Raw genomic sequence first — 71,391 nt, 5'->3', positions numbered from 1 at the left:
TCAATATTATGTGAATTAGCCTCTCATAGGGAACGAGGGTGCTTGCTTTTGGGCATTCTTCATGGGTTGGAGGTGAGCACTCTCGCTCCTCCGGGTGTCCGACGGCTTCGGCCGAGTGCCCGGACTCCGCCTGGGCGCTGCCCATTCCATGGGTGCCTGGCCCCTTTGGCCTGGTGCCCGGCCTCGCACTGGGGCATGCACCTAGGCTCCCCTGGGTGCCCCGACGTTCCTCGACCGGGTGCCCGGTCTGCTCAGAGACCATCGCTAATTTTGAAAGTTTCATTTTTTATCTTACTTGTCGCATGGACTCTTGCACTTACCTATGTTCTATCGTACTGTCTTTGTTGTTTAGACACGTCTGGAGGGGTTGTTGGTGCTCGTTAAACTAAGAAGATAAAGGATGATGCTGGCAAAGGCAAGTTTGTTCGTCGGGTTCGTTCTGGTCAGAATTCTCAGGCTGTTCCACAGGCTTGTGCTCGTTGGACTATAGTTCGCAAGGCTTTCATTAAAGCCTCTAGCAGTGACGGTGATGAAGAAGGGCGGATTGTGGGCAATGAAGATGACAATGATGATGATGATGATGATGATGATGATGATGATGATGATGATGATGATGATGATGACGATGATGATGAGTTTGAGGAAGGAGAAGAGCAAGAGGATGTGGCATATGATCCTATGACCATTGATGATCTGAACAAGCTTGGAAAGTGTGAGTACCAGCAAATTCGTAAGAAAGACCCATATGTGTGTGATCGTAGTGAGGGTGTGGACTGGAGGTTCTATATTGAATTTCAGCGTTGTACCTTTGAGGAGATTCTAAAGGCGAAGAGATACAACGTGGTTCCCCATCGCAGTTTGGATATGGAGTACATTCGCACTCATAATTATCTTTGTCCTCATGTGTACCATGTTCTGGACAAGATGATCTTGATTCCTTTTCTACAGTTCAACAAAGCCTAAAATGAGGATCCCATTTTGCAGTTCTATGCAGCAGTCTACTTTCAGAAGGACTCTGCCCGTCAGTTTGTGTGGAGATCAGGTGGTGCTACACTTAAGGGCTCTATGTCTGACTTGGCTCCTACCACTGGGAATACTTTCTAACTTGAGCGTCATACTGAGTCTGCCATTGTGGTTCAGCATAGCCGTAGCAAGAAGGCTCTTGATTTTGCCTGTAAGAGTCAACCCCACTTAGTGAGATTGGCACTATGCGTGGGATGAAGCCCAAGTATGATGCTCTTTGCCATATTTTCAAGACCTCATTGGCCCCCAAGACAGACTCTTCTGATGAGTTTTGGGGGACGACCATTGACTTGCTAGTTTATGCTCATGAGGAGAAGGTGGATGCCCTCGACTTCATGCTTGAGGGAATGAGCGCTTGTGTGTTCGAGAAGAAGTCAGCCTTGTTTGCACCATTCATTCAGGCTCTCATTGCGATGAAGAACGGTGATAGAGAGAAGCTTCTTCGCAAGTTTCCCCTTACTCTGCCTTCCCGATACACCAACATCAAGCTACACGTGCATGCCGATCTTCTTAATCTTGTGTCCAAGAGGCCCAAGCCAAAGATGGCGTCTGCTTCTGCTACTGAGATTGGTGGTTCCTCCTCATGAGGTGCCACCACAGAGGATCCAACCGACTTTGCACGTTATATTGCTTCTTCCCCTTCTTTCTCCTAGAAGGAGAAGAACATGTTGCTTCGTGGGTTCGACAATCTGTTTAAGACGTGTCAGTCCACTGCCAGGTATCAGGTTGTGGAGACCAACTTCAGGAAGAAGCAGATGCGAGACAAGAAGGTTGCGAGAGAGCTTGAGTCTGGTGTGGCAGTCTTGAGGGCCAGAGGACACTGACAGTGCTACCACACTCTACACCAACCCTTGCCTTGGCTACATTCCTGAGGATGAGGATGATGATACTACCAATTCTCCTCCTCGAACTTAGGACATCTTGTTACCATTGTCTTGTCCCTTTTTGGTGTCTCACGCCAGAGGGGGAGAAGTGTTCTATTAGGATTCGTCATGCGCTTGGACATTGCAAGCCCTCGTGTTTTCTTTGATTCTTGTATGCTCTTGTAATACTTTTATTTGTCATATCTAGCACTTTGGTTCTGAGCTACTTATTTATGATTGTGTGAGACCTTGGTAGCTTGAGCTTATTATAGTTATCTTCTTATGCATGACACTGCATCTCGCACATATTTTCTGTCCTCAGAACACCTCTAGTTTGTGAACCATGGCACCGCAATATTTATATTCTTCTTGATCACAAACTAACTTGTGCAACATGCTTATATCATTCGCATTTATCTTGTTGCACTTGTCTATTGATGTAGAGGGAGCCATCTTGATGTTGTGATGTGGTCTCATAGCGTATTTTAAAATATGCACGCATCAAAGGGGAGCTTCCTACATTAACTGTGTCGCACATCTTATAGTTATAATTCTAATTTTGTTGTTTGCCATGTGCTAATTGCATTGTCATCAATTGACCAAAAGGGGGGAGATTGAAAGTGCAATTGTCACTCAATTACGATTTGGTGTTCGTCACAATATGCTTTGCGAGAACTAGTGTCGGTTGACAAGTTTATCACATGGCATTGGCTTCTCTTCATGGTCTACAAACTTTGGTAACCCCATCGATACGAAAAAGGAGAAAGACAGAGTTCGGCAAGGACTTAGAAAGTTTTTCGGTTTCAATTTGAGTCATAGGAACATCTGTACTATCAAGAGGTTTTGCTGTGATTAGGGAGTTGGGGAACTCAAACTCTTTCATATACACTTCGCCCAACAGATTCCTCATATCGTCGGAAGAAAGTTACATCGAGAAAATACCCACACAGAGGAGTTCGGGTGCCCAGATGCTGCAGAGAGTTGGCTCTTTGGCTCGGCCTCGTTCGGGTGCCCGGGGCCTCCGTGGTCCGGGTGCCCGGGATCCTCCCCGCGCCTCTCTTTCGTGCCCGGGTGCCTAGGGTATTGGACCCCCGGGGTGCTCGGCCTCCCTGCTCTGCCCGGCCTCTTCTCTGTCCAGGTGCCTGGGACAAGAGGCTTGCTCTCTGATGTGTCCAGGTGCCCGGAATTGCGGCTATACACGGTCATTTTCCCTGTGGGGGGTATAAATACGCCCCTTCTTCTTCTTCCTCCTAACCCCAATTCGTGCCAATCTTTGCTCCACCATTCCAAACCTCCAAAAGCTTGAGATCTCCTTCCCAACCACCTAAACTCCATAATACTTTGGGGATTGGAGGAGATTCACCCGATCTACACTTTTACCAAACCGTTTTGCATTTCCCGACTTCTACATCATCATCAACTTGTTACTCTTAGTTGTTTGGGCACCCTAGATGGAAGAGGTCACCATAGAGCCACAATCCATTGTGATGAAGCTTCGTAATGGTGTTAGGATTCTCCAATTAAGTTGTGGAGAGAGTTCCAAGATTTGTTTGTAAAGGTCCCGGTTGCTGCCTTCAACGAAACCGCAAGTGGATTCATGGCACTTTGCATTGTGCGAGGCGTGAGGAGAATAGGGTGAGTCCTTGGGATTCTTGGGGAGCATCGTCCCTCCACACCCCTCCAACGAAGACATACCTCCCCCAAAGGAGAGAACATTGGCAACACATCCTCATCTCCATCGAGTTCACTTGTGGTTATTTTGGTCCTTTACTTTGTGCTTATTATGTTGTTGGTGTTGTTGTTGTTGTTGTTGTTGTTGTTGTTGTTGTGGCCTAAAATTTGTCAAAGATGCTAAATTTTGTTAGTGGCCTATTCAGCCCCCCTCTCGTCGACCATACCGATCCTTTCAGTTGTGCCTCACATAGAAGCACAATTCTAGTGAAGCACAACTATTCTTTTCGCTTTTCGAGAAGAAAAGCTATGATTTTCATTGTGCTTCACAGACAAACACGGTTGTACTTCTATGTGAAGCACCACTACGGTGCTTTTTGCATGGTGTGATTCACACAAGGAAAACCCAAGAAAAGGTAAAATAAATAATGAAAACCTAAGAAAAATCCCACGGTTGCGCACACCATGCGACACATGGTGGCGGCTAAGTGCACCATGCGTCGCGACCACATTGCATCTTGAGCACCCACCGGTAACCGACGCAAATGGGTAATTGTCAGGTTTTTTTTAGAATCTTGTAACTGCCAGCTAGTTGCTCAACCTTGCGTCAAATAGAGTCGTGATGCATAGCGCGAGCGTGACTGAGCAGCCCATCAGTGGTCGTTGTAGCGAACAGGCCATTGTACGAGTTTTGAAAATGTAGTCTATAGCAAAGTAATTCTTTAACTCTGCACTGGTTGTTAAAAAAAACTCTCACTATTTGTAAAATACTATGGAGAATGGGTCACCGTACCAGTGCGATGAATTTACATTTTTCAAAGTCAATTTTTTTAAACGTGCAATTTTTTTTAAAGTGAACACTTTTTAAATGTGAATAAATTTTGAAATTGCCAACATTTCTTTGGAAAAAGCAAACAAATTTTGAACCATTGTTTGAAGACACTAACATTTTCTAAAATTCGCAAATATTTTTTAACATTATGAACAAATTTGTAAACTGGAACATTTCTGGAAATTATGAACAAAATTTTGAAATCTCAAAAAAATAGAAACTCCTACACATTTTTTAACATGTGAAGAAAAACTGAAAATTGGAGAATATTAGAAATTGAATGATTTTTCGAAAACATGAAAATTTTGAATTTAAATAAAATTGTGACACATGCAAGCATTTTCTGAAATTTTTGAACATTTATTTTGAAAATTCAACATTTTTTTAATGTCAAAATATAATTTAAAGTCCATACGAATAATAGAAAATGAAAAACTAGAAACATTTAAAGTAAAAAACACAAACCAAAAATTGTAAACAAAAAATTAAGAAGAAGAAAAACAGATTCAGAAACATTCCCAAAACTGGATGGCTTGTACTGTCTAATATGTCAATATTGTTACCCATCTTGTGAAGCTTCCACAATTTCCTGCTACGAGCGTCCAATAGCAATTGCCGTCCTTTACATCGCATTTTGCATTAAGATGCCCACGTTTCGCAACCGCATCTCGCCGACCGTGCCTCTCACGGAATCAAATCCATGCCCTCACAAGAAGTAAATTGGTTCCTCAAAAAAAAATTGGTGCCTCTCGTGTGTTTTTTTCGTTCTCAGAAAGGCACGACCGTGCCTCTCGCGGAAGCAAATCCGTGCCTCTCGTAGTAGAAAGAAAAATGTGTTCTTTCCTTCTGTGAGAGGCATGGTCGTGCATACCGCATAAGCAAATCCATGCCTCCACAAAAAATTCATGCCTCTCGCGGAAGAAAAAAATGTGTTTTTCTTTTCTTTTCTGAGAAGCACGACTGTGGCTCTCGCGGAAGCGAATCCGTGCCTCCATGAGAAGTAAATATGTGTCTCTTGTGAAGGAAAAAACATGCTTTTTTTCTTTTACGAGAGGCACGACCATGCCTCTCGCATAAGCAATTATGTGCCTCCATGAAAAGTACATTTGTGCCTCTCACGAAAGGGGAAAAAAAGGAACATGCGTCTTTTCGCGTCAAAAAAATTTGGAAAAAATATTTTTTTTCCGAAACCTAAGAAAAACTGGAAGAAATCCGAAAAGCCGAAAAAACAAAAAAAAAATGCATCTACAAGCCAAGAACACATATAGAAAGATAAAAATTAAAACAAAATTCGGAGGGAGTGCCCAGAGCACGACACGTGGCGGCGGCTGAGAGTGCAACACGTGGTGGCAGCAGAGAGCGCCAAGTGGCTTGATCCTAGCCCACCCCAAGTGACCCTTGCGGGGGCTTTCAAAGGAGTACTCCTTGATTAGTTGCCCTCCCTGTTTTAAAGGCGGAGAGCGACTAGGTACCACTCGTAGCGACACTTACACGAGCGTCGCCTGCAGCGCTAGCTAAATGAACATACGAGTTTTTTCATTCGTTTGATTTTCTAAATTTGTTAGTAAAGTTTAAATCTTTTGAAATGCCTACTTCCCAGAACTTAGAACTACTTTAAAAAAATCTTTGAATTTAAAAAGATTAACATACTGCAAAAAAATTCTAGAGTGATTTCAGCAATATGTTTATAGCATTCAAAACAATGTGTGACATTTACAAAATATTGGCGCATTTCATGAAACATGTACATGACATTCAAGAAAAAGGTTTATACAATGAAAACAAATCGTGTAATTCAATAAATAGTTACATACAGAAAATCGTTACAAGTTCAAAATACATTGGTGATATTTTACAGAAAAGTGTTTGCACACTGTAAAAAATGTTTCGTACCATTCAGAAAATGTTTCAACATGTATTCGTAAGACTTTAAACAATTATAAAAAATAATTAAAACCTTTTTGAAAAAATATTAATCACGTATTTAAAAAAATAAAAATTATAAAAAATGTTTTGGATGTATACGAAAAATTTAAAACTGTGTATCAAAAGAATAGACATCAAAATATACGTTTGAATAAAATGTTAAACATATATTTAAAAATTTAAACGTGTAAAAAATGTTCTTGGTGTATATGAACAATGCACAATGCCTACGAAAAGGAAACATAAGGAGAAAAGAAGATGAAAACAGAGAAAATACAAAAAGAAAAAAAAAAGAAAAAAAGAAAAAAAAGAGAAAAGACAAAAAAACTGAAGAAACCATGTGAAACAGTGAAAAGCCCAATAAAACCCCGTAGATTAAATTAGCAAAACCGAAAAAAGCCACAAAAACGACAGTAAAAAAGGTGAATACCACACCAATCCAACTAGTACACAACAAAGAAGAGGAAAAAAATAGACGAACAACAGCGATCGATCGAGGTACCGCTGGTTTGCTTGCCACGAAGAGAAGAAACTGGCTGGCCGGGTAACGACTCATAGAAAAATCCTTCTGGCGAGACATATGAAATATTTGTATGGGTGATACTTAGCCTTGGTGTAAATGGTGACATTTTGTCTCAACAAATAGGGACTGCATATTCCAGTGTCCTAGGCGTGGAAGAGAGCAAGCGGGCAACATTATCAAGCCAGGCTAGTTGGGTAGATGTCGAATTTCTTTTTGTACCATTTTTGGTTTTCTCCTTTCAGATATTTCCCGGTTCTTTTGTTCTTGTTTGTGCATTTTTTATTTCTTTTAATTTCATTTTTTGGTTTATATTTATGCATTTGCTATCAAGTTTTTTTTTTTTTTTTTTGCTTTCGATGTGTTATGTATACACAAACCTTTTTAATAATCCAGGACGAACATTTTCATACTAGCCGATAAATAATTTCCCAATGTGCGATCAACATTTTGTACAAGCGCAACGAAATTTATTTTAATTTGTGAGTAATCATTTTTTAATACACAACTAAAGTTTTAAATACATATAGAAATTTTAAATACTAATTAACATTGGGGCAAATAATAAGTTAATCGAGGAAAGTTGTTATTCCTTTAAAAATTAAAATCTTGATGTGGCACTAGAGATAATATGAAAAAAAGCTTGTATGGCAATCCTTTGTGCTCTTGTTGCAAAGAATGTGAAACAGTTAGACACTCATTCTTTTAGTTTGGACGGCTAGAGCTATTTGGTGCATTATTGAAAAAGTTACTAGGGTCAGTTGTTGTCCTACAAACTTGTCGCAAAGTATTTCTTGGTTGTTTGCTTTCCTGCATGTTTGGGGATATGGACTACTCGAAACAAAATCACTTTTGAGGGGCATGTGAGGTGAACGCTAGTTGTGGTTATCCTTGCAGTTTGCTTGTTTTCGTTATACTGGACGGGTTTGTTGAAGGAGGAGAACAATGCAGTGTTCCAGGAGGGAGTTCACGCGATCATGTAGGAAGCGACCATGTTAGCACGCCATACGTCACCTATGGGTGCTGATCCTGGTGCCTTGTGGATTGTTGATTCATGAGCTTGCCGAATGATGGGTGTATTACCTAGAAGCTGTTTTTCTTTTCAACAAATGGTGAATTTGATTGCCTCAAGAGGGAGCATCAAAAAGATACAAACATAATGAGCATACATCCGACCTCTGCATAGTTAAGACGCACACAACCAACAGGAAAACACACACAAAAAGACGTCAGCAAATACCAAATTCATTTTCGAAAAGGGACGCTTTATTACTTAAAAGGTTTAAGCATTATACCCGGCCTCTGCATAACAACACACAGCCAAATAAAGTCCTCTCGCACAAAGAAAAATAAAAAAGCGAAATACCAAGAAACATGTAGAATCCGTATAATGCCTAAAGCAAAGGTGGGGTCAATCCTAACATCATGTTGCCACCCATGTTGGCTAAAAGTATCCCTTGCCGTATCTTCCAACCGTGTACATACCTCCGTAAACAGTTCTCGATTCTCCACGCGTTATAGAGAGGACCATAAACGAAGAGTCCCGGTACATCTGTAGATAACCTGCATCAGAGAAGTACTTTTATCATTAAAAACCTGATCATTTCTACATAGCCAAAGCGACCAAATAACGGCAAGCGCTCCCACCCTAAGAAGAGTTCTAAACCTGTGATCAATCCCATGTAACCAGTTGCCAAATACATTAGCAACACTACAAGCAGGATAGAAGTCAGAAGCTACCTGGATGACTGACCATACAGAACGAGCCAATTTGCATTGGAATAACAAATGTTTTATTGTCTCATCATGATGACAAAAAACACACTGCGGACTTCCATGCCAATTTCTCTTAATAAGGTTATCTTTAGTAAGAATGACTCTGCGACGAAGATACCATGCAAAGACCAAAGCTATGCGTAGGCGGGGAAAAAAATCCATAAAACGATCAGATACGCGATTAGCAAACTATGACAATGACCATATCCGCACCAATCATGGCATGACACCACATGGAGGACAAGATTCTGTTGTTGGTTGTTGGTGTTTGCAAAGTGTGTGGTGCCTCATTGGGCCTTTTGCATGTAATGTTGACTACTCCCTCCGTCCCATAATGTAAGACGTTTTCGCCTTACATTATGGGACGGAGGGAGTAGTAGATTCTAGCTTGGTGACGATTTTCAAAGTTATCACCATTTTGTTCAGTGATAAGTGCTTTGATGGCAATCACATGTAGCAGCTTCCTGATAATGCTCCACCTTGCTCTCTTTTTTTCTCATTTTCTCCCTACTTCTGGTTCGTGTTTAGTTGTAAAATGGAAACAGGTGTATTCCTGTTGAGCAATTAATGGAACTAGTCGCCAACCCGTGCATTCGCACGGTGCAATACAATTTTCTACGGTAGGAGAATCAACAATAGTTATTTGTGCTATGGCTTGCCTCCTATAAAATAAAAGAACTAAAACACATAACAAAACTAAAGGTGGACCTGTACACATATTCAGTACTTATATACACTAACAATTTAAAAAATTCACATGTATATATGCGATATAAACATTACATAACTTTTAAAATAGTTGGTAATAATACAATATTGGCTCTATACAAATACTTATTTCGCTTAATATATGACACTGTGGTCATATTATTAGCAGTTGATTTCCATAACGTGAACAGTAATTTCCAATTTTGTTATTTATTGAAATTTAATATAGAAATTTTTTATGCTGATTGTTTTGATTGAAATTTTCATGTAAAGACTGGACACAATTTTCCATTTGCATGGGAGAAATATTATGTTCCATATTTTTTTTAAATGTCATGCTCACTGTTTTAGTTATATTTTAAAATAGTTAAACTAATTAAGTTCCGGCTTGTGTCTTGTCTGTCAATCATTGCAGTAAATCTACGTAGGGTTTTTTTGGTTAAAAAAACAATGTTTTGAGTTTTCTTCAATAGTAAAAATTAATAATTTGTAACTATGATGTCATGCAGTCTGGGATGGTTAAAATTCAAGCAAACTTTGACTAATAGTACTCAAATATAGTATTACACGATATGTGTTTGATATAATTTAATTAGACTGCACAATATTCTTCTGGGAAAAAGTCTAAATAATATTCGTCAGTAATTAATGGTTCTACAATATTCTTACATATATAAAGTTGGGTTTTCTTCCTAAATATTGAAAATTTGATTTTGTGCTAATCACTAATTCTAAATTATTTAGTTGGAAAAGGAAGTTGCACAACATTCTCTAACTTGATAAGTTTATCCACACAAAATGCTACGTATTCTCCCTAAATATGCAATATAAAATCTACAAATAAAAATAGGGCCGTTTTATAAATTTGCATGATCTAAAAAGAGCAAGGCCAGCCATAAAAGAGCATAAGTAGGAAAGGCGTCGTGTTCAGTATTATATGGTTGGAAACAATGGATCGGAGATGGTACCAACATTTATTGAGGATACCATTGGAAATATACAGAAACAACTTGAGCCATCGGTTACTCTCATTTTGTTATCCATTGGACCGGAAAACCTTTTCAGAAACATATTGAACCATTTAAGAACAGAAGGTGTAAACAATTCGGTGAATTGAAGAGGCAGATGTTTTTTTTTTTTGTGCAGAAACAAGTAGAAGGATGAACCAATAATTCAATACATGCTCTAAACATGTGTTCCAAGTTCTTATATTCATGTAACTCACACGTCCTATTGTGTAGACAGGGGTACTACTCTAGCCATGCTCTAAATAAGAGGCTGAAATAGATATTTGAATCTTCTCAAGAATATCTCCTATAAAATCATCTCTTGCAAAAAGTTTTCTTGTATATAATGTTTCGTCAATATTCAAGAATGGGTGTTTGAAAGGTACTATTAAGGTTCTTCAGAACATTATGTGTTTTTCTAAATAGAAGTATCTGTTAATATGTCTTGCCTTACGTACCTTGAGGGTTGCCCAACACTAAATTCATAAATTTTAAATTTGGCATCACTTGTCATCATGATGTAGCTTCTCGCCAATCGCCGCGTACGTACCTCTTGGCCCTTGATCCCCTCTTCTTGCCGTTTACCTCGATGCATTTTCTTGCCCACAGTCTCTCCCCACATCTAGAACTCTTTCATCACGACCTCTTCCTTCTCACCATTTCCTCCTTGCTTTCACTTGAAGCCTTTGCCGTCACCATAATTCATGATTGTCCTTGGTGTCGAGCCTCCATCTTCACTTAGCTAGCCATGCAGGTGTCAAAAGATTGGTTGGATAGGAAAATAGAAGCAACGTACATGTGCTGGCCCTGTAAGCCATGACTTTGGTCAAGATTTGTTTGAAGTGAACCCTCCTGTAGCAACTCTTTGGTCCACATCACATATAACTTAAACAAAGTAGAGAACAGATTGGTTAGGCCAAGAACTGGAAACTTAATGCAAAACACACATTTAATTAATTCTGGATCTGACATGATATAGCGTCCATCATCATCTGCGTCCATCCGTGTGTTTATACAATCTATTGGGCTGCTGCCTTACAGAATTTTCTTCTGCAATTTTCCTTCAGCTACCAGAATTGAGTGTCTAACATTAACTCTTTTTCAATCTCCTATTACTGGAAGCTGCATGCATCACTAGTAGAAAAATGGCCTAATGTGAAGCACATTAGTACCGGTTTGTAACAAAACCGGCACTAATGTGTCCATTAGTACCGGTTCGAACGGCTAGGCGGGCGGAGCTAATTAGTACTGGTTCGTCGCGAACCTTTAGTACCGGTTCGTGGCACGAACCGGTACTAAAGAGGCTGTGGCACGCCGTGGTCCGGCTGGGGCCCCACGAGCGCCTTTAGTACCGGTTCATACCACAAACCGGTACTACAGGTTTTTAGTTGCAGCGGTTTTTTAGTCTCACCTCGCTCGGCTAACAGGGTTTTTACCACCTTAAATATGTTACTTCTCAAACTATCACAACCACTTGGTCTTCATTGAACTCTATGTGTAGAATTTGTGGCCACAATATGAGTTTTCTCCGGTTTCTAAACCGGCGAGGACTCATAATGTCAATTCAGATTGTACACAAAAAGATCATTGATGATCAATGTATTTTTTTATGTATTTCTCTATAAAGAAAAATATAAGAGCATTTAGATCACTATTTTAGTAATATAAATACTTTTATATTTCTTTATAGAGGGGGTATATTTTACATTTTACGAACCGGTGCAAAAATGTAGAGATGGTTACGGCAAAAACTGGATGCACTTCGTATACAAACTGGACACTCTCTTTCGAAGTATCAGGGTTTCGGACGAAAACTCATTTGTTATACCGGCTATTCAAAATTTTAATAACTTATTACAACTCCGGACATTTTGTGCGTTCATTATGCACCATTCAAAGCCACGTCGTCAACTTTCAACCCTTTCTGACATAATTTGATATTTTTGATGCATTTACTGATTTGTTTTGAGCTAAATGACCCTGAAATTGAAAAGCACTACAAATTAACTCTTAAAAGGTTGAAACTTGGCATGGTATCATCATTTCACCCACATGGCATGTGCAAAAAAGTAAAGATGGTTACGGCAAAAATTGGATGCACTTCATGTACAAACTGGACACTCACTTTCGTAGTATCGGGATTTCAGACGAAAACTCATCTGTTACAAAGGCACTTCATTATTTTAAACTTATTACAACTCCGGACTTTTTGTGCATTCATTATGCACCATTCAAAGCCACGTCGTCAACTTTCAACCCTTTCTGACAAAATTTGATATTTTTGATGCATTTACTGATTTGTTTTGAGTTAAATGACCCTGAAATTGAAAAGCACTACAAATAAACTCTTAAAAGGTTGAAACTTGGCATGGTATCATCATTTCACCCACATGGCATGTGCAAAAAAGTTATGGCAAAAGCTGGATGCACTTCGTGTACAAACTAGACACTCTCTTTCGAAGTATCAGGGTTTCAGACGAAAACTCATCTGTTACAAAGGCACTTCATTATTTTAAACTTATTACAACTCCGGACTTCTTTTGCGTTCATTATGCACCATTCAAAGCCACGTCGTCAACTTTCAACCCTTTTTGACATAATTTGATATTTTTTATGGATTTACTGATTTATTTTGAGCTAAATGACCCTGAAATTGAAAAGCACTACAAATGAACTCTTAAAAGGTTGAAACTTGGCATGGTATCATCATTTCACCCACATGGCATGTGCAAAAATGTAGAGATGGTTACGGCAAAAACTGGATGCACTTCGTGTACAAACTGGACACTCTCTTTGGTAATATCGGGATTTCGGACGAAAACTCATCTGTTACAAAGGCACTTCATTATTTTAAACTTATTACAACTCCAGACTTTTTGTGCGTCCATTATGCACCATTCAAAGCCATGTCGTCAACTTTCAACCTTTCTAACATAATTTTATATTTTTGTGCATTTACTAATTTGTTTTGAGCTAAATGACCCTGAAATTGAAAAACACTACAAATGAACTCTTAAAAGGTTGAAACTTGGCATGGTATCATCATTTCACCCACATGGCATGTGCAAAAAAGTAGAGATGGTTACGGCAAAAACTGGATGCATTTCGTGTACAAACTGGACACTCTCTTTCGAAGTATCAGGGTTTCGGACGAAAACTCATCTGTTACAAAGGCACTTCATTATTTTAAACTTATTACAACTCCAGACTTTTTTTGCGTTCATTATGCACCATTCAAAGCCATGTCGTCAACTTTCAACCTTTCTAACATAATTTTATATTTTTGTGCATTTACTAATTTGTTTTGAGCTAAATGACCCTGAAATTGAAAAACACTACAAATGAACTCTTAAAAGGTTGAAACTTGGCATGGTATCATCATTTCACCCACATGGCATGTGCAAAAAAGTAAAGATGGTTACGGCAAAAACTGTATGCACTTCGTATACAAACTGGACACTCTCTTTATAAATAAAGCAGAAAAGAAATAAACTATATAAAAAAAGAAAAAGAATAGAAGAAAATAAATAGAAGAAAATAACTATATAAAAAACTATTCAGAAATAAATAGAAGAAAATAAATAAAAAAGAAAAGAAAAAACTATATAAAAAACTACTCAAAATAAATAGAAGAAAATAAATAAAGCAGAAAAGAAAAAACTATATAAAAAACTACTCAGAAATAAATAGAAGAAAATAAATAAAGCAGAAAAGAAAAAACTATATAAATAATTGTTGGGGTGCTGCCCAGTGGGCCTGCTAGGCCTCGGGCGTGGAAATTCAGGTCAGCAGGCTCACAGGGCAGCGCGCCATAGTTAGGCCCAGAAGCCCGCTTTACAGAGGAGTTCGAAGGAGCAGCCGCGGCTGGATTTATAAACCAGTGCGGCTGCCCTTCGCCCGACGAGGTGGGACTAAACTTTCTGCACCATGGGATGGGAGCGCACCCACTTTAGTACCGGTTTGTTCCTCCAACCGGTACTAAAGGGGGTGTTTAGTACCGGTTGCTGCCACGACCCGGTACTAAAGGTGTGCTCTTCCCGCCGCTTGGCCTGGCCAAAATAGGCCTTTAGTACCGGTTGGTGGCTCCAACCGGTACTAATGGCCTCTCCTATATATACAGCACTTACGAAAATTTCAGTTGGTTTCAGTTCATCTGTTCTTCGCCCTTGTCGCGCGTGCCCCGTCGCCGCCCCCGTCGCGCCCCAGCCCGTCCCCGTCGCCGTCGTCGCCGCCCCCGTCTCCGCCCCAGCCCGCCCCCGTCGTCGCCGCGCGCCCTCCGCCGTCGTCGTCGGCCGACCCGCCCAGCCGCGCCGTCGTCGCCGCCCCCGCCCCCGCCCCCGTCGCCGCGCCCCAGCCCGTCCCCATCATCGCCCCGCTGTAAGAGATCGACCGTGCCCCGTCACTGCCGCGCGTCGGCAGCCTCACACACACACACACACACGATTTTTTCTGTTTTTTGTTAAAGATTTTTTCTGTTTTTAGTTTTTTAGTTTTTTATATATACTTTTAGTTTATATAAATGTTAGATTAATGTCAAATGTTAGTTGAATTAGATAGAAATATATGTTAGATATTAATGTCAAATGTTAGACGGATATTAGAATTAGCTAGATATTAATGTTAGATGAGTTAGTTTTTAATACTTTTATAGTTATAGATGAATTAGATATATTAATGTCAAATGTTAGATATATTAAATTACTATATATAGATCCTAGCTACTTTATTTTTAGTAAGAAAATTAATTGAACTAGTTTATTTTTAGTAAGTGCTTAGTTGAATTAGTTGAATTGAACTAGTTGAATTAATAGAATTAAACTAGTTTATTTTTACTAAGTGCTTAGTTGAATTAGTTGAATTGAACTAGTTGAATTAATAGAACTAGCTAGTTGAATTAATATAGAACTAGCTAGCTAGTAATATAAGTGTATATCAATTAATGTTTCAATTATGAACATAGGAAATGTCGTCTGACGACGAAAACGATATCATTATGTGCTAATACTGCGAAGACCAACGCGGCATGTGCGACAGAAATTTCCTAGTTGATGATAGGCGCTTCAGCATCAGGCTGGATGAGACTTTCAAAGTGGATACAGTAAGTCACAACGACAAGTCTTCTTTCGTAATTAAGCATGACTTATGCTTCATTTGCTTCAACTTATAATTTTAAATTTTCACTATTCTACTAGCGTATCCCCTGCCATGCAAGAATTTTTGTCTTGGATAAGATAGGTTCCAGTCGTAACAAAACTATGGAGGTAAAGAGAGTTACTTGAAGACCGAGCATGGTTATACCTTCAACATCAAATTATACAATGCAGACACCTACACCTATTTTGAATGCAAAACTTGGCAAGCACTATGCAAGGCTTATGCATTTGAGCCTGATATGTTTATCACCTTCGATATTCGTCCCGAAGATGATATTGAAGGTAATAGAGACATTTGGGTCGATGTGCGTTTCGCAACCATATTTATGTCTTCGATATTGTTTATTCAAGAATAGTTGACAACTAATTTCTATTGACAGCTTATTTCCATTCAGGCAAACATGTCCGGCGCTTGGTAGACATGACCGTCCACTGTCCCGGGGCTGAACTAAATTGCGAGGAGATAAGTCATTATGTTTCATGGCTTGAGGATCTTGATGCTGTCAAGACAAATTATTTTCCTGAATTTGAAAATCTTAGTACTCAAAACGTGCGACCAATAGTGATCGTATTGAACTACGGTCACATCTATTTAGGAAAGATGGTAAGACTTTTACTATTTGTGCTCAGTGCATCTTTTGCATACATTATTTTTCAAACTAAACTTCATTGTTAAGTAATGTTACTATACGATGTTCTTAAACAGGGACTCCCGATGACAATTGTGCCTCAGTGGATCGGTACTAAAGGTCGCATGTCAATGGTTAGCTTACGGCCAAGACATCCTACAATGCACATGAGTGCATTCAGGATTTCTAAAAGCGAGGAATGGTTAATAGTGAAAGATTGGAGCAAAATTGTTAACGATCGCAGAGAAGTACTAGGGGGCAGCAAAAAAAAGCGCAGCCCACGATTAGGAGACAGGTTCATCTGCATGCTCCAATATGATGAATCAGGAGAGCTATACATGTTCTATGCTATTTTACCCGAGAGAGAGCAGCAGGAGTGATTATTAGCTAGTTCATGCTCTTAATTAGTACTTGTCCTCTCATGTCTGTGTTCTTCGTCCTGAACTTAATCTCAAAGAGTGATTTGGCTTTTGTGGTCTTATGAACGCTTATAATCTCATGACCATGTTGAACTCGATGATATCTTTGCTTCTGGTACAAGTGAATGTTTCTTCTTTAAGCTAGTGCTGGTGGTGATTAGATAGCGGTAATGACTATATGATGATTAAATAGTGGTAATGACGACTATGATGATTTTTAGCTAGCTAGTATACTGTTGTTGGTGATGATATGATGCAAGAGTTTTTATATTAATATGATGATGATGATGATGAGTTATTATATCATTTATGAAAGAAACCGCAGATTAGTTAGGATCACTTAGCTAGGATCCATGCATCCAGTCGAAACTAATCTGCGGTACTTTCACCTAATGATTTAACAACTCATTATAATGTAAAAACAATCTCTAAATTAAATTGAAAACATAAAACTAAAGGAAAAATTAAAAATAAAACCAACCCCCCCAAACATTTAGTACCGGTTGGTGTTACCAACCGGTACTAATGGTCTCCCCGCACCCGGGCCTGGCTCGTGCCACGTGGTGGCACTTTAGTGACGGTTCGTGCCGAACCAGTACTAAGGGGGGGGGGGGGGGGGGGGCTTTAGTCTCCACCCTTTAGTGCCGGTTACAGAACCGGCACTAAAGGCCCTTACGAACCGATGCTAAATCCCTGTTCTGCACTAGTGCATGCACGTTATTGTACAAATATATCTCCAAGCAACCACATCACGCCGTATCATATGCCTTGCGATGTTGATCTGTTGTTATCTTCTGAATCCACCTCTTGCTGAAACCAAACCTTCTTTCACATTAACCACGGGAAATCAATGACGTTTTACTTCCCGGCTTTCCCCTTTCATGGGCATAATCTTATCCATGTCTTGCATCAAGATGCTTTTTTCTGCGCTTTCTTCAGCGCCATATACACCATATCCTAGTCCTCGACCGCAACAATCCTGTATGTGAGTTTTTAATTCTGGAAACACAACAAATTAACATTAGCATCAACCCAACAGTCAACCAACATGTACGTTCTGAAGCAGGTTCTTTAGTTAGATGTTTGGCGTCTAAGGTGGCCCCCATGGTGTCAGATGTCATCTTTCTTCAGCACCATATACATCATATCGTCGTCCTCGACTGCAACGGAAACTTCCGATGCAGGTAATTTTAAAACACAAATTTTAGATCAATCCTGTACGGGGAATTTTATTTTTGGAAAACACAACAAATTATCTTTGCCATCAAGCTAGCAATAAACCATCATGCAAGTTTAGAATCACCTTCTTTCATCTAGATGCCTGGTGTCTCTTAGGTGGCCTCCATGCCGCCGCTTTCATCTAATGAGCAGCTCCAGCTCTTCGTGCTCCAGAAGCCACCGGTGCTCGCATGTCCCACATGGACATGCGCCCAAGATTTGCACACCAGCAACAACGATAATAAGATGGAAGTCTCAGACCACCGCTGCCGCTCTTTCTCATTTTGGAGACCAAGGAGTACCTGACAATTCGAGTCAGGAATAACCTGAAAATTTGCAGGCGAAGCCAGAAAGTTAATTAGCAGGAGATGGACGCACAGGGAAATCCTACATGACTGGAAACCACCTAGGGACGCAAAAGTAGAGGATACTTATTCCTCTTAGATCGAAGGAGAGGGCCATGAATGAGATAAGTGCTTGACCGAGGGGGCAATGAATTGGCTAAGCGCTTGACTGCTCGAGGAAGGAGAGATCGGGGCCTGGTGTTACCTTGGGAAGAAAGAAGAAATCATGGATCTACGTATACCAAGAGGAACAGAGAGAGAGTTTTTTTTTTTGAGAAAGATAACTTGACCAGAGGCATAAAAAAGTCTTTTCTTTTTTGAAGAAGCCATGTTTCTCACGGCAGGGATTGCACCAGCCTCCAAGAAAAAGGAGCGTGCACCATGACATTCCTTACATTGTGTTAGCCAGCGATCTTTTCGTTGAAGTGTTTTTTTTCCTAAGAAACCATGTATTTGTTTGAAGTGTAGATATCACTCTAAGCGGTAAAAAAAGATGCCTCTAAATAACGTGATGGCATAGATGGCTATTTTTTCAACTATAATTTCAAAGATATAATCTGTTAAGCTGGAAAATACATGGATTAATCTAAACCGTTATAATTCAGTCCCACCGGATTAACGGCTCGTAATTTCTAATTAACGTGGTAATTTCTTGGAAGTCTCTAATTAGTATAGGTATAGATAGATAGATAGATAGATAGATAGATAGATAGATATAGATAGATAGATAGATATAGAGATATAGAAGGGGATGCCAATTTAAAAAACAGTAGTTAACATTTTAAAATAAATAACCAATATGTTTCAAATACATGAAAAATATTTCTAAATATGCAATTTTTTTTTTTCAAATACGCACCGATCATTTTTCCAAATTCGTGATGAATGTTTTTCATACACACGATTCTGTATTTTTTCGATGTTTTTTTTCTAGATTGAACTTAACAATTTTTGAATCAGTGAAATAAAAATTCGGCTGGTGGTATGGAGCGCATTCTTAGGAGCACGCGAGAGGTTGGACGTAGGCACTGTGCTCTGTGCTTACCTAGAAGAATATGGCCCAACCAATATACTACTAGCAAGGAAACGAGCTCGAAAATTTGTACACTACATAGTAGGAACCAGACCACGTATACCACGGCGGGCACAGAGCTGGCCACCGGCAACGCGTTGACGCGCAGACGAGTCGCGAACCGACGGCGGTGGCGGCGCCATCCCGCAACGACTTCCATGCCGGGCTGGATACCACGTAAGATCATTCTTTTCCCATCCAATGTGCGTGCCAATTCCGCACCACATACCAATCGCTTGCATAAAAGCACGCTCCGTCGATCCAGTCCCGTACCACATCACGACATTCACAATCGATCAAGTCACAGCCCATGATCATGATGCACCGTGCTACGATCTGTTGGAGCCGAGAGCTCCGGCGAGGCCTAGATCACTGTCACCGCCGCGGAAAAGAGGTAGACGAAGACGACAGAGAGTTTTGTGCTGCGTACAGTTCTGCAGCTTTTCTCATTAATCTTCAGCTTATTTGTACATCAACTAGAAAGCGAAAAACCCTCCACGCCACCGAGCCTACCGGATGTGCCATCCCACATCGTCCGTCGTGCGTGAGGTGAGTGCAGGCCGAGTCCTACGCTGCATGCCATCCCATGAGCTCACAACGGCCGCACTAATCTAGCTAGCTACTAACTGAAAACGAAAAAATAGCTTCTGCTTGTACATGCACACGAGTCAGAGCCGGTTATTCAGCTAACTGAAGAAAGCAAAAGAACTATCCTAACAGGCAAAGGATTACAGGCTCAACAATTCACCCCCTAATCCTTGTGCCCTGGGATCACCTTGACGACGCCGAGCTTCTGTCGGAGCTCAATGAACTTGATTCTGCCCAGCGCCTTGGTGAGGACATCGGCAAGCTGTCCGTCAGTGCCAACATGGTCGACATCCACCTTGCCATCTTCAATGCATTCACGAATGAAATGATATCGTATGTCAATGTGCTTACTTCTTTCGTGATGCACCGGGTTCTTGCTGAGCTCTATCGCCGACTTGTTGTCGACGCGCAGCTTCGCCGTCGTTGGCGCGTCGCCAGTGAGCTCACCAAGGAGCCTGCACAGCCACACGCCCTGGCATGCTGCAGATGCCGCCGCCATGTACTCAGCCTCGCAAGCCGAGATGGCGACGACCTTTTGCTTCTGAGATATCCACGTGATCGCGCTGGAGTCGAGGAAGAACACCACACCAGTCGTGCTCCGGCGATCATCAACGTTGCCGGCGTGATCGCTGTCGCTGTAGCAGATCACCTCCGGCGCTGAATTACCTCCCCGCTTGTAGCAGCAACCATACTCCAAAGTCCCGCTAACATAGCGGAGGATTTGCTTCACCGCAGCCCAATGCGATTCTGCAGGCGCCTCCAGATACCTGCTGACGATGCCAACGGCGTAGGTGATGTCGGGTCGTGTGTTACAAAGGTATCGAAGGCTGCCGACGACGCTTCTGTACCGTGTGGCGTCCACGGCGTCGCCGGCGCCAGTCTTGGACAGCTGGAGACGATTCTGCATAGGAGTGTCGCTAGCGTTGCACCCCCTCATCCCAGCAGCTTCGAGGATCTTCATGGCGTAGGCGCTCTGACAGAGAGTGATCTCTCCGTCCTTCTGTCGTACCTCGATCCCAAGATAATAGCTCAGGAGGCCGAGATCACTCATGTCAAACACACTGCGCATCTGCTCCTTGAACGCCTTGATGTCGTCGATGCTGCCGCCGGTGATGATCAGATCGTCCACATACACCCCGACCAGCAGTGTCCCCGCGCCGGTGCTCCTCCTGTACACCGCATGCTCGAGGGGGCTGCGCTCGAACCCGAGCGACGCAAGCGACGTGTCCAGCTTGGCGTACCACGCTCGGGGCGCCTGTTTCAGACCGTACAAGGCCTTCCGGAGACGCAGCACCTTTCCTTCCTCGCCGGCGATGACAAAACCCGGCGGCTGGTGAACGTAGACTTCCTCGATCAGGTCACCATTCAAGAACGCCGACTTGACGTCCATGTGATGGACTTGCCACCCTTGCCGCGCCGCCAACACCAGCAGTAGCCGCACTGTTTCCATGCGAGCTACCGGCGCGAACACCTCGTCGTAGTCCACGCCTTGCCGCTGCGAGTAGCCCTTCGCCACCAAACGCGCCTTGTGCTTCACAATCTTGCCGGCGGGGTCCCTCTTGACCTTGAACACCCATTTGAGCCCTATCGCTCGGTGCTCAGGCGGGAGCGCGGCGAGCTCCCAGGTCTTGTTCTCACGGATCGCGACCAGCTCGGCGTCCATGGCGCGCATCCAGCACGCCTCCTCCAGTGCTTCATCGACGCCAGCGGGTCCTTCAGCAGCGATGAGGCAGAGACCCACTTGGTCTTCTCTCGCCGCTTCTACCTCAGCCAGTACATGTGTCATCTTGCGGTAGCGCTTTGGCGCATGGTCGAGGTCGTGCCGCTCCCAGTCGTCACTGGGCGGCGTAGCCCAGCCGTCGTCATCAGGGGCTGGAGAGCACGCTGGCGTTGTCGGTGTAGCCGGACAGCTCCCCGGCGAGGAGGAGCTTGGTGAAGAGGATGACGAGGGCGACCCATCTGAGCTCGACGAGGAAGGCTGCACGTCGACGCTCTGTTCGTCCCTGTAGACGACCACAAAGTGTTCGTCCGTGGGAGTCGCCGCAGCACCTGGCGTCGGCGTCCAGTCCCACTTCCTCCGTTCTTCAAAAACAACGTCACGTGTGACGTGCACCTTGTTCGTGGTCGGATCAAACACCCTGTACGCCTTGGCTCCTTCAGCGTACCCGATGAAAATCATCGGCGTTGAACGGTCGGCCAGTTTGTCGATGCCGGGGCCGACTCGCTTGACGTGGGCGACGCGCAGGAATTTCTGAACCACCCTCACCTCTTCCATGGTGTCGCCGAGCGAGCGCAGGTTGTTGACGAGTGAGGTGATCCGCATGCCGAACGCGTCAAGCGTCTCACCGTCGCGGAATGCGATCGCCTCGAACTCGGAGCGCAGCCGTTGCGCCGTGGCCTCGCGCACGCGCGCGACTCCCATGCGCATGGTCTTGATCGTATCCCATGCCTCCTTCGCGGTCCTCTTAACCACGATCGCACCCACCATCTCCGGCGGTATGGATCGCAGAATGGCCGCCAGCGCCGCCTTGTCGTTGGGGACGCTCGACGGGTTCCCTTCCACCGCGTCCCACATCAAGTTAGCCTCCATGTTAATCTGCATCAACATAGACCACTCAAAGTAGTTTGTCGGTGTGAGCATTGGCCACACGGTGGTGCCGCTCGGGACGAGACGCTCCTGGACCGTGCGCTCGTGGATGACGACCTCCTTGCCGTACCGGCGGGTGCGGCTGCGACCACGGCTACGACCGCGGTCGGGAGTCGGCGAGCGCGCGCCACCACTGCCGCTTCCGTCGCGCTGGTGGGCTGCAGTGCGCGCCGCTGCCGCGTTCGCCGGAGAGGTCGAGCCGGCCATGGTCACCGAGGAACTACGCGGCTCTGATGCCACTTGTTGGAGCCGAGAGCTCCGGCGAGGCCTAGATCGCTGTCACCGCCGCGGAAGAGAGGTAGACGAAGACGACAGAGAGTTTTGTGCTGCGCACAGTTCTGCAGCTTTTCTCATTAATCTTCAGCTTATTTGTACATTGGTATCAGAGCTGCGCACAAAACTCTCTGTCGTCTTCGTCTACCTCTCTTCCGCGGCGGTGACAGCGATCTAGGCCTCGCCGGAGCTCTCGGCTCCAACACGATCATCGCGCTCGTTGCGCTGATCTGCTGCCTCGTGGCCGGCGGCGGGGCGCGCGCGCAGCCGTTCGACTACCCGGCGGCGAGGCTCGCCACGACCTGGGCCAACACGGACGCCGCCCTGCCGCACCACGTCGTCTACACCGACGGCTCCGTGGCGCGCGCCGCCCTGCTGCGGCTCAACCCGGCGGGCCTCGGCCCCTCCTACGCCTTCGGCTTCTTCTGCACCGCCAGTCAACCACGCGGCAACGGCCCCGCGGCCCCGTGCACGGAGTTCCTGCTTGGCGTCGCCGTCGTGTACTGCAACAGCGGCGCGGGCATGACGTTCGTCACGGCCGGCGTCCCGCAGGTCGTCTGGTCGGCCAACCGCGGCAGCCCCGTCCGGGATGGCGCCACGGCTGAGCTCACGCCGGAGGGCGACCTCGTGCTCAGGTCCAGTAACGGCGCGGTCGTGTGGTCTGCCGGCACCAAGGGCCGGTCCGTCGCCGGGGCGCGCATCGGGCAGCGACGGCAACCTGGTGCTGTTCGACGGGCACAACGCCACGGTGTGGCAGTCGTTCGACCACCCCACGAACGCGCTCCTCGTCGGGCAGTCGCTGAAGCACGGGGCGCGGCTCACCGCCAATGCGTCGACCGCGGACTGGCGCGATGGCAGGTTCTACCTCGCCGTCCACGACGATGGACTGAACGCCTACGTCAACGCCACGCCGCCGCAGCGCTACTACCACCTCGGCCTCAGCGAGACCGCACCCGGCGCCTACGCGACGTACACCAACGGCAGCCTCACGGTGTCCGCCCGGCCCGGTGCGCCGCCGCTGGCCGCCATCCAGCTGCCCACCGTGGGCGCCGGCACGGTGCAGTACATGCGACTGGAGCACGACGGCCACCTCCGGATCTACGAGTGGCGCTCGGGCTGGACGCCGGTGTACGACGTGCTCAAGTCTGCTACGAACTGATGAATCCTGAGCACCATACATACATACATCAAGGCATATGGCAATGTCCTAGGAAAATATGACACAAATAAAGTTCTGCGACATGTATGTACAAATTCCATTATAGAAAAAATTGACATAAATCTTGTGTCCGTTCTCTCTACATTTATCACCTCATGACAGATGGATGGTGAATTAGCTTGTGCCAAACACAATAATGTCTATAATCCTAGAAACACATCTAAAAACTATGTTGGTTTCTGCCTTGGCTTAATAAAGTTGGGGCGGAGGAAACCCCTATGTTTAGAAAAGAAAAAACACCTCTAAAACTATGACAGTATACAATTGTATCTGGTACTAGTGCACACATACAGAATCAGCAATAAAAAAAAACTATCCACTTTAGCTACGTGTAAGTCGTCTGAATTTTAAATTTGAATAAGTCAATTTTCTAACCGTTGATTTTTTTGTGAAGATTTCTGTTGTTTTCTTTCTTGTGTTGCTTAGGTTGAATTTTGACCTGTCCCTATTTGGGGTAAGTCAATTTTTTCTTAGGCTACATTTTTTACTTGCCCCTGTTTGGGGTAAGTCAATCTTTTCTTAGGTTGAATTTTTGACTTGCCCCTATTTGGGTAAGTCAATTTTTCGATTGCGCTTGAAGCCCGTTATACGTTGTTTTTTTTCTATGCTTGTTTGCTTTTGCTTTTATTTTTTATATCGTTTATTTCCATATGGCTATTTTTTTGCATTTGGATGAGTGAAAATGTATCCACGCAATTACTGTACAATATGTGTGTCAACTACACTAGAGTGTGAAAAGTGCACTATTGTACGATTATTCTGTGCATATTTAAAAAGTGCAGTTTCAATGTCAAGTTGAGTGCAATTATTTTTATTTTGTTTCCTTTCTTCTTAAAGGGTAATACCAATGCCACTATTTCATTTAAAAAAATCATTGTTTTGGTTTTGCTTTAGTTTTTATATGTTTTTCTTTTTTCTTATTGAATAATCCTAGTGCCACTAATTCATTCTTCCTTATAAAAAAATCTTTATTTTTATTTTGTTCTAGTTTTATTTCATTTTCTTTCTTCACTACGGATAATATCAATTCCACTAATTCATTCCTTCTTAGGAAACATCTTAACTCCACTAATTTATTTTGTTCTAGTTTTATTTTAATTATTTTCATTTTCTTTCTTCTCGAAGGGTATTACTAATGCCACTAATTCATTCATTCTTTAATTTTTTGTATTTTCTATTTTATTTTATTTCTTCTTTCAGGGTATAATACAAATGCCATTAATTCATTCCTTCTTAGAAAATTTTCTTTTATGAAAAATACAGTATAGCATGCTTATTTTTGCATATTATGGAAAAAGCAATTTCTGTATAAAGTGTGTGCAAATTTTGTCATTACTTGTTTTATTTGTTTAATTTTATTTCTCCTTAAAGGGTAATACTAAAGACACTGATTCATTCTTCCTTAGGAAACTTACTTAGCTTCTTTTTTTCATTTTATTCTTTAAGGGTAATTCCAATCACATCAATTTATTCTTACTTATGAAACTTCATTTTTTGAGAAAAAAACCATTGTTATATGCTTGTTCTTGCGTATGGTAAAAAACACAATTTCAGTGCAATTCCACTAATAGATTTTCTTGTTGGAAACCATTGTTATATGCTCTTTTTATGAATTTCACTATTATATGCTTATTATTGCATATTACAATAAGGCGCTATTTGTTTCAATATTTTTCCTTTTATTTATTATTTAAATGGAAATACCAATTCTGAAAATTCATTAATCCTTACAAAGCATCATTATTATTTTTTATGTTTTTGTTTTTATTTTATTTGCTTTCTTCGTTAAGGGTAATACCGATGCCAATATCTTAGGAAAGTTTTTTATTTGAAAATTTCACTATTATATGTTTATTCCTGCATATTACTCCCTCCGTTCCTTGATATAAGGTGTATAATTTTTTGAGAAAAAGTTCAAAATATAAGGTTTATTGCATTGCACCACTTGTTTGGATAACTTCTTTAGGGATTCGATTACATTTCCTTATATCATGCGAGCTCCTCTATTTTCTCATGTCAATTAGTCAGGCGTAATCTCGCCCAAAACTTGTGAAATTTTCCCTCCACGTGCATTCTTTAATTTTCATGCCAAAAACTATACACCTTATATATAGGAACAGAGGGAGTATAAAAGAGCAATTACTATGTAAATTATGTGCAAAATTTGACATTATCTTTTATTTATTTTCAACTTGAGGGGTAACACCAATGCCACTAATTCATTATTTCTTTAAAAACTTCATTACTTTTATTTTGTTTCAACATTTTATTTTATTTTATTTCTTCTTAAAATGTAATACAAATGCCACTTATTCATTCCTTCTTAGAAACTTCGTTATTTTGATCCCCCCTGTTTTTATACCATCTTATTTGTTCTTTAAGGGAACTTTTAAACTTGGTAGAACTTTGGATGTAAGGGAGGGGTGTCGGTGTCAAAACCGGTGGATCTCGGGTAGGGGGTCCCGAACTGTGCGTCTAGGATCGATGGTAACAGGAGACGGGGGACACGATGTTTACCCAGGTTTGGGCCCTCTCTATGGAGGTAATACCCTACTTCCTGCTTGATTGATCTTGATGAATATGAGTATTACAAGAGTTGATCTACCACGAGATCGTAATGGCCAAACCCTAGAAGTCTAGCCTATATGACTATGGTAATGAATATATGTCCCCTTTCCGGACTAACTCCTCCGGTTTATATAGACACCGGGAGGATCTAGGGTTTACATAGAGTCGGTTACATAAGAAGGAATCTTCATAGTTGGTCGCCAAGTAGAGTCCAATCCGGACACGGGTACAGTCTTCGGCCTTCATGTCTTCTCAGCCCTTCAATCCGGCCCAATGGATAACAGGTCGGACGCCCGAGGACCCCTTAGTCCAGGACTCCCTCAGTAGCCCCTGAACCTGGCTTCAATGACGAGGAGTCCGGCGCGTAGATTGTCTTCGGCATTGCAAGGCGGGTTCCCCTTTCCGAACTCAAAGATAGTCTTCGGATGCGATGATAGAATCCGGACCTGTCACACACACCATACACAACCGCAGAGAGAATATATTTTTACACGAGTTCTATCCACTGACAACTTTTTACAGCACGACCTTACATCTAACCGGCCATAATTCGAAACCGCTTTTATGTTCGACGCCCCATGTCCCGAGACGCAGTTGCCATTGGCACGTCTTGTCAAAGCAGAGATCGTGTCCCCTTATCGCAGGATTCTCATCAATGCGGGCATGGGTAACCCAACCATGTCGTTTATACAACCCTTGGGAATAGGCGAATCTTAAGGCGAGTGAGGAGGCGTTTAATATTTGCTGCCTCTATAAGGGGATAAGGATTCCCTCTTCCTCTCTCACGCCCTCTCTCTATCTCCGCCTTTCCAATCTCGAGCTCCAGCGCCCAAGTACTCATCTCCTTTCCACTCAAGCAACCATGTCCGGATCCGGAGGCCAGGGCAAGTGGATGGTCTCCTCTGTCAAGGAGGAGGACATTAGTGAGCTTCGGGCGGACGGATATTTGGCGAAGGAGATCGCCCACCGTCTTCCGGCCGAGGGACACGTCGTCCCCACGCCGAAGCCCACCGAGAGGGTAGTGTTCATCCCCCATTGCTTCCGCGGGCTAGGGTTTCCAATCCACCCTTTCGTCCGCGGGCTGATGTACTATTACGGGATAGATTTCCATGATCTATCCCCAAATTCCTTCCTCAACATCTCGGCGTTTATCGTCGTGTGTGAGGCCTTCCTCCGCATCCAACCCCACTTCGGGCCGTGGCTCAAAGTCTTCAACGTGAAGCCGAAGGTGGTGGATGGCCAGCACGTGGAGTGCGGAGGAGCCATGGTGAGCAAGCTGTCCAACGTCTCCTGGCCCAAAGGTACTTTTGTGGATACGGTAAAGGAGTGGCAGAGGCAGTGGTTCTACATCACAGAACCTCGCGGCACCACCTGGGCCGCAGCTGCCGAATTCCGCTCCGGCGCTCCCATGCGACTCACCTCCTGGGTCGAGAAGAGTCCGGACTGGTGTTCACCGGACGAGCTGATAGCGCTGCAGACGCGCGTTCAGAGCATGGTAACCAAGAATGTCAAGCTCGTTGATGTGATCCAGGTGATGCTAGTTCGCCGGATCCTTCCGTGCCAGCGCCGAAGCCGCCCTCTGTGGGAGTTCAATCCGAAGAAGCACCAGACCCTGGTGAGGCTCTTCGAGACTACTCACGAAGGTGCATGGAAGTTGCTCTTTAAGGGCAACGAGAAACTGCCGGCCGCAGATTCAGATCGCGGGCACGACGCTAAACACCTCGCTAGCGAGGTCTGTCATTTTTGATGCCTTCTCCACTTGTTTGTTTCAAGGATGACGCCTGAGCTTTTATTGTTGCTTTTTCAGGACTGGATGGAGAGGGCGAAGCGGATCCAGTGTCCGGCTCCGCTGCCCGAAGAACCGGTCATCCCGCGTCTGGCGAAGATGCTGGAGCCGGCGCCCTATAAGGCGCAAGAAAAGAAGGCCAAGAAGAAGGCCAAGGGGGCCAAGAGTGGCCCCCGTCGCAAGGGCACTTCGGCGTGATGTCCGAAGATGACGAAGCTCATTCCTCTGTCCCTGAGGACAATGAAGAGGAAGAGGAGGAGGAGGAGGAAACCAACCCTCCCCCTGAGGAAAGGAAGAAGAAGAGGGCGGCTTCGGCGCATCTGGAGGCGGAAACGCCCAAGAAGGGGAAAGGCGTCCCAGCGGTCAACACCGCATGGGACGTTGACAACAGTCCGGAACGACGCCCCCGCACTAAGCCCCAGGCCGCATCGGAAGTGACACGGCTCGCTCATGCGCACATCCGGCCCTTTCTCTTCATTATATTAACATAGTTAGCTGTACTAATGCAGTCCGGCCCGCGACCTGATCCAGCGATCCTCATCTGGAGTTTCGTTGGCTCTGTCGGAGATGGCGAGCATGTCGCCACCGCCTGCTTACTCCCCCGGGGCCAGGGACGACACCGAAGTGCTGTCCCAGAGGACCGCTCTGAACCGGGGAGGAGCCCAGGACGCTGTCCGGGAAGCGCCACAAGGCGAGACCTCCACTGCCGGACACATGGGGGAGCGGATCCCCATGGAAACTGGCGATGAGGGCCGTATTCAGTTCGGTCCTCAGCCGGATACTATTCCGGAGACCCAAATGGCTCCAGAATCAGGCGAGCAGCCCCCTTCGAAGGAGGGGGGTGCGCCGATTCCACCGGTGGCCCCTGTCCATCTAGGGGCGCCAGATAACCTGATGGAGGCACTACTTGGTGCCTCCGTTGTGGACGAGCACCGTGTCCTTATGGGTGCGGTGATCGAGAGGGTTCAGTCCGCCAAGAGTGGACTGAACGAAGCCTGCAGCAACCTGTTGACGGGTTTCGAGGTAAGTGACATGGAAAGAGAAAAAACCCCATGTAGTTAGTAGCCCCTGAGACACTGCCCGGTGTTTGGCGAGAAGAACCGGACAGAGGATCAACCTTTTATTGTAGGTGACTAACGTAATATGTATGAATAAGCAGGCATCGCTGTTGGCCGCAACCTCGCATGCTGCCGAAGTCTCTGAACTGAAGCAGAGGTTGGAGCGGGCCGAGAACGAGCTTGGCGAGGTTAAAATTCGGCTCCAGGAGAAGCAAGGTGAATGACGACTTGCTATGTGTTCGGAAAGAATAAGTGCTGTATACTGACCGTAGTGGCGTAATATGTGCAGGAGCCGCGACCGAGGTTGAGGCCCTAAGGAAGTCCCTGGGCGAGGCCGAGGAGAAAGCTGCCCAACAGCAAGCCGCCTGTAAGAAACTCAAGGCCCGGGTCAAGGAAGTCCAGCAGGAGCTCCAGGATGCGGTGAAGAAATGCGAGGCCTTGGAGCATGATGCGTCGGTTGGAGGGACCGAACTGGCCAAGGCTTGTCAGAGTGCGGAAACCGCACGGAATGAGGCCCAGGCCGCCCTCCAGGAGATCCAGGAGGCCAAGAAGATCACTGCGGGTAAGGCATTTAAGATGCAAAGCAAGTATGCGGAGAAGCAGTACCTTTTACTAACCCGGGTTTGGAGTTCCCTAGGGGCTTTTGCGGATTTACCACGCAGTGTGTCGGACGCCGCGGAGTTCTACCAAGCCGAAGGAGGGGGTTCTACGGAGAAGCTATTCTGGTCGCAATACGCGGCGTCAGAGCATCCTGTGTCCTTCACCGATCAGCTGAAACAGCTGGTGGAGCTACATAGGGTGGCCGAACTAGCCATCAAGGATTTGATAATCCGGCTATGGCCCGCCGAAGCTATGCCAGGTGATACGTCTCCAACGTATCTATAATTTATGAAGTATTCATGCTATTATATTATCCTTCTAGGATGTTTTATATGCATTTATATGCTATTTTATATGATTTTTGGGACTAACCTATTAACCTAGAGCCCAGTGCCAGTTTCTGTTTTTTCCTTGTTTTTGAGTTTTACAGAAAAGGAATACCAAACGGAGTCCAATTGACGTGCCAATTTTTGATGATATTTTATGGACCAAAAGAAGCCTCCGGAGCAAAAGAGTTGGGCCAGAAGAGTCCTGAGTTGTCCACGAGGGTGGAGGGCGCGCCCACCCCACCCCCCCCCCCCCCGGCGTGGGCCCCTACCTCGTGGACGACTCGGGAACCGCCTTGACGTGAGACCTACGCCAAAAATTCCTATAAATACTAAAACCTCCAGAAAATAACCTAGATCGGGAGTTCCGCCGCCGCAAGCCTCTGTAGCCACCAAAAACCAATCGGGACCCTGTTCCGGCACCCTGCCGAAAGGGGGAATCCCTCACCGGTGGCCATCTTCATCATCCCGGCGCTCTCCATGATGAGGAGGGAGTAGTTCACCCTCGGGGCTGAGGGTATGTACCAGTAGCTATGTGTTTGATCTCTCTCTCTCTCGTGTTCTTGATTCGGCACGATCTTGATGTATCGCGAGCCTTTCTATTATAGTTGGATCTTATGATGTTTCTCCCCCTCTACTCTCTTGTAATGGATTGAGTTTTCCCCTTGAAGTTGTCTTGTCGGATTGAGTCTTTAAGGATTTGAGAACACTTGATGTATGTCTTGCCGTGCTTATCTGTGGTGACAATGGGATATTCACGTGATCCACTTGATGTATGTTTTGGTGATCAACTTGCGGGTTCCGCTCGTGAACTTATGCATAGGGGTTGGCACACGTTTTCGTCTTGACTCTCCGGTAGAAACTTTGGGGCACTCTTTGAAGTACTTTGTGTTGGTTTGAATAGATGAATCTGAGATTGTGTGATGCATATCGTATAATCATACCCGTGGATACTTGAGGTGACATTGGAGTATCTAGGTGACATTAGGGTTTTGGTTGATTTGTGTCTTAAGGTGTTATTCTAGTACGAACTCTATGATAGATCGAACGGAAAGAATAGCTTCATGTTATTTTACTACGGACTCTTGAATAGATCGATCAGAAAGGATAACTTTGAGGTGGTTTCGTACCCTACCATAATCTTTTCGTTTGTTCTCTGCTATTAGTGACTTTGGAGTGACTCTTTGTTGCATGTTGAGGGATAGTTATACGATCCAATTATGTTATTATTGTTGAGAGAACTTGCACTAGTGAAAGTATGAACCCTAGGCCTTGTCTCCTAGCATTGCAATACCGTTTACGCTCACTTTTATCATTAGTTACCTTGCTGTTTTTATATTTTCAGATTATAAAAACCTATATCTACCATCCATATTGCACGTGTATCACCATCTCTTCGCCGAAGTAGTGCACCTATACAATTTACCATTGTATTGGGTGTGTTGGGGACACAAGAGACTCTTTGTTATTTGGTTGCAGGGTTGCTTGAGAGAGACCATCTTCATCCTACACCTCCCACGGATTGATAAACCTTAGGTCATCCACTTGCGGGAAATTTGCTACTGTCCTACAAACCACTGCACTGGGAGGCCCAACAACGTCTACAAGAAGAAGGTTGTGTAGTATACATCACCAGGCAGCTACTTCGGACTCGTGAGGCGGATGGTGAACGCCTATCCTCGGCTGGACGTCGTCAAGCGCTCTGCCTGTATTGAAGGCGCGCGCATGGCCTTTGCCCGTTGCAAGATGTGGTGGGCGAAGATGGACGCCGTCGAGGTGACCAGAGGGCCACCGGAGGGCAAGGAGCACCGCACACCCGAACGGTATTTTGCGGATGTCCTGGATGGATCTCGCCTTGCGGCAGCACAAGGTTCGCAGGACATTGTATTTGAATAAATGTATTCATGTTGCCTTTGCCTTGTATTATGAAAACAAAGCTTGTTTGTAATATAATTGTTGTGATGCTTTAATTGTTTCCTCCTGTGCGGCCGTGTTGTATGTAATCTGAGGGTTGGCCAGTCGTTGGCTTCTGCCCTCACGTAGGTAGTACGGAGGTGTTCGGGATGGAATCTAAACAATCTTGATCCAATTATATAGTCCTTGAAGGAGTTGTTTAGCGCACGAACAAGGCAATCAGACTATGCGGCTTAAACGCCCTCACTTAGCCATAGGAGTTTTATAATAAAGTATGCGTGCAGCCCCTGGTTCAAACCAGAGTGCTGTCAGCATATGATCGGGAAGTGCCGATCTTTCGCATAATGCAGAAAAAATCTCCAACGATTTGTAACCCTTGAACAGCTGACCGGCTCTCGCCGTATTATGACAGTCAGTTTTCGGCTTTCTCTACTGAGGTGCTCATCTAGTCAAGGCCAGGGAACAATCGCAGTAGTTCTCCCTTTACTACCCTAGCCGATTTAGCGGAACGCAGGGTAGCAAGCACAGGAGCCGGGCAACCCAACTATTGACCAAAGACATGATTCGGAGCCAATGCATATAATGCTAAATTCGGGGTGCCGAACTTCTCTATAAGAAGTGTTCGGACTTTGTTGCCGTGTTATGGGGCGATGAGGAGCCCCTGGCAAATATGAAAACGTACCAGAGTGTACGGTTGCTAGGAAATAAGTAATTGAAAGGAAAGCAAAAGGAGAACAGAGATGGTATCTATGGCCCTTGAACTTTGACCATGAACTATTTCCATTATAGTTGGATTAATGCGTCAAAGCGCATTGGTACCAAATAATGCCATAAGCAATCGGCTATTTGACATGCCACAACTAAAGGCGAGCTGCGTGAGGGTCCTGAAAACAGATAGAGTAATTGTTGGATTGGCCTCTAGGGCTGCCCCTGTACGCTTGTGCTCCATGTCGATCCGGTGTATTTGTCCTTTGACGGGATCATAAATCAGGCCGTCAAAAGAGGCCTGCATAAGACAAACCCGTGAAAAACGGAAAAAGGAAATAGTAAAGTTATATGTGTGTCCGGGATCGGTCTAGCTGAACTGTAGATACCGGGCTAGCTTGTGCCTTCGTCGATGTCCATGGAATTTTGAGTGCGTAATTATGTACGCATGGTACGAATGCCACTACTTCATCGGGACTGGGACGGAGGCTGAATTGCTAATCGAGCCCTTGACGAGCCGCGCTGTCCTGTTGCAGTGTAATCCGGAACCTCTTAATGATGTCCAAGGGCTCGGCAGCCGTATTATGGTGCTGCTTGAGAAGGCCGCTCTGTACCTCTGCTGCTAGGGCGGCGGTATGCTCCTCTGTTCGGAGGGAGCGTTCAGTATTGCCATTGATTGTTATGACGCCACGTGGACCGGGCATCTTGAGCTTGAGATAAGCATAGTGTGGCACTGCGTTGAATCTAGCAAACGCGGTTCGTCCGAGCAGTGCATGGTAGCCGCTGCGGAAGGGGACGATATCGAAGATTAACTCTTCGCTTCGGAAGTTGTCCGGAGAACCGAAGACTCCTCCAGCGTGATTGAGCCCGTACAGCGGGCCTCTACGCCTGGTATGACTCCTTTAAAGGTAGTCTTTGTGGGTTTGATTCGTGAGGGATTAATGCCCATCTTCCGCACTGTATCCTAATAGAGCAGGTTGAGGCTGCTACCACCGTCCATTAGGACTCGTGTTAGGTGAAATCCGTCGATGATTGGGTCGAGGACCAGTGCGGCTGAACCGCCATGCCGGATACTAGTTGAGTGATCTCGACGATCGAAGGTGATCGGGAATGACGATCACGGATTGAATTTTGGGGCAACTGGCTCTACCGCGTAGACATCCCTAAGTGCTCGCTTACGCTCTCCTTTGGGGATGTGTGTAGCGTATATCATGTTCACCGTTTTGACTTGAGGGGGAAATTTCTTCTGCCCCCGGTGTTCGGCTGCCGGGGCTCTTCGTCCTCGTCCTCACTTTATGACCCCTTTTCCTTGTTTTCGGCATTTAACTTGCCAGCCTGTTTGAAGACCCAACAATCCCTGTTGGTATGATTGGCTTGTTTATCTTGGGTACCATGTATCTGGCACGGGCGGTCGAGTATGCGGTCCAGGCTGGAAGGTCCTTCATTGTTTCTTTTGTAGGGCTTCTTCCGTTGGCCGACTTGGAGCCGCTGAATCTGGCGTTAATTGTGGTGTCATAGGTGTTGTCGCCATTGCTTCGGCGTTTGTGTCTATTGTGCCGGAGCTTGCCGGTGTTGTTCTTGGCCTCGGAGGGGCCTGCCTCGCTGGGTGTGTTTTTGCTACGAGCCAACCAGCTGTCCTCACCCGCGCAAAAGCGGGTCATGAGTGCCGTAAGGGCTGCCATAGACTTCGGCTTTTCTTGGCCGAGGTGGCGCGCTAGCCATTCGTCACGGATGCTGTGTTTGAAGGCCGCTAGGGCCTCGGCATCCGGACAGTCAACGATCTGGTTCTTTTTGGTTAGGAACCTAATCCAGAATTTTCTGGCTGATTCTCCAGGTTGTTGAACTATGTGGCTTAAGTCATCGGCATCTGGTGGCCGGACATAAGTTCCTTGGAAGTTATCGAGGAAAGCCTCTTCCAAGTCCTCTCAGCTGCCGATGGAATTCTCAGGCAGACTATTTAGCCAGTGTCGAGCTGGTCCTTTGAGCTTTAATGGGAGGTATTTGATAGCGTGGAGGTCATCTCCTCGGGCCATGTGGATGTGGAGAATAAAATCTTCGATCCACACTACGGGATCGGTTGTTCCGTTGTATGATTCAATATTGACAGGCTTGAACCCCTCGGGGAATTCGTGATCCAGCACCTCATCTGTGAAGTAGAGAGGGTGTGCGGCGCCTCTATAGCGGGCCGCGTCACGGCGCACCTCCGATGAAGTCCGTCTGCGGTTATCGGCCCGGGTGTGATTAAGTTTGTCACGTCCGAATAGGTAGCTGTCATCCCGAGTAGGGAAGCGTCCTCGCGATCCGTAGATTGATCTGGTGTGTCCTGCTCTACTGTCCAATTCCTGCCGAAGGTCGTATGTATGGTCCCAAGCTGTTATGTCCCTGTTTTTGCGAGGCGGTGGGGCGGGCTGTTGTTCGGCCTGAGTTGCCGTTTTATCCCGGCCGCGGGGTGGTTGGTCCGCCGCACTATCCCGACCACATGGTGGTCGGTCCGCATTGCGCGAGGGAGGTATGGGGTCTGGTGCCTCCTCGTCGAACTGAGGTAGCAGTCTACGTTTTTGGTAACTCTTGGCTGGGCGCTTGAGGCCGTATTCTTCGGCTGCGAGGACATCAGTCCATCTGTCAACGAGCAGATCTTGTTCAGCTTGAAGCTGCTGCTGTTTCTTTTTCAGGCTCCTCGCAGTGGCTATGAGCTGAAGCTTAAAGCGCTCCTGCTCCAGAGCATCCTCAGGCACGATGAAGTCCTCATTGCCAAGGCTCTCATCATCCTCGGGGGGTGGACGATAACTATCATCATCCGGGTCATTGGGCGTGGCCTGTTTATCAGGGTTAACTTGCTCGTTATCTTGTTCCTCCTGTTCGGATGCAGCTCCAACAGGGTCTTCATTGTTTTCGGCGTCGCCCGGAGTACTATTTTCTCCGGTGCCAGTGTTGCCATCTTTTGAGCGACGAGGCTTAGAACGGCGTTTGGGGCGCTGGCACTTGGACTGTGTCTCAGAAGGTTATTCACATCTGGCTCTTCTTTATCGTCGCCAGGTCCTTTAGGTGTATCAACCATGTACACGTCGTACGAAGAGGTGGTCGTCCAGCGTCCGGTGAATGGCGGGTCTTGGCCTTGCTCCTTGTCGGCATCGTCGTCCATATTGTCGATGTCTTCGGAGCCGTAATCGAGCTCGTCGGTTAAGTCATCGACGGTAGCTATGAAGTGGGTGGCGGGTGGGAAGCAAAAGTCCCCATCGTCAGCCTCTAACTCGAACCGAACATAGTTCGGCTGCGAATCCTTCTCCAAGAAAAAATTCTTTAAAGAGTTCAGTACATCGCCCAAAGGTGAGTGCTGGAAAACGTCTGTGGCGCTGAATTCGAAGATCGATAACCGATCTAGCTCAATGTCCGTAGGCGTACATGGTCCGGAACTTATAGCCGGAGACGAGTCCGAAGTTCCGTTGACGCAAATATTGTAGGGTGTTGAGTCCGTGTGCGGCTCCAACGCCGCGGACTCTATGGCTTTGGATGACACGATCTGCTCTGGTTCTAAGGCCGTTGCAGCAACAGGGACCATCTCCTGGATGTGATCCGATGATAGATTTAAGTCATGTTCATCGGAGCGAGGGGGAGCGATCGCCGCGGTATCAAATCCATTGAAGATCAAGTCTCCACGGATATCCGCGACGTAGTTCAAGCTTCCAAATCTGACCTGATGGCCAGGGGCGTAGCTATCGACCTGCTCCAGATGGCCAAGCGAGTTGGCCCGCAGTACGAAGTCGCCGAATACAAAAATCTGTCCGGGGAGGAAGGTTTCTCCTTGGACAGCGTCACTATAGACGATCGAAGGGGCCATCGAGCCTTTCGTCGACGGCACAGTGGAACTCTCAATGAAAGCATCAATGTCGGTGTCAAAACCGGCGGATCTCGGGGAGGGGGGTCCCGAACTGTGCGTCTAGGATCGATGGTAACAGGAGACGGGGACACGATGTTTACCCAGGTTCGGGCCCTCTCTATGGAGGTAATACCCTACTTCCTGCTTGATTGATCTTGATGAATATGAGTATTACAAGAGTTGATCCACCACGAGATCGTAATGGCCAAACCCTAGAAGTCTAGCCTATATGGCCATGGTAATGAATATCAGACACTGGGAGGATCTAGGGTTTACATAGAGTCGGTTACATAAGAAGGAATCTTCATAGTCGGTCGCCAAGCTTGCCTTCCACGCCAAGTAAAGTCCAATCCGGACACGGGTACAGTCTTCGGCCTTCATGTCTTCTCAGCCCTTCAGTCCGGCCCAATGGATAACAGGCCGGACGCCCGAGGACCCCTTAGTCCAGGACTCCCTCAAGGGGTCCTCTAGACTAGGCCTGGGATTTGCATATCAGACTTGTCAAGGCCGCCCAAAATTTGGCCCGGTGCGGAATGATCAGGTTTAACACATGTTACCTTAATCGCTGAAAATAAAACATTGTTACCTTAACTTGGTATTTCCAAATTAAAATTGTCGTGTAACATCAAAAAATGGTCAAACACAAAAAAAGGTGTCCGTTATGTATGTTGGGAAAATGTTCTGTATATATGTCTAAAATATTTTTAGAAGTGAGAAAATATCCATGTGTTGAAAAATAATGTTCGTGTATTCAAAAAGATATGTTCACATATGAAAAGAAAAGAAAATAAATAAATAGAGAAAAAGTGACAAAACATAAAGAAACAAAATGTAAGAATAAGGAATGGAAAAAATCAGTACTTTTTCTTCATTGTATTCATTCCCATGGCCAGTTATGTTTTTTTTTTAGTTCCAATGTGAGCGCACTTCTATGAAGCTCTGTTTCTATATGCATAGGAGCCACAGAGAAATGTCATGGTTAATTGCTAAATGAAGATATTTTCTTATTGTTGATTTTGTAGATGGGTGTGGTTAGGTCTCAGTCGACTGAGATTTAACCAAGTCTCAATCATGTAATATAACATGCAAAAGATAAAAGAAAAAAACTGAAGAATGATCTCAATGTAAGATCTCACGGGTATAGTATCGACTGTGACTTCACGAAGTATCAGTCGACTGAGACTTAGCAAAACTGTAGATATTATTGCTCTTTGGCACAAGCTAATCACAAGGAAGTCGCCGTGCATTTGTCATGAGGTGCTCAATGTAGAGAGAATGGAGAGACGATTCATGCCATTTTTTCAATATTGGAATTTGTTCATATATATGTCCCAGAACTTTATTCGTGTCATTTTTTCAAGGACAATGCCATATGCTAGTGTATTATGTGCGTATAGTGTTCAGGAGTCATCAGTTCCTGGCAGGCTTGGCCTGCACCTTGATATGCATGGTGGAGTTGTAGTGCACCACGTCCGGCTGCACCGTCTGCATCGAGAACACCTCCGACTGCAGGTAGCAGGACCCGTCGCCGGAGTCCGGGCCGTAGTAGAACTGCGCCGCCGCGCAGGCGCAGTCGTCCAGGCACGCCTTCTTGCACGCCTCCTCGCTCACCCGGTCCACGGCCCGCATGCTCGTGGTGTGGTCGTTGAAGTAGGCCGTGCGCGGCAGCGACACCAGCCGGTGCTGCGTTTGTGGCCGCCGCGACGGGCGGCACGACGTCGGAGGCGGCGCGGTCGGGACGCAGCCGCGGTTGGGCCTCCGGAAGTCCACTGGCCGGAAGTTGGCCGCGTCGGGGCAGCTGCACTGCGTGTCGTCCGTGCACACGCCGTACGCGCCGCACGCTGTCGGAAATGCGCAGCCGCCGTCCGGGAAGAGGCGCAGCACGTCGTACACCGGCGCCCAGCCCGAGCGCCACTCGTAGATCCGGAGGTGGCCGTCGTGCTCCAGCCGCATGTACTGCACCGTGCCAGCGCCGACGGTGGGCAGCTCGATGGCGGCCAGCGGCGGCGCACCGGGCCGGGCGGACACCGTGAGGCTGCCATTGGTGTACGTCGCGTAGGCGCCGTGTGCAGTCTCGCTGAGGCCGAGCTGGTAGTAGCGCTGCGGCGGCGCGGCGTTGACGTAGGCGCTGAGGCCGTCATCGCCGACGGCGAGGTAGAGCCGGCCATCGCGCCAGTCCGCGGCCGACACGTTGGCGATGAGCCGCGCCCCGTGCTTCAGCGACTGCCCGACGAGGAGCGCATTCGTGGGGTGGTCGAACGACTGCCACACCGTGGCGTTGCGCCCGTCGTATAGCACCAGGTTTCCGTCGCTGCCGATGCGCGCCCCGGCGACGGACCGGCCCTTGGTGCCGGTGGACCACAAGACCGCTCCGCCCGGGCCCGACCTCAGAACCAGGTCGCCCTCCGGCGTGAGCTCCGCGGTGGCGCCCTCGCAGACCGGGCTGCCGCGGTTGGCCGACCAGACGACCTGCGGGACGCCGGCCGTGACGAACGTCATACCCGCGCCGCTGTTGCAGTACACGACGGCGACGCCGAGCAGGAACTCCGTGCAGGGGGCCGCGGGGCCGTCGCCACGGGGGCGGCTGGCGGTGCAGAAGAAGCCGAAGGCGTAGGAGGGGCCGAGGCCCGCCGGGTTGAGCCGCAGCAGGGCGGCGCGCGCCACGGAGCCGTCGGTGTAAACGACGTGGTGCGGCAGGGCGGCGTCCGTGTTGGCCCAGGTCGTGGCCAGCCTCGCCGCCGGGTAGTCGAACGGCTGCGCGCGCGCTCCGCCGCCTGCCACGAGGCAGCAGATCAGCGCGATGATCGTAGCACGGTGCATCATGATCATGGGCTGTGACTTGATCGATTGTGAATATTGTGATGCAAGAACGATCGACGGAGCGTGCTTTTATGCAAACGATTGGTGTGCGGTGCGGAATTGACACGCACATTGGATGGGGAAGACGGAAGGATGATGGTGGTGTCCAGCCCGGCGTGGAAGTCGTCGCGGGATGGCGCCACCGCCGCCACCGCCACTGCCGTCGGTTCACGACTCTTCTGCGCGTCGTCAACACGTTGCCGGTGCCAGCTCCGTGCCCGCCGTACGTATGTTGTGCATATCTGGTATGTGGTTTGGTTGGTACGTACTAATTTTCGCGCTCGTTTCCTTGCTCGTAGTATATATTGGTTGGGTCATTCTTCTAGCTCCCGGATGCACACCCGCAGTGGCGGAACTGCAGTGCCAAATATGGGGCGGGCGGTACATAGAAATCCCCCTATTTTCGTCAAATTGGGCCGGTCTAATCTCGCTAATTTTTTTTAATAATACATTTTTTATTAAATTACAGAAATAATACGCCGAAAATATTATTTTCAAAAATAATACACCGCCGGCCCGCTGCAGGCCGACTGGGCCTAATCGGCCCACAGCAGGCCGACTGCAGGCCCGGCTGGCACGCGGCGGCCTCTGGTTGGTCGGGCCACGTCGCAGGGGGAGGGATTGGGCTGTCGGCGTGGTGCGCCCCTGTCGGCCTACCGCCCGCCGATCGGCCAGCTGCTGGCCGACAGTGTGCTGCCACCTGACGCGCTGGCCGGCCCGTGCCTTATCCTCCCCTTCCTCCCTTCTTCTTCTCCCCTTGCTCGCTTCTTCTTCTGTTCTCTGTGTTCTTCCCTTCTCCTCTCTCTACAGAAAAATGCCACCCATTTATACACCTAAATGAGCAAGTTTTTCGCGGTTTTGGCACCGTGAATGGGTTCAACTCATTTAGGGCAGCCAAAAGAGGTCTCGATCTACTGATGGGGTAGCTTGTGGTGAGCATTTTGGTGGAGGTGGTGGTGGTGAAGTTGGGGCCGTGTGGTGGTGGTGAAGTTGGGGCAGTGTGGTGGTGGTGAAGCTGTTGTTCGTCGTTCTTCGTTGGAGCCGGAGCACCGGCAGTTTTTCGTTCGTCGTTCGTCGTTCGTCGTTCTTCGTTCGCACGCACGCTTCAAGGGTATATTTTAAGCCTACATTTTATTTTTCGTAGGTGCTCCGGTAGTATTTGTTAATATATTTCGATGTGAAATAAATTTTGTGTGCGATTATTGTTATTTGCCCCGGTAGTATACGTAAATATTTGTAGTTGCTTCGGCAAATATTCGTAATATAGTTGTAGGTGTGTGAATTGTATTAGTTGTTAGTGGGGATAATAAGTTGTTGCTTAATACTTGACACGTACACAGGTGCGTGATAAGAAGTTGGAAACATGAATAAAAAGTTCGAAAGAAGAGACAAGTTTTTTTAAAGAGTTCGGGTCGGCATGTGCATAGCATGTCAGTGTGATGGAAATCTAACAAGCAAACAAAAAAGGAAAAGTACAACTACATGTTAAAAAACGTTTCGGTCCGTATCCGATGCTAAATTGAAGCGGATTACACGCTAACCTTTATTCTGCGTATTTTCTAAAGTCCATTAACTAAAGTACGTCTCAATGCCACACTGTTTTTTTAAACTGTCACGCTGTAGTTTAACCCATAACAAGCAATAGCACCCCGCTAATGCCTCAACGTGGTCCTACTAACAAAAAAACTTCGGATAAAAACTTCTTTGCAAGGAAGAATTTTACATGATCATAGAAAAAAGACGCATGCCTTTTTCTAAATTATTCTTAAAATAGATTAAAATAAAAAATACATCAACATGGGCCTATTTATTAAAATAAACTGAATTATCATATTTGTCGGTTATATTATTATTATTATTTGAGGCCTATTTATTATTACTAAACATGGGCCTATTTATTATATTATTATTAAAATAAGAGTCAAGCAACTCATCATAATCGTCCACATAAATTAAAGTATATTGATCGTCAAATTTACTATGGTCCTGGTAATATATAGACATGTCTAATACTTGTATTTCGTTGTTGAGTTGACGTGGGCCCACAGCAGGCCAACTGAGCCTAGTCGGCCCACAGCAGGCCAACTGAGCCTAGTCGGCCCACTGCAGGCCGACTGGACCCTGTCGGCCAACTGCAGGCCGACTGGGCTTGATCTGGTGGCCGACAGCCCAATCGGCCAGCAGCAAGCTGATGAGCCACCAGTCGGCCTGCTGTGGGCTGACTGGGCTCAGTTGGCCTGCAGCGGGCCGACGGTGTATTATTTTTGAAAATTCTTTTTTCAGCGTAATATTTCTGTAATTTAATAAAAAAGTATTATTTAAAAAAATTAGCTCTAATCTCATCGTCCCCACTGTCTTTTCTCTAGGCTGGGCGAACCATTGCCTATCCAGCTTTGTTATAGCTCCGCTAGTGCACACCAGCCGACACTACAGGGAAAATACTGCCCATTATTTGGATCTAAGCCAAATGCTATTTATCAGGTACTTGATATGGACCAGTATAAACCGAGTGCATCTAAAAGAACACTCGTCAACTTTCATGCTCTTGGTATATAACCGTTGACATGCATGTGTGGTTGCAGCATATGTAGACCACAGATTGTACCACGTAGTCCCACCTCCCACGTCAACACAAGATTCTTCCTCTGTAGCAGTTTTGGCTTTGTCTTTGATTTTCGTATAACAGTGAGCAGCCAAAAACACATGAACAATGGCATTTCCTAATTAAAATGACTATTTTTGGGCATAAAATACTAGATTATACTACCTCCGTCCTGGTTTATTAGTCCCTATTGTAATTTGTGCTAAATTTTGACCAAAGATTTAAGTGATAAAATATTTGTGCATGTCAACAAAAATTATATTGTTGGATTCGTATTTGAACATAGTTTTCAATGATATATCTTTTGTGACATGCATGAACATTTTGTTAGTTAAATTTATGGTGAAAATTCGGCACAGATTACAATAGGGACCAATAAACCAGGACGGAGGTAGTACCTATTTGCTAAATAAAATATGCGATGTTGGCTTTTTGGGCTTCTGGACTAGGCTTTGAGCGGAAGAGTACATTTCCAGTCTGCTCTGGTTGTCGGGCTTTTGGGGCTGGTCTGGATGTCGGGCTTTTGGGGCTGGTCTTGCGGAGTGGGCTGCCCCTGCTCTGCTCCACCTTATTATACTCCAGACCTTTTCAACGTGGAACATACTACTCCCTCCGTAAACTAATATAAGAGCGTTTAGATCATTAAAATAGTGATCTAAACGCTCTTATATTAGTTCACGGAAGGAGTACATTATATTGTTCATACCAAAGCGAGGATTTTTTTGAATTTATTTTTATTATTCCATTATTAAATGGATTTGAAGCTTTTTAATGAATATAATATGAATTTGAAGTACATGTATATCTAAGAAAAGGTCTCGTAGTGCTTTCAAAAATCATATGTATATATTTCTATAAAGTTTTAGCTCTTAGTTAGAAGTTACTCCCTCCATCCCACAATATAAGAACGTTTTGCGTTCTTAGATTTTGGGACAGAGTGGGTAGAAGCTATATAAAATCTCCAAACCGCCCGACATGAGGCAGGATTTAGGTAGGCTCCTCACATGGGACTCAGTTTTGGGCTGCTTCTTTTGACGTGCCTGTGTGAGGCAGGTTACTACTGCATGCATGTGCATTGAGCAGAACCAGCTCGTGCCAGCGTAAACTCGTTATGTGGCCGTGATTTGGCATTGTTCTAAGACAATTTTTTTCTTCTTCTCGCGGGTGATTGTTCTAAGACACATTAATTTAGCACGAGCAACAACCAATTAATTACGGAAACTTAAATCATTTTCCAGACTGCTGCCACATATCTACAGGCCTACGAACACTTATGTACGTCGAGGTATTTTTTTTGAGAAAATTTTCGATCTATTCATCAACTGTCAAGGTAGTATAAAGAACACTAGAAATAAAATTTGCATCCAGGTCCGTAGACCACCTAGGGACGACTACAAGCGCGGAGCGAGCCGAAGGCGCGCCGCCGTCATCGCCCCTCCTCGTGGGGGCCGGGCAAACATTGTTGTAGTAGACAGTCGGGAAGTCGTCGTGCTAAGGCCCCATAAGACCGGCGCACCAGAACAGCAACCGCCATCGATGAAGAGAAGTATAGACCGAAAGGATCCAACCTGCAGTCACACAGACGTAGACGAACGAAGACCGGATCCAGTCGGATCCGTCGAAGACAAACGCCGACCAGTTCCCACGAGATCCGTCGGAGACAAACCTCTACACGCCTTTCGACGATGCTTGAAACATCACCAGGACGGGGACTAGGCGGGGAGGACCTTATTCCATCTTCAATAAGCCACCGCCGCCCCATCTTCTTGAGCATGACACAAACCCTAACAAAACTCAGAAAAGCATCTAAAAATAGAGCCCTCCCGCAGGCGAGAGCCGGGATCCAGCGTGCCTTCATGGTCCAAGGAATATAGGAGATGAGGCGGAGGCAAGGAAACCCTAGACGAGAGTTTGCATGTGGGCGGGAGAAAGGGGTATGACAGCCCAGCCATCTCTTGTTGAACTAGCCGCTCACTCCAACTTTGCCCGATTCCATGCATTCAACCACGGCGGTGGCGGTGGCGGTGGCATGCCACTTCGGGCGCACGCCACTAGTAATTGATCTATTTTTTTAGGCAACACGCCTGCGACAGGTTGATTCGATCAGTAGTAGCGTAATTTTAGGCAACACACTATCAGTAAGGTAATATTTGTGGTGTAGGAAATACGCCCACGGCATTGGTATTTATGAAAGTAAAATACCAGTGGCGTGGGTTCGGCTCCTCTGCTGTACAGTCGTTACTGTACACGTGCTGTAGCAGGCAGAATCTGCCATCCGTTATAATCTAATGGCTCTCCTTTCTCTCCCTTAATTCAATTAATTAATAACCAGAAACAAACACCCCTCCACGCCTGTAGAATTAGCGCCAAATCCTCCTATCCATCCCTCGTTCCTCCTAACACATGACCATTCTTACTGAATCAGAGATTCTAACATGATGCAGAGTAAGCAATTCTTTTGTTCTTGGCAAGATTAGCACATTGCATGGAACAACTTATCTGAAGGTCACCAATGGCATGGCTGCGAAGTTCCTCCTAATTCAGGAACTTTTTGAATAAAAATTATACTCCATGGACAAAGATCGACAAAGCAAGTGACCACTAAGAGCATCTAGAACCAGATCCCTCAAACCCGTCTGAAACGCCCGGGCAGGTCGCCCGGTCACTATCCAATCAGGAAATTTGAACCCAGACACGGCCTCTCAAACCGCCCTCAAACGCCCGGGCTTACCGGCACCCCCCATATCCAGCCCAAATATGGAGCGGATATGGGGGCTCCCGGGCACGCCCGCCACGTCGGCCTGACGGCATGGCCCCACATGAAACGCCCGGAAACCCGGCGGTCCGACGGATGCCACGTCCGTCGCCGCGGTGTGAACGCTGCGTGACGCCGCTCCGGCTCGTCGCCCAAGATGAAATCCGGCTATTTAAGCCGGCCGGCATCCCGCAACCCTAACGCGACCCCCTTCCCCTTCTCCGCGCCGCTAGTCCGAGCCCATCCACCTCCTCCCTCTCCCGCTCCGGCGCTCTATCCACGCTTCAGCACTCCAGCATGGTCCAGAGCAAGATCACGTACTATGTCATGCTGACGCCGGAGCGCCGCTACGAGATCCAGCAGCAGATCCGGGCGAGGGAAGCCGCGTGCACCGTTGCCTCCTCGAACCCGCACGGGATAACACCCCAGTTGACGGATCCGGACTGGTCGGAGTGCCGGTCAGCCCAGGCGTTTGAGGCCCGTTTGAGGAGTCCGTCTAGGTCAAAATATTGTGATCTGTCAGTGATCGGCGGGCCACCCGGGCGTTTGAGGACGGTTTTTGGGCGGCCGGGTGTAGATGCTCTAAGACCATAACTGAAATTAAACTCAACACACATGCATGTACCACAACTGGCTATTGACGAACCATATTGCCATGAAGAATTATACAGATCATCAAACAACCATATGTTGTAGCTTCTCTAATGGGAGAATAAAGAAAGGAGCAAGCAGTTCTAAGTTAGCTGGCTGGAGGCTTCTTGGATTCGATCCGTTAGCTGCAGCTTGAGGAGTTTGGCCGAGCAGGTGGCCAAAGAGGTCCAGCTGCCGCGCCGCCGCGGTCCTCCTGCAGCCAGAGGATCATGGGGGCGCCGTCCGTGTCGCCACTCGTCAGAGGAGAGCGCGGCGACTCCGGCGTGCTCTTCCCCTCATCGGTCTGCCACCCTCCTCCTCGCTGAGGTCGCCGGAAGGAGCCTCCAGCTTGTCATCGTCGGAAGGAGCCTCCAGCTTGTCATCGTCGTGCTCTAGAGGAGCTCGCTGGAGCTCCTTCTCCCCAGATCTGGCCGCGGGCCTCCGTCCTTGACCATCGGGAGATACAGCGGCACGCGAGCATGGCCTTGGACGGCAGCCGCGCTCATCCCATCGGAGGCATTGCTGGCCGCTGGAGGATCGGCTCTCCGGTCTATATTTTCTTTCCAGTGAGCATATTTTTTTGAAGAATTGAAATAGAATTAAGGGGAAGAAAGGAGAGCAGTTGGATTAAAATTGACGGCCGATCGTACATGCTACTGTACCCATACAGTAAACACTTAACTGCAGAGGAGCCGAACCCCAGTGGCGTGAATTAAAAAATGACGCGCTACTGTTAAGATTATGTGTAAGCATTTCTGCACTATTGAAAAACTAACCATGGTAGCGAGGCATCAATTACTAGAAACTATTCTTTTGCCGTCATTTCAAAAGAAAAAACCCTATAAACTATCTTTATTTCCGAACACTTACAATTACTAGAAACTAGAAACTATCTTTATTTCCAAGAGCCACCAAGAAGCATGAACCATTGAACATCGGTGCTGTATGAATATAGTGGTTTTTATTCGCGGTTAGATGCTGACTGACTGACTGACTTATGAAAGGAAGAGAATGTACTATGGTAATAATTAATTTAGCACGAGCATCAACCAATTAATTAAGGTAACGTACATCATTTTCACCGCCACATAGTATCTACAAAACACTTACTCCTTGCCCTTATGCCGAGACGAGCACAAGCAAGAAAGCCATCACGGCGGCGGTCAGCCGCGCCGCGGCCGCGTCGGGCGCCATTGACTCGGCGGCGGTTGTGTTGGTGGTGACCGCCGTGGCGCGCGACTCGGCAACTACTTGTACGGTGAAGTTGCAGGGTGGCCGTGACACGTCCTTGTCGGTGACGAGGGCGAGGCCCTGGAAGTCGCACGCCAACGGCACCTGCCCCTGCGCCTGGTAGTAGGCGTTGAACGCGTAGGAGGCGTTCCCGGCGGCGTCCAGCGCGCCGCAGCTGCAGGCGTAGCCGAGGGGCGTGCAGTCGGCGCGCGAGCACGCGTAGGCCACGTTCTCCTCGACGGCGGTCGCGTTGGTGGAAGCGTTGGGGCTGAGCACGCACCACCGCCGCGGCAGGTACTGCACGCCCCTGGCCCCCGCCGGCATGACCGGCCGCCCGTTGCCGCGGAGGTCGAGCGGGAACTTTGGGCGGCCGTCGAACGTGAAGATGCCCCAATGGCGCTCGAAGTTGCCGGGCGCCACGCTCTTGGCGTCCTCGTCCATGAGCCCGAAGAGGTACACCTCGATGCTGGCGTGCGGGCGCAGGGGCGTGCCCTGCCGCGCCGCCAGCCGCTTGAGCAGCCCGTTGTAGAACCTCTCCGCGTAGGGCACCGTGGCGTGCTTGTCGCCGTCCGTCGGCCAGCCGACCTCGCCGATCACCACCGGCAGGCTGCCGAACCCGATCTTGTCGAGCGCGGAGACGAGCGTGTCGAAGTTGGCGTCGAAGACGTTGGTGTAGTTGACGCCCTTGTCGATGACGGGGTTGGGAGGCGCGCCGTCGAAGAAGGCGTAGTCGATGGGGAAGTTGTCGTTGCCGTAGAGGCTGAGGAACGGGTAGATGTTGACGCTGAAGGGCGCGCCGCTGTGGTTGAGGAACCTCACCATGTCGGTGATGACGGCGGCGACGTCGTCCCGGAACTTCCCCGCCGACGGGACGGGGTTGCTGGCCGGAGAGTCGTAGACGTCGGCGTTGACCGGGACCGTGGCCTTGATGGCGGAGCCGTGGCCGGCCTCGTCGAGCGCGCGCTGGATGTTCTTGAGCGCCGGCACGGTGACGTTGTCGTACGTGCCGTTGTACGCCGTGAGGAACGGCTCGTTCCCGATCGCCACGAATCTGATGGATGGATCAACAACAGATCAGATCAGTTGCGAGAAAGACGGATGAAAATGACGAAGTAAGTAACTGCAAGCCTCGCACGTACTTGATGTTGACGCCGCCGTGGTAGTCGTACTTGGTGACGTTCATCTTGACCCATTCCTTGGCCCGGCGGTAGTCGGCGGCCACGGTGGCGAGCATGTCGTTGGGCACGGCGATCATGGTCTCGATGCCGGTCCCGGCGAGCCCCATCATGGTGGTCTCGTCGGCGTCGAAGATCTTCACCTTCTTGAACCCGTTGTCCTTGAGCAGCTGGGCCATCACCTTGGGCGGCAGCCGGCGCGTGGCCAAGGTGCCCCAGTTCACGCCGAGCCCCTCCACCGGCGCCCCCGCCACCGCGGCCGCCAGCACCACCGCCACCACCGCAGCGCAGCACGCCATTGCTCTGCTCGGACGGGATCGCCAAGAAACGCCGCGCGCGCGCGCTTAATAGAGGAACGAAACCAACCGAGACGCGACGCGTGCCGCGTGTACGTGCCTCCAAAATAAATTGGAGAACTTTTCCAGCGACCGATCTATGGCTGGTGGGTTGAACAACCGCAACTTTTTGGATCTCTATCGGCCGGCCGGGCTGCTACGGCCGGGAAAAGCAAATGGAGAGCGGCGACGCTGGGACAATCAATGGCGTCGCCAGTCACGTACCACGGCGTGGAGTTAACCACCAGCCGCCTGGATCGGAAGAGGCGGCGGTTAATCTGTCCTCTATAAACCGGACGTGGGAACGAATGACCCCAACTCAACTGAAGAGGCCGCCGGGAAGTGGGAACCGCGAGAAATATACTATCTCGCTCAACACGAGATGGAACCAGGTCTTGACTCAAGGATTTCCTACGCGCTGCACTACTCGACCAGCCTATATTCGTGCATTCGTCGATCGCTCGCTGTTGCTTAGATGGTTCATTGTTTGCTTCCGTTTTCTTTTTCAGTCTTGCTAAGTCTCAATCGATTGAAATTTAACAAAGTCTCAGTCGATGCTATATCTGTGAGATGCTACATTAAGATTCGTGTAAAATTTTCTTGTTCTCTTTTTGTATGTTATGTCACTTGACTGAGACTTGGTTAAATCTCAGTCGACTGAGACCTAGTCACACCCTTTCTTTTTAGAGAAAACCCTTTCTTTTTAGAGAAAAGACATCGGCCGAGCCCGAAAGGAGGCTCGAACCTTGTCCGACTTAGACTTAACAAAGCCACCAATCGATCAGGATTACATGGATCAGCCACTTACAAAGCAACATGAAAAAAAGATGTAAAGAAAGACACAACATCAGGCAGTCGGTACAAGGTACAAAACATGATAGTGCACAAACCTAAGACTACACAAGCAACTACCAAGATGAAGCTGAAGAACTAAGCTTGATCGATCCATCGAGGTCTTCGGCCACCAAAGTAGCCAGCAGTAGGCAACCACCGAGCTTGTGGAAAACAACAATGTAAAAGGAGAAGGCCCAAGTCCACTCCTGCATGATGAATGCATGATGAACAACCTGGGCACAATGACAGATGTCTTCGTCGCTGTAGAAGGCCACAATCTTATCGTCCCGGACCAGAAGGGCGTCGCACCGTCGGCAGGTGAAATGGTTCCCCAGGAACCCGAATTCACATATGGCCACCAGGTGTACCATGAGAGGGGCTACAATAGACTACATTGAGCTCCACAAGAAATAGTCGTTGCCATGGCACAACCGCGAAGGAGACGCGCACCGCAGGATAGGAATACGAAACAAATCGACACGGCGAGAAGTTGACGAAGAGTAATGCAGCCACAACAGCCACCAGCACATCCCAACACGATATCCACCACCCCGCGGTCCAAGCACGGCGCCTTCAGAAAGCGATACGGTGCCATAGCTTCGCTGTCGTCCCGAAGAAGGACCAAGACAGGGGAGGATGTGTGGTGGGTGGGATACCTCAACAAAGACTCCAAGAAGTGCTTCGACGCCACAGCGTCGTCATCGTTGTGGCTGCCGCCGCAGGCCAAGGGTTTCCCCCGATTCCAGGAACCCCACCGCCAAAACGACCACCATTGGATCCGGCGAGCAGGGCCACACCGGAGCTCGGATCGCATAGCAGAGAGGGTGAGAAGGATGGAGTTGGTGTTGGTCGATTTAGATCTGGCCGACCGACAAAACGAATCCCGCCTACCGCGAGCTCCATCCACCAAGATCTCACGGTCAGGGAAAATATCTGGTGCACCGGAGCTTATGGTGCTGCCAGTGCACCGAACTCACAATGAGCTTTTAAAATATTCAAAAAAATCTGAAAAAATTAGCACGCATGCACAAAATCAATGTAGATTGTCACAAAACTCAAGTCAAAATTCAAAACATAACTCCAAAAACAAAAATGACAAATTCAACACTGAATAGTACATAACATAACTTGAGCTTTAGATTTGGCCCATTATCACAACGATGTCAAATTTGTCATTTTTGTATCTAAAAAAAATCAAATTTTTATATAAAATTTTGTGACATCATACATTGATGTTGTGTTAACATGCTAGATTTTTTTTCAGATTTTTTAAAATATTCTATGGCATCTAGTGCACCGGTAGCACCACAAGTGCGGGTGCACCGGATACATTCCCCTCACGGCCAAGCAAGCCTAGGAGACTAGTCGAGCACCCGCAGCCGCCGTCCACCACAGGGACAGCACTGCCCACCTTGACCGGGGCCGCCACCCCGGCACGCCATGCCCTTCGTGCGAGGCATAAGCGGCAGCCTCACCGCCACCTTCCTCGGCACCGCGCGGGCTTGCCGACGGTGTCTCCGATGGCTACGACGTCAGGGGGAGGAGGGGAAAGGTCGGCGGCAGACTAGGATTTGGAGCCACCCAAGTCGCCCCAAGGGAGAAACGAGGGGGTGAACAGGGCAAGTACACACTGTGTGATTAATGTCTTCGTTTTCTTTTGTTTTTTTCTTCGGCTCTTTATCTTTTCTTTGTTATATTTGGGTTTTCTTTGTTTTCACCAGTTTCCATTGTTTCTTTTTTGCTTTGTTATACCTTACTTTTCTTTGTTTCTTTCACAGTTTTCCTCCTTATTCTTTTAGTTTTTTATCTGTTTCCATTGGTTTTCCTTTTTAACACATGTCCACTTTTTTCAATGCACAATATTTTTTTAGTGTACACGTGAAAATACATTTTTGCTAAAAACAAACATTTTTCAAATACATGATGTACATTTTCCTTTCAATACATGTTTGAGCACTTTATTGTCAATATTTTATCAAATACACGTTAAAACATTATTGTTGAGCTACATGTCTTTTTTTTTTACATTTGTATAAACAATTTTGCTGATGCCAGAAACATTTTGTTGAAACGGTGCAACATTTCTTCAAAATGTCTTGCACTTCTACTAATAGTAAGAAATATTTTTTATAGTACACTACATTTTTTACATTTTATACATTTTCTATAAAAAATTACAAATAATTATTTTAACTATGCGAACATTTTTACATTTGTATACAAGTCTTTCTAAATGTCATACACATTTTTTTAAACAAGGGAATATTTCTGTTATGCACTTTTTTTAATGGTATGAAACACTTTTCTTATACTACACAACTTATTATTTACATTTTATACACATTTTTAAAATTCACTTACATGTTTTTGAACTACATGAACATTATTTCACATTTGAATAAACATTTATGTAAATCTCACAAATATTCTTTCAAAACAGGGGAACATTTCTTCAAAATTTCATGTTCTTTTCTTAATGTTAAGAAACATTTTTTATACTACACACTTTTATATATTGTATAAACATTTGTAATAATCACATATATATTTTTTTAAACGCAAAACCATTTTTTCATTTTCACAAAAAAATTAGAAAGCTTTCAACATTTCCTAAAATTGAGCTCATATTTTTTTATTGTGTTAGCATTTTTCAAATTCATGGTTTAAATTTTAAAAAGAAAATATTTTTTAAATATATTCATACAAAATAAGAGAGTAAAAGTAAAGAATAAAAAAATATGAAAAACGATATTAGGGTGACATCAGCTCAACGACTGACGTCCCTACTGGGCCGACACCGACACCTTGTAGTGTGCTCACAGACAAGGCAACAGTTTACCTGGTCATAAGCCGAAATCACTAATTAAGGAGTACTTCTTCCAAAGATTAGTTCCACCTCCCCAGGGTGTGATAAGTGGCGCGTTGCATGCCCCACTTGTCGCAATCAGGAAGTTTTCACTTTTTTCGTACATTTGTTTATTCAAAATGTTTTATCTCTTAAACTGTGCATCCATATCTCGAACCGTTTTCACTGCTGGATTCCTCGCATCGAGATCTTCAAAACTAGATCTCATCTTGATAGGTTTTGATGAACTTTTTTTCTACGAAAAAAACCCGGAGAAAACCACACCGGGAGCACGTTTTTTCCCTTTTCGAAAGCCGTTTCCGAGAGGCACAGTCGTACCTACCGCGAAAGGAAATTCGTGTCTCTCACAGAAGCAAAACCGTCTTTCTCGCAGAAGGAAAAAACACATTTTTCGTTTCTGAGAGGGACGGCCGTGCCTCTCACGGAAGCAAATCCGTGCCTCTCGGTGAAGCAAAACCCTGCCTCTCACGGAAGGAAAAAACATAGAAAAGCGTATTTTTCCATTTTCGAGAACCGAGCCTCTCACGGAAGGAAAAAAAAAAGAGAAAACACGTTTTTTCTGTTTCCGAGAGGCACGGCCGTGCCCATCGCAAAAGCAAAACCCTGCCTCTCACAAAAAAAAAACACTCTTTTCCGTTTTCGAGATGCACGGCCATGCCTCTCACAGAAGCAAAACCGTGCCTTTCGCGGAAGGAAAATAGAAACGAGTTTTTTTTTCTGTTTCCGACAAGCATGACCGTGGAAACAAAAATAAAAAACGTGTTCTTGGCGCAATTTTTTATAAATAATTTTTTGTCGAAAAGGTAAGAACAACGGTGGAAACCGGAAAGCCAAAAACCCCCGGAAAAAACCATCTAAAATACCAAAAACACGTGCGGGAAAATAAAAAAAATTCCAGAGGGAGCACCCAAAGCATGACAAGTGACACGCTCTCAGCCCACCTCAAGTGACCCTTGAGGAGGCTCCGAACGAGTGCTCCTCAATTAGTTGCTCTCGCTATAAGCAAGACATAAGCGCGCCCCTATCTTGCCTGCAACGAAACAAGCTACAGTCGGGCCACTGGCACGAAGTTAGCATGCCGGCCAAAAACTGTAGCTCCCCTGAGCTGTTTTAAGAAGATTCCATGTTCTGGTCTGGATTGGTGTTAGAAAGTTGTGTAAGTTGTTTTCTTTCTTTGTTTCTTTTGATATCAGGTTTCTCTGTTTTTATTCTTCCTTTTTCCTTTTATTTTCTCAAACACGTGTTGACTTTTTAAAACATACGTGCTAAAATTTTCATATAAGTGCGTAACATTTCATAGGCATATGTTGAACATTTTTTTTCAATACATGATGAACATTTTATTCAAATACTTGTCTGAAATTTCTTGGGTACATGCAAAACATTTTTCAATGCATGCTGAACATTATATGAATGGTACAAAACATTTTTTAAATGCTAAAAAAAATTAGTTGAACATTCTTTTTGACATTAGGCAAACATTTTCAAAAGAGTAGCGAACATTTTGTTTTTGGAACACATGTACACTTTTTTAATTTCACAAACATTTTTTTAGTGCTATCAACATTTTCTAAAAAATTTGCAAACATGATTTTACATTGCATGATCATTTTTTAAATGTGCAATGAGCGTTTTCAAAATTTGAGTAAATTATATTTTGGAGTTTATGTATTTAGAATATTAGAAAAATATAAACAAGACTAAAAAACAAAGACCAGTGAACGAACCGAGCGACAGGTCCCTACTGGGCCGACCCACTAGAAGTTCCTTTCAGGCTGGCACACCTTCTGTCTCGCATCGCGAGCGGTATATCTCGCATTATGCGAGGCAGAAGGAACCCTCGCGTCGAACGCTATCGTAAAAGGCTGGACCAATAGGCGGGCACTTAAAACAAAAAGGGAGGGGGTGGGACCAGGATTCGGATTTAGGTCTTCTCGATGAGTAGTAGAGAACCTAACCACCGGGTAAGCACCGTGTTCGTGTTGAATGCTAGGGCACAACCTACTTATAGGGAAAAGAGCTGTTTTTTCATTGTTTTTTTTGGATTTTTGTTGTTTGTTTTTCATTTCTCCATTTTTCTTTCTTTTCTTTCTCCATTTCCTTCTGTTTATTCGGGTTTCATCATTTTTTCTCGTTTTCTTTTGTATCTTTCCTTTTTTCTTCTCTTTTTTCTCATTCTTTTTGCATTTATTTCCTGTGAGAACGATGAACAAGTGAACTCCAGTGGCCATTATTTATTTTGTTTGTAAAACAACTAGCAAATGACAGATTTATCATAAACCATGGTGAAAGGTATTATGAATTACAATTCACATTTGTGAGTAAATCTCTTCTGTATATATTCCATCCATTTCACATATTTGTATTCACTTTATACTTCGGCGCAGCTGAATTGTCAATGTCGAAAACACATACATTTCATTTGTCAGGACATTTTTTTACAGCTTATTTGCAAGTTACATATCTCCTGTCTATGTGATTCCTTTTGTTCAAAATAGTGTTGAAATTTAATTCGTTATGAAGCATTACTTAGTGCTCAGTTCACCTATTTGGCTATCTGCTACACCTAGCTCTATGATCCGGAAGCCTTTAGTTGAGTTGTGCTCCCGGAACTTTCTTTTCAGTATATAACCTATCCGACCCTCACAAAAATTCTTATTTTTTTTGACAATTCAACATCTTTATGGTGATTTTGTTAGTACAATTTATCACACATACATGTTTCCTTCATAGTTCATCATTTATGCTATTATATGCTTGTGTAAGCAATAGTTTCTGGTATTTCACCTCACAAAAACATTTCTTCAACAGAGTTTCCTCTTCCTCAGGTGACGATGACGAAATCAGCTTGTAGAGAAAATTTCGTATTCTTGCACATATAATAGTATCTGGAAATTGTGCCCATGTTTTAAGGATATTAGGGGCATGTATGTGCCATGGAACAAAGACCAAGGGGGTGGGAATCAGCAAAATTAGGCACAAACTAGGTGATATGGCTCCCATTGTTTTTTCATTTTGGGTTGTTGTGGCCAGTGTTAGCAATGGTGATAAATGTTTAAAATGTAATTTTGGCATTGGTTATTTAGAAGAATGTGGATGCTCTAGGAGGCTAAATGTTCAGAATGTTATATGACCTCTTTGTTGTTGATTTTATTTCATTGATTGCATCCTAATTAGTAGAATGTATGAAGATTTTTTTCCTGCGGTTATACGTGTATTGCACATGCACATTTACTAGTATACTTTAAATTGGTGATTTTCATATAATATGTCAAAATTTTAAAATTTATGAACATTATTTAAATTCACAAACACTTCTAAAATCGCGTACATATTATTTTATTTTGTTACCATGTTTTGAAAATTTTGTTTTTCTTGTACTCGTGAACACTTTTAACATTCTTGATCCTTTTATTAGAATTTGTGATTATTATTTTCATATTCATGAACAATTTTGAATTTACAAATATTTTGAAAATTTGAAGAGCAGTTCTTAAAATTTCGGAAAAGATAACTGCCGAACGTGTGGATTTTTGCTTATACTACCGAATGTGCTCATCACCATTGATCTAAGCGCACGATCTCACTTCGACACATCATCAGCTGGACGCGTTCGAGTTAGAAGCCGATGCTCCCGAACGGGTCAACCCACTTCCTTCCTCTCCTATCGAAGCGAAGTGACATTTTGCCACTCACACACACACACACACACACACACTCTCTCTCTCTCGCGCACTCATGGCAGATCCCCATTTAGACTGATTCTCCGGCGAGCTACAATGGCCAGGTAACGGATCCGAGGTTCGAGAGGCACGGTGATGGCTCTGGCCTCGAGCCAGATCACGGATCCAAGGTCTGAGAGGCCCGGCGATGGCTCCGGACTTGAGTCGGAGTCGAGGACTACGATGGCTCATCGGATGCTCACTCCATAATGGAGCAAATTTTGGGTTGGTGGCACTACATCGGCGCCATGGTCCCGCTACCCAGCCATCCGGTTGTGCACCCGGAACCACCGGCTCCCGCTCCAGCTACGGATGCGGCGGCGCAAGGGCAGGGACAGTCGAAGGCGCATGGACAGGGGCAGGAGGTGGCCAGGCTGCGGCGGCGGACTAGGTGGAGAACGCAAAAGCGAACACGGCAGCGCCCGGGGTGGTGATGGCGTACTTGCTGGGTGCCGGGGACTTTGGACCCACCTTGCACAAGTGTTCGGAAATGAAGATAGTTTCTAGTACTCTTGCTACCGTGGTTAGCAACGAGAGGACTTGCGCTTTGCTGCGCCATTCTTCATTTGTCAAATTAGTTATATTTTTTTCTTTCAGAGGTTATTGGCAATTCATATTCTCTGCACATAATGGAGGCGGTCGAGCAAACGCGGATCCCCTACATTGATGTAGGACAATTCTTTTGGTTTCGGGAAGGTTTCGTTCATTTTTTTCGTTCATTGGTTTTCATTTTTTTCATTTCATTTTGTTTTATATTTGTTTTCTGTTTTATTTTTTATTTTGAAATTAGTGAATATTTTCAATTTATTAATATTTTTTGAAACGACCTGGGAATATAATTTAAATGGATGAACAATTTTTATACTATGTGAATATTTTAAAATTCATGAACATATTTAAATTGACAAAAAAACACTAACATTTAAAAAAACGTTATTTTTAAAACTCGTGAACACATTTATCATTCTTAAACCTATTTTAGATTTCATGAAAAAAATCACATTCTTGAAAAATGTTTGAATTTATGAATAATTTTTAAATTCAAGAGCGTTTCTTGAAATTTATGAACATTTTCTAAACTCATGAAAAAAATCCTGAATATTTTAATAATTGCTAATGTGTTCTAATAGAAAAAAAATCAATTGAAACAAAAAACATCTGAAAAGCAAATCGGGAAAAATCGCCAATGCAATCCACACGGAGATCTAGACCTGCATGTTTTTGCTCGCGGTCCTACTTTTTCTTCAAAATTTGGAAAGTTTTTTTTAAAGTGGGCATCTCGAGGTATACTAGCACCATTACTTTTTCTTGTCAGGAATCTCCAGGTACACTAGTACGAGTACTAGTTTGTACCGGAAACTGTCTTTTGGGGGTGGATTTTGGAATCCGGTCGAGTGCCGAGCGCTCGGTTTGTCCGTCGCTGGCTAGCTGGGCCCCACTGTCAGCGGGAGCCACAGGTAATCTCGTGGCGAGCCGGCGAGATTTAGTAAGCCATTACTACACCAACCTGTGGCGAGCAGCCTACAGCTACAGGCGAACTGGTCACCGGTCCGGTCGGTAGCTGCCGCATTGATTTGATTCAAGGAGCAAGCAAACACACACACAGATCGCGCCATTATATACGCCAGCGTCCGTCCGTCGACGGACTTGGCCGAGCGGAGCTACCATAGCAGTCAACGCCAACAGCTCCTCGCGGCGCGAGCATGGCGGACGGGGAAGCGCCGGGCCGGCTGGAGAGCATCCTGACGGACTCGACGGCGCCGCTGGCGGGGCGCGTGTGGGCGGCGGGGGCGATCGAGCTCGGGATGCTGACGCGGCTGGCGGCGCCGGCGGTGGTCATGTACATGATCAACTACCTCATGTCCATGTCCACGCAGATCTTCTCCGGCCACCTCGGCAGCCTGGAGCTCGCCGCCGCCTCCCTCGGCAACACCGGCGTCCAGATGTTCGCCTACGGCCTCATGGTACGTCACCACTCTCTCCCCTCCATCTATTCTCCAAATCATTCAGCGCTCGCTGTTTTCCGTCAAAAATATATCGGCGTACCCACTCCTCTAGGTGACACTCTGCGTATTGGCGAATGTACCCACTCCTCTAGATCGGAATGTTCAATGAACCTGCCATTGCTGGACCGAAAGATTACTACATATATTTTTGGATGCTTCAGAGTAGAATAGATGGAGATGCTCTCGATTAACCTCTCGTCAATGGGCGCTGATTGGAGTTGGACCAAGAGCTAGTGTTGGCCCTATACTATACAGTACAGCTATTTCACTTGTTGCTGCCCTTAATTACGCTACGCACAGCTTACATTCTCAAAAAAAAAAAAAAAAAAAAAAATTACCCACAGCTTACCAGATCGAAATGTTCGATGAACCTGTCACTTTTGGGAAGCATTGATCTGACCAAAAGAGCACTGCATTTCACGTTTGTTTACTGGTGACAAGCAGAACCAAGCTCGTGTGTCTGTCATGGGGTTGATTTGTTTATGGTTGCGTATAGTCGATGGATTGCAACGGCGATCGGCTCGATACAAAAATTGACTTGTTGAGTCGCGTCGGCTCCTATAGGCCACTTGTACCAAGTAGGAAACTTCCCATGTGATTTGGAATATTCGTTTTTCCTATAAATATTGTTTCAATCACACTTGGTTGCACTAGGCATGATGTCATGTATGATCAATTCGCTACCAACTGAGAATCTCGACGCGGGGCCATGTGCGCAATTTGGCCCCAAAACCTCTACGTCGAAACAGGGCCGAGCAAGGAAAACCAGGGGCATGCCCCAAACTCTAAACATGGCCTACCTCACTAGAAAATGATTATTGCCATATAAATTCAAGCTCTCTAAGTTCATTATTTGCCTAAACCATAAAGTCCAGATTCTACCGTTGAAAAGTTGACGATTCTTAGCACACACAAAGTCCATTACTTGAGAGGGAAAGGGAGAGGGAGACACTAAGCTTGCCAACTTTTACTTGAGAGGGAGAGGGAGACACTAAGCTAGCCAGCTAGGTAATGAGCTATAGTGTATGACAAACAACACAAGGAGAGAAGGGACTAAAGAAAAAAAAACTATGGGAGAAGGAAAGGCCGTATTACTTATATTTATATTCCTTTTTCTTTTTCTTTTTTCTTTCCTTACTTATATTTATATTCCAAAAATCTTATATATATATATATATATATATATATATATATATATATACCGGACATTACAAAAATATTCACTGCACACTTAAAAAATGTTTGTGGCATGTAAGGTTATTGTCGGCATTTTAAAAAAGGTTGCATAAATCAAAAACAGGTTCACGATATTTAAAACTGTTCACATGTTTCAAAATATGGACCCAACATTTTCTAAAATGTTCATGAAAATTTTGAAAATCTTGTTATTTCTAAAAATTCTAAGTTTTAATAAATTTTCTTTTCATATTTTCTTTTGAAAAATCCCTCATATAGTTTTAATTTTTTTGCAACATATAAAAGATCATTGTGCCATGGAAAATGCTAACGTTTAAACAATGTTCGCTCATTTTCAAAACTCTTCATGATTTATAAAAAATCAATGTGTGTTAGAAAAATTCACATTGTACTAAAAAAATTCAGTGTGCATTTGGAAAATGTTCAACATGTATTTGAAACATTTTCATTGCGTATATGAAAAATGCACAATCTGTATATTAAAAATGTTCAACTTGTATTAAAAAAGTTGATATTATTTCAAAAATAAATAAATACATAAACAGAAAACAGAAAAATGAAAATAAAAAATCTGAAAAAACCCTAAAAAAACTATAGAGAAAAACACAGGAAGAAAAAACATGGGACCTTTTCAAAACCGGGCGGAAGCTTCCCAAGACCGATCGCTACCATCTTATTGGGCGGGCCCACTTCATCAATCCTGTAGGCAAGCACTGCTTCGCTATCCCAATTAGCGAGACATAGGATTAATAGGACTGTGTGCTATGGGCAGAACTGAAGTGGTAGAAAAGAAAAAAAAACAGTATTTTTTTTAATCTCATATGTGGAGCGACGAACAAATAACCCCCAAAAATCCATTTTCGTACGCCGTTTTCACCATGAAATCTCTAAAACCGGGTATATCACCCCCTTGAGTGTTTTACGTTGACATGTCGAATTTCAGGTTGGTTTGGTTCCTGGTTAGGACGTTCACTCCTTTTTTGCAGAGAGACGTTCACTCCTTTTGACACCTTGCGTCTGAAAATTTCTTCTTAAATGGTGATATGTGGTTATATGTACTTGTACATACGACACTCCTAGATCATCCTCGCTGCCCCGCCGTCTAGATATTAGGTAGGTTCTAATGAGGAAAACCTTGCAAGAAAATCCCCCCTAGATGCTACTCTAACGATGCCAAGACCTGTATAATATAGTGGTCCTTGACTATTCAGCATGCTTATTGAGACTGATAAGTTGTCTCAAAAAACAAATTCAGGGTTTTTTACCAGGTTTTCTTCAATATATAATTTCCAAAAAATGTTTGAATATCTTTGTACTCCCTCTGTCCCAAAATTCTTGTCTTAGATTTGTCTACATACGGGCGTATCAAGTCACGCTTTAGTATTAGATACATCCGTATCTAGACTAATCTAAGACAAGAATTTTGGGACGGAGGGAGTATTATTTATTTATTTTCTTAGTTATTACTTATTACATATTGATTTTAAAAGGTACTCCCTCCGTCCCATAATATAAGAACATTTTTGACACTAGACTAGTGTCAGAAACGCTCTTATATTATGGGACAGAGGGAGTATATTTGACTGTTAAATCGCACTTCATCACACTCACAAGACACTACATTCTTGCAGCTGGGCATGGGTAGTGCAGTGGAGACCCTGTGCGGACAAGCCTTCGGTGCACACAAGTACGACATGCTCGGAACCTACTTACAACGCTCGGCCGTCCTCCTCTGCTGCACCGGCATACCTCTCGCCGCGATCTACGCCTTCTCGGAGCCGCTCCTCGTGCTACTGGGACAGTCACCGGAGATCGCCCACGCCGCGTCGATCTTCGTGTACGGCCTGATCCCTCAGATCTTCGCGTACGCCATCAACTTCCCCATCCAGAAGTTCATGCAGGCGCAGAGCATCGTCCTGCCGAGCGCTTACATCTCCACGGGCACGCTCGTGTTGCACTTGCTGCTGAGCTGGGTCGTGGTGTACAAGGCTGGCCTCGGCCTGCTCGGCGCCTCGCTGGTGCTGAGCCTGAGCTGGTGGGTCATCGTCGGGGCGCAGTTCGCGTACATCGCCGTGAGCCCGACCTGCCGGGAGACGTGGACCGGGTTCACCTGGCAGGCCTTCTCCGGCTTGCCGGCCTTTCTCAAGCTCTCCGCCGCGTCGGCTGTGATGCTGTGCCTTGAGACATGGTACTTTCAGATCCTGGTGCTCATTGCTGGCTTGCTCCCCGACCCCGAGATCGCCCTGGATTCCCTCTCTGTGTGGTGAGTATCATTCATCCATAATTCTTGCTGATGTTTTGTGCCTCTGCCTAGCAATCAATCTGCAGAGTTTGTGCTAATTAACTTACATTTGTGCAGCATGACAATCGCTGGTTGGGTGTTCATGATCTCAGTAGGTTTCAACGCCGCCGCAAGGTTCGCGACTCTAAATTGAATGACTTGACAACATTATCGTTGCTTACTGATAGCTAGGAAATAAGTACTATAATTAACGAATGTATATGTTTTCACTTCAGTGTAAGAGTTAGCAATGAGCTCGGTGCCGGCAACCCCAAGTCAGCATTTTTCTCGGTGTGGGTCGTCACTTCGCTCTGTGCAGCCATCTCTGTTGTCTTTGCCATTGTCATGCTCTGCCTACGCAACCACATCAGCTACTTGTTCACAGAGAGTGAAATAGTTTCCGACGCGGTGGCGGATCTCTGCCCGCTCCTTGCCATCACGCTCATTCTGAATGGCATACAACCTGTATTGTCAGGTAAATTTTAGAAAGTTTCTGCACGCCAACATGTGCTATCTTGATTAGTCCATTAATATAATATTTCAAAAAGTATTCACGTCGATTGCATTACTCAAACAATAGGGGAAAATATACATGGATTTTGAACTTTACTGACATGCATACAAATATCAGGTGTTGCTGTTGGATGTGGATGGCAACAATTTGTTGCATACGTGAACATTGGTTGTTACTACATCGTAGGCGTACCCCTTGGCATTGTTCTCGGTTTTGTCTTCAACCTCGGCGTAAAGGTGGTGGATTTATCCTTCAATTTTTTTCATATATATATTTGGTGATGATGAAACCTTTACTTTGCTGTTCTAACTTGTGTTTGGTGATGGCATCGTATGCATGCTCGCAGGGCATTTGGGGTGGCATGATTGGAGGAACGACTATGCAGACGGCCATTCTACTGTGGGTCACCATCAGAACCGATTGGAGCAAAGAGGTACCCCTTTCACTAAACGTATAGAGTGGAAAGTTGAGTCAAACATTTCCGTTATTTTTCACAAAAGTGTTAATGATGAACATGGAGTTAAACTATGCGAGGTCCGAAGATTCATTCTACCTCCCTCTATCGCCATAGCTATTTGTTGCCATAAATTTAACATCCAGATCAATCTCTTGTTTGCTCACTACTGTGCTTTCTGTCGCATGATTCGTAACCTTCTTAGGAGTACATATGGACGATGCAAATTGTTAAAAAATATGCATTGTTAAAGATACACTATTCAAATGTGTAATGTTTTATTTGACCTTCAGGTCGAGGAGGCGCATAAAAGATTGAACAAGTGGGATGATACCAAGAAACAGCCCCTCCTTACGGCGGCCACGGACAATAGCTAGTTAGTGGTCTAGTGTAGATCTATGTTCCTTGTTCAACAATCGAGAATTGAGCTGGCTTTGAGATTCACCATGAGTATGGGGAATTAACTTGGAAGGCAGAATTCATGTGTCTTGATTATCCTGTTGTAGCACCATTCATCAAGATTTCAGACAGGCTTCATAATGACATGAGGTGGGCATATTTTTTTGTTTTTCTTTTCAAAATGAAGGTCTAACCCCTAGTCTCTATGTCGGTGATGCACACGATCATATATTATTGCCAAGTCTCAACTCATAGAAAAGAAATGATAATAGCTCAATCGCTATGACAAACGCGAACATGATGACAAAATGCACTCATGCTGCTTCAATCCTACTACTGGACCGGCACCCATATCTGTTGAACATAGTTCGACCAATCATCTCACGCCGACAGCCAGACTAAACCAGCACCGACCATACCGAGCACCCAAATGTAGGATTTCGCGCGCGCGGGGGGGGGGGGGGGGGGGGGGGTGGGGGTAACACTTTCGAGGAGATTATGCATATATGGCATACCAGTTGGAAACACAATTTCCAATATATTACATCATCACGAGTTTTACAAAAAAGTCCTTAGGGGTTAATCATCATATTCCAAACAAATTACGATATGACACATATTGGCCAAAGGAACACATTGTAATTGCAAGGAACTAGGCCAATATTGCCAATGTGTACATCTTCTCCGTGCAGAGGCCAGAAGAGTAATAATAACTTGTTAAAAAGTGACATGCACAAATGTGGTTTGATGTGAAAGTGTTTATTCTTTATCTTTTTAAAACGAAAAGATGTTGCTATAAAGAAATGAAGAGTGGGACATTAGTTTCGAGTGGCAACCTTATCTACAAGTTTGTAGATCATGTTACTTTAATTTCACACACCCAAATTCTCATACATGAGTATAACCAAAATCAGAAGAAAAAAAACACATTGGTCTTTAACGAGTATAGGAGAAATCTGTTGGAACTTCGCCCACAGGATCGATCACATCAAATTACAAAGAACACGCGCACACAAAACTTGATAGCCAAGGGCCCGTATCGTGCCCTTTGTTTCTCTCTTTTTCCCTCTGTTTTCCTCACACGATGTTCTACATATACTAGCAAAAAGACCCGTGCGTTGCAACGGGAGAAAAAAAATCCTCTCATATCTCTAGCTGGGTCAGTTGGACAAACTATGCGTGGCAGGTTCGCAGGTTATGAGATCGAACCCTCCCATCGGCAATTTTATTTTTTGCCAGCTCTCCGGACTTGGGCCTCAGTGCGCCGCCAGGTAGGCTTTCTCCGTTGGGCCAAAACGGATGGCAAGTAATGAAACCAATAGCGTACGTGAAATTAATTGAAGTGGGACCAAACCAAGAATATCACCTCCCTTTAATAATAGGTATAGATTAGATATAAGCTAAGCACGCATAGGTAGCAAGCCGACTCCGGTCTAGAATCCAAAGCCTACACGGACGGACTACTAGTACTTAGACTCAAACGCTAATCAATACGGCCAAGTAGACTAATCCTAGCCGGACTACTGCAACTCACGCTGCTTTCAGTTTCCTGGCCGGACTAGACTCTAACCCTGGACACGTACTGCACCTAACTTGCTAACCAGGGCTAGACACAAACTCAAGATTATTTCTAACAAAATCATACACTCTAACTAAACTTAGTGAAAAATTTGCTTGATGGGCTGCGGCCCACAGGCATGTGCACTAATTCTAATTTGCAATAATAGGTGATGCAAATCCCTTTTTGACACTTATTGCATCAAATTGTCGGGGATTCACACAGGCCAAGCCACCGCTAGGAAGGGAGGCGGACAATGTTTTTACGGTTCATTGCTAATGGTTGTTTCTCGAGTGGTTCATCGTGGTTCTTTCGGTTCAGGGCTTGGACTGGAGCTGATTTCATGATACCGGAGGACAGCTTCAGTACTACGGAAGAATGGTGGTTGAAGGTGAGAGAGGGGATCCCGAAGGAAAGGAACGCGAGGATTTTCGATAATGTGACCAGCAGTGCAGACAGTGTTCGGGACCTGGTCCTAGAGGATATCGGCCATGTGGAGGGCCGCTGGCTGCATCAGCGACCCGACGGCCTGATATAGCTCGCCTACTTAGTTAGCTCGTAGTTTCTGAGGTCTCTGGGGTGCCGTGCTGTAACGTTGTGGTTGCAGGTCTAGTTCTCCTAGACTGTAACCCCTTGTACTCTATCTTTTCCCTATCTAATAAAATACGGCCAACGGCCCTTCGAGAGAAGCCTATGACCTCATGTTACTGTCACAAAGGTTTGAAATCTTGATTTTTTAGATAATACAAAATTTTATTGCCACACCTCTACATGATAGATGCATATAGCCTAACTTATTACAATATTGATTAAAAAATTGCCAGACAGTGGCCTTACTAGGAAGAGAGAAAGATCAATAACATCAAGACAATCAAACGAAAGAAAAATCTAACTTGCCAACCATGTCTACTCTACATACTAAGAAGCATATGACTGTCAGGCCAACCAAATTAGTACAGAAACTCTCCGGTAATCCACTGAAGAATCAGGTCACATGAATTCTGTTGCTCCCAGTTAACTCAAACCCAAAGCAATTATGACTCTGCGGCGATCCATTAGTTATCATCTGTGACGCCAACAAGAAGCGGCTCCTTCTTTGTATCATCCCACTTGTTCAATCTTTTTTGTGCCTCCTCTACCTGAAGGTTACACAAACATAAAAACACAAATGCAATTACATATTGTATCTTTATTAGCTTTATCAACACATATTTTAGATAATTTACAGCAACATATACTGTCAAGAAGGAGCAACGGTGAGCAAGCAAGTGATCGACTAAATCTTCGGACGTCAGGTAGTTTAACTTCGTTTTCATCATTTACATTTTTGTGCAAAATAAATACATGGAGCTATAAAGTTAAGCTTGCTGCTCTATACGTTAAGTCACAGGGATTACCTCTTTACTCCAATCAGTTCTAATGGTGACCCACAACAGAATGGCAGTCTGCATGGCCGTTCCTCCAATCATGCCACCCCAAAGGCCCTGTGAGTAGGCACATGATTCCACCATGAAATATAAGTTAGAAGATACACAGAACTGAATATTTCGTCATGCAGGAGTATTATATACTCTTAGAATTTACAGATAAATCTATTACCTTTACGCCAAAGTTGAAGACAAAACCAAGAAGAACACCAAGGGGAACACCTACGATGTAGTAGCAGCCGACGTTGACGTAGGCAACAAATTGTTGCCACCCACACCCAACAGCAACACCTGATATCTCTATGCATGTCAGTAAAGTTCAATCACCATGTATATATGTTAAAATATAGCTTGGATACAATGTTTCACACACTATAAAATTGTCCTAGCACTGGAATTGGAATCAAAATCAACCTGCCCTGTTGCTTGAATAATGCAGTTGACATGAGCACTTTTCTGAAAGATTGCGCTAATGTACTACTCCCTCCGTCACATAATGTAAGACGTTTTTTGGCACTACAGTAGTGCCAAAAAACGTCTTACATTATGAGACGGAGGGAGTAGTCAACAATAAAGATAGTACCATGTTGGCGTGCAGGAATTTTGTAAAATTTACCTGACAGTACAGGTTGGATGCCATTGAGAATGATGGTGATGGCGAGCAGCGGGCAGAGATCCGCCACGGCGTCGGAAACTCTTTCACCCTCTGTGAAGATGTAGCTGATGTAGTTGCGGAAGCACATGATCACAACAGCAAGGACGACGGCGATTATTGCAGAGAGCACCGTCACGACCCAAACCGAGAAAAATGCAGACTTGGGGTTGCCGGCACCAAGCTCATTGCTCACTCTAACACTGAAGTGAAACATTGTCCATTAGCTTATCTATAGTTAAGTAACTAATTAGTTTGTCTCCATGTCATTCCGTTTAGAGTCACGAACCTTGCGGCGGCGTTGAAACCTATTGATATCATGAACACCCAAGCAGAGATTGTCAAGCTGCACAAGTCGTAAGTTAATCAGCACTCACTCTATAGATTGATTACTAGGTATATAAGTACAAGTTACAACCCAAAAATAATGAACACGTGCAGATAAAGGGGACTCACCATACTGAGAGGGAATCCAGGGAAAGCTCGGGGTTGGGGAGCAAGCCAGCAATGAGCACCATGACCTGGTAGTACCATGTCTCGAGGCACAACATCACCGCGGACGCGGCGGAGAGCTTGAGGAATTCCGGCAACCCGGAGAAGGCCTTGATAGTGAACCCTGTCCATGTCCGCCGGCACGTCGGGCTCATGATGATGTACGCGAACTGCGCCACCACAATGATCCACCAGCTCAGGCTCAGCACCAGCGAGGCGCCGAGCAGCCCGAGACCAACCTTGTAGACGACGACCCAGCTGAGCAGCAGGTGCAACACGAGCGTCGCCGTGGAGATGTAAGCGCTGGGGAGGACGATGCTCTGCGCCTGCAGGAACTTCTGGATCGGGAAGTTGATGGCGTAGGCGAAGATCTGAGGGATGAGGCCGTACACGAAGATGGACGCCGCGCGGGCTATCTCCGGCGACTGCCCCAGCAGCAGGAGGATTGGCTCCGAGAAGGCGTAGATCACGGCGAGAGGTATGCCGGTGCAGCAGAGGATAACGGCGGAGCGTTGTAGGTAGGTGCCGAGCATGTCGTACTTGTGTCCACCGTAGGCTTGTCCGCAAAGGGTCTCCACTGCACTACCCATGCCCAGCTGCAGAAACATATTGTCTTGTTACTGTCATATATTGCACTCTAGTCTAGCTTGTATAGCTTACAACACATGTCTTGTGCTAAAAAAAGTAGCTTTGGTAGTACTTGTTTTTTTAGCACATTTTCCAGATCACATCACAAGTTCTTTCTCCACGAAAAGATGGACGCATGCATGACACATGAGCATTTTTTTTTTGCGTGGTGCATGACACATGAGCATGTAGTAGCTAGGGCAAATACATCCATATCCCAATCACGTGAAAATCTTCTCTCTAGGACGTGCCAACTACTCAACGAGTCAAATTTGTCTCAAGTCGATCGCCGTTGCAGTCCATCAACCACTCATCATTCATTAAAGAAATGAACACCATGAGTGACACAGGATCCAAGCTCGTGGCAATAAAAAAACGTCAACTGCTACTCTTTGGTCAAATCAACGCCCATTAATGACAGGTTAATTGAACCGTGAATGCATGCACGTGCCGAGCGGATCGTGGGACGTGCAATTATTGCATGCTTTAGCGACCGTCACAGCACTAAACACAGGATTAGTTGTCAGATTTTGGATAAGTGGGAGAAAAAGACGCGGCGATCGGCTATTTCCCGCGGCTCCAAATATTCCCTAGAGCTTTCCCCGCGCATCTTTCGCCCTGCAGCGCCTACAACACCGAATGTACTCAAACTAGCATTGCGTGTGCCTACTATCTAGCTAAACCGAAATGGAGAATGTCATCAAGGAGTGGTCCGGTTAGGCACATACGTAAATGATTTAAAAGAGCTTTCCCATGGTATAATTTTTGTGACATTTAGTTTATAGTTTACTAGTTAATTTTACTGGCAAAATATGACCGAAATTATGGTGGGGATCAATGAATGCCGACCGAGAAAGTACTAACCAAACCGTAATGTAGAATGTTATCAAGGAGTGATTTGGATAGGCAAATATTGCACATACGCGAATGATTTTAAAAATGTTTTCTCATGGTATAAATTTTATGACATATAGACAAAATATGACTCATAATACGGGAGACTAATAGTCCCCAAACTAGACAGTGAAAGTACTACTATCTAAGATGAAATAGAGAATGCCATCAAGGAGTTATTCGGTTGCGCAAATATTTCACCTACGCAAATGATTTTAAAACAGGTTTTCCATGGTATGTTTTGACACATAGTTTATACTTTGTTAATTAAAATTAAAGCCAAAGTGTGATTCAAAACACATGAGGCCGATAAACCCCGACAAAGAACTGAAATGGAGAATGTCATCAGCGAGTGCTTTGGTTACGCAGATATTACACGTGTACACGATTGTTTTGGAGATGAGATGGAGGTGAGCGTGCGTGAGTGCGTACCATGAGGCCATAGGCGAACATCTGGACGCCTGTGTTTCCGAGGGAGGCGGCGGCGAGCTCCAGGCTCCCGAGGTGGCCGGAGAAGATCTGGGTGGACATGGACATGAGGAAGTTGATCATGTACATGATCACCGCCGGGACGGCCAGCCGCAAGAGCATCCCGAGCTCGATTGCCCCCGCCGCCCACACGCGCTCCGCCCGCGGTGCCGACGAGTCCGTGAGGATGCTCTCCAGCCGAGCCGACGCGCCATGCTCGTCCCCTCCGCCCATGCTCACCGTCGTAGGACAAGAGGCTCGGCGAGGAGCTCGTGAGAGTGTGGGAGTGTAGCTGCGTGTTCCGTCGTCGTTGACTGTTATCGTCCCCAGGCCGATGTGTGTATATATAGTAATGGCCTGGCTCTGGGAGGTTTGCAGTTTGCTGTTCGTCTCTAGCTAGCCCGTCGGCTGGTTGGTGTCATACTTACTCCATGAGATGGCACGCGGATATGAGATATGATGCGGATTTTGCGCGCCTACGCGTACCTGCCTGCCGCATTATCGTGGTCGCCGCTTCACACCGGCGAGGGAGTCTGGAGATCCGCGTTGGATCATTGAAACTGCGATTTACTGAAGTCATCTCAGTCAGACTGGCTGGCCAGGACAGATTAACAGTACTGACAGTCTATTGGCCGCTTAGTTTTTCGCTTTTTTGGGGTGGCGAACACGAAAGATGCGCACGTCGGCGGATGGACCCGAAAAATGCCTTTTGTCCTTCCCTCTGTCCAGTATGCACGCTGGTTAACTGTGTGCTCCAATTATTTGGCACCCTGGGCACAGTCGCAGTGCTGATTATTGGTACACTGAAAAACATGCTTTAGGGCAGAATGGAAGGGATTAGGCTAGTCATAGCGGGAGTAACTTACCAAGTAACATAACACTTCCTAAGAAAATTTTGCTTATGTGACATGTAATTAATGAGGAGAGAGGTGTTCGGAGTAACATAATATGTTACTGTAACTTAACATATCCCAAGGCAAAATGAGTCTATATCTTTATAAATGATGGCTTGCATGATACCACACATATGTTACTTTACACTATAAAGATAGTAACATAGACTAGTAGCATATGCATGTTACTAGTCTAAGTTACTCCCCACTATGACTAGCCTTACGATGAGCTGGTCTTGGTTTCACCACCCGACGACTTGTGACGATCCCGAGGAACACGAGCGGCCAGGATGGTTGAAGCAGGGCACCTACAGATCTTATTGGAAGATCCGGCCAGCGGCGCATGGGCATCTCACATCCAGTCAATCATACATGCAGGGGAGATATATATGGGCAGGATCCCCATCATGCAGGACGTCAACCAAGCCAGCTTCAACCACGAGCATGCATGCAGCTTCAGGGTGTCAGGGTGAATCTGCCCATCTTTGCTCGTCTCGTCTAATGGAACCGGTGTGATGGGCTTCGAGCACCCAACCTGATTATCTTAAGAAGAAAAATGGTGAATTAATCTGCAAAGCAATCGATACCTCTCGCTCCCCGCATTGGATGCATGGCTACTAGTTTATTGCATGCACGAGCCGCCAGTGGTTATTAATATATTTCGAGGCAGCTGGGCGGCTCGATCGATCAGATCGCGGAGAAGGTCAGCTGCGACCGGCTGGTTCTGGACGAGAGGACGTGCCGCTTCGTGCACCATGCGTGCCCACTTTCTTGCTGTATGTGATACGATATGTTCATACACATTGCATGCCGGCACTACGTGGTGACATCCCTTCCATGCATGCAGCTGGAGCACGTGTGATCGCGACAGAGTCTCTGCGTGTGAGCCGGCGCTGGAGCCGCGTGAGTTTCCCACCTCGACCCTGGAATGTGTGGTGGTGAAAGGGAAAAACGATCTGCGAGCTGCGCCATCTACTCTGAGCCTCGACGCGCGTCGGCGACGGGCTAAACCAAAGTCATCGTCAAGCGCACGCAATCAACGCGTACCATCCAGACGAAATGCCGGTGTGCAACGTGATGCGGTCGTCGTCGACTTCTCCGACATGGCCACAAGGGATATTTTCAAGCGACACATCACTGTCGACATGTCTGACACTACGCTGCCGCTGACACATTGTTACCAACGTCTTCATCAAGTGGTCTTCGTGAACTTCTTTCGCGCGCACACAGCAACTACCTCATCCACAAGATGGACACCTCTAGCGTTCTCTGACAGACTATGTTGCAAAACGTGCCATCGACAATGGGAAAGACCGTGCCATGACAACGAACATTGAATGTGTCATCTACGATGACATGAATACATCGACACGACCTCTCTATTGTGATGACTCCCTAAACGGCCATGCCGTTCTGAAAAATTCGATGTGTGTTCGATGGGTTTCCTATGGACCTAGCAAAACCAACAATCTCCTTGCAGACAGCATCCTCTGACATCTGCAAGGTGCATCGTCCACGGCTACTCCCTTTCATCTATAGTACATCACAAATTTTGCGCCTCTGGCTTTTTGTGTGGCTACACCGATGCAACGATTACACCGTCGACCACGACTACCTTGATATGGGTATTTCATCATGATCTACTACCTTGACATCGTCATCTAAGGCTAGGTAAACATGTACTCATCGGCAACAACTACAGCCTACAACATTTGGATCGTTACTAGCATCCACGACACCTCTGCCGTGAAGGCACGAAAAGGGGACGCAGCCAGTGTCCTAGTTGTCGACCCATCAGA

The 71,391-nt window shown here is 45.8% G+C and overlaps 4 protein-coding genes and 1 pseudogene across 4 annotated transcripts; 2 read left to right on the top strand and 3 right to left on the bottom strand.

Moving 5' to 3' along the window:
* The first annotated feature begins 22,601 nt into the window (after positions 1–22,601).
* Positions 22,602–25,373, top strand: LOC109783869 (epidermis-specific secreted glycoprotein EP1-like; annotated as a pseudogene).
* Positions 25,374–37,998: 12,625 nt separating this feature from the next.
* Positions 37,999–39,633, bottom strand: LOC109783876 (EP1-like glycoprotein 4). Its single transcript, XM_020342454.3, has one exon. It carries the CDS (start codon positions 39,549–39,551, stop codon positions 38,133–38,135), a length of 1,419 nt encoding a protein of 472 aa, XP_020198043.1. The 5' UTR covers positions 39,552–39,633; the 3' UTR covers positions 37,999–38,132.
* Positions 39,634–46,522: 6,889 nt separating this feature from the next.
* Positions 46,523–48,339, bottom strand: LOC109783875 (glucan endo-1,3-beta-glucosidase 8). The gene is made up of 2 exons (XM_020342453.3): positions 47,938–48,339; positions 46,523–47,849 (listed from the first exon to the last, which is right to left on the bottom strand). The coding sequence occupies exons 1-2, from the start codon at positions 48,270–48,272 to the stop codon at positions 46,688–46,690; spliced, it is 1,497 nt and encodes a 498-aa protein (XP_020198042.1). The 5' UTR covers positions 48,273–48,339; the 3' UTR covers positions 46,523–46,687.
* Positions 48,340–57,254: 8,915 nt separating this feature from the next.
* Positions 57,255–62,763, top strand: LOC109783884 (protein DETOXIFICATION 40). The gene is made up of 7 exons (XM_020342463.4): positions 57,255–57,694; positions 60,565–61,196; positions 61,293–61,349; positions 61,451–61,689; positions 61,846–61,964; positions 62,075–62,161; positions 62,476–62,763. The coding sequence occupies exons 1-7, from the start codon at positions 57,434–57,436 to the stop codon at positions 62,557–62,559; spliced, it is 1,479 nt and encodes a 492-aa protein (XP_020198052.1). The 5' UTR covers positions 57,255–57,433; the 3' UTR covers positions 62,560–62,763.
* Positions 62,764–64,871: 2,108 nt separating this feature from the next.
* Positions 64,872–69,154, bottom strand: LOC109783883 (protein DETOXIFICATION 40). The gene is made up of 7 exons (XM_020342462.4): positions 68,664–69,154; positions 66,675–67,306; positions 66,508–66,564; positions 66,183–66,421; positions 65,739–65,857; positions 65,537–65,623; positions 64,872–65,278 (listed from the first exon to the last, which is right to left on the bottom strand). The coding sequence occupies exons 1-7, from the start codon at positions 68,931–68,933 to the stop codon at positions 65,195–65,197; spliced, it is 1,488 nt and encodes a 495-aa protein (XP_020198051.1). The 5' UTR covers positions 68,934–69,154; the 3' UTR covers positions 64,872–65,194.
* Positions 69,155–71,391: the final 2,237 nt, after the last annotated feature.

Source organism: Aegilops tauschii, chromosome 3 (assembly GCF_002575655.3).
Source record: "Aegilops tauschii subsp. strangulata cultivar AL8/78 chromosome 3, Aet v6.0, whole genome shotgun sequence".
Taxonomy (NCBI): Eukaryota; Viridiplantae; Streptophyta; class Magnoliopsida; order Poales; family Poaceae; genus Aegilops; species Aegilops tauschii.
Note: the sequence above shows the minus strand (reverse complement) of the source record. Positions and strands in the feature narration are given on the sequence as shown.

Excerpts from the sequence above, each read along its gene's own strand:
- LOC109783876 (XM_020342454.3), bottom strand. The coding sequence starts at position 39,551 with ATGATCATGATGCACCGTGCTACGATCATCGCGCTGATCTGCTGCCTC.
- LOC109783875 (XM_020342453.3), bottom strand. The coding sequence starts at position 48,272 with ATGGCGTGCTGCGCTGCGGTGGTGGCGGTGGTGCTGGCGGCCGCGGTG. Across the intron at positions 47,850-47,937 it reads CACGGCGGCGTCAACATCAA|ATTCGTGGCGATCGGGAACG; the intron begins GTACGTGCGAGG and ends TCCATCCATCAG.
- LOC109783883 (XM_020342462.4), bottom strand. The coding sequence starts at position 68,933 with ATGGGCGGAGGGGACGAGCATGGCGCGTCGGCTCGGCTGGAGAGCATC. Across the intron at positions 66,422-66,507 it reads GGTTTCAACGCCGCCGCAAG|TGTTAGAGTGAGCAATGAGC; the intron begins GTTCGTGACTCT and ends GTTTCACTTCAG. Across the intron at positions 65,624-65,738 it reads TCTTCAACTTTGGCGTAAAG|GGCCTTTGGGGTGGCATGAT; the intron begins GTAATAGATTTA and ends GCCTACTCACAG.
- LOC109783884 (XM_020342463.4), top strand. The coding sequence starts at position 57,434 with ATGGCGGACGGGGAAGCGCCGGGCCGGCTGGAGAGCATCCTGACGGAC. Across the intron at positions 57,695-60,564 it reads TGTTCGCCTACGGCCTCATG|CTGGGCATGGGTAGTGCAGT; the intron begins GTACGTCACCAC and ends ACATTCTTGCAG. Across the intron at positions 61,350-61,450 it reads GGTTTCAACGCCGCCGCAAG|TGTAAGAGTTAGCAATGAGC; the intron begins GTTCGCGACTCT and ends TTTTCACTTCAG.